Source organism: Nicotiana tabacum, chromosome 3 (assembly GCF_000715075.1).
Source record: "Nicotiana tabacum cultivar K326 chromosome 3, ASM71507v2, whole genome shotgun sequence".
Taxonomy (NCBI): domain Eukaryota; kingdom Viridiplantae; phylum Streptophyta; class Magnoliopsida; order Solanales; family Solanaceae; genus Nicotiana; species Nicotiana tabacum.
In genome coordinates this window covers 210,269,882-210,341,970 of record NC_134082.1, presented here as the reverse complement: position 1 = coordinate 210,341,970, position 72,089 = coordinate 210,269,882, and the positions used below count along the sequence as shown (strand labels likewise).

The 72,089-nt window shown below is 39.6% G+C and overlaps 2 protein-coding genes, 1 long non-coding RNA gene and 1 other non-coding gene across 8 annotated transcripts in view; 2 read left to right on the top strand and 2 right to left on the bottom strand.

Annotated features, from left to right (window-relative positions):
- Positions 1 to 1,164, bottom strand: part of LOC142175460 (uncharacterized) — a 4,427-nt gene extending 3,263 nt beyond the window's left edge. Inside the window, exon 1 of the long non-coding RNA XR_012704521.1 lies at positions 722 to 1,164. This is a non-coding gene — a long non-coding RNA (uncharacterized LOC142175460). The remainder of the gene's footprint in view (positions 1 to 721) is intronic.
- Positions 1,165 to 41,838: 40,674 nt separating this feature from the next.
- On the top strand, positions 41,839 to 45,204 carry LOC107804426 (uncharacterized). The gene is made up of 9 exons (XM_075248860.1): positions 41,839 to 41,851; positions 42,012 to 42,213; positions 42,346 to 42,406; positions 43,950 to 43,997; positions 44,076 to 44,122; positions 44,461 to 44,527; positions 44,608 to 44,651; positions 44,758 to 44,815; positions 44,900 to 45,204. Exons 1-9 carry the CDS (start codon positions 41,839 to 41,841, stop codon positions 44,948 to 44,950), a joined length of 591 nt encoding a protein of 196 aa, XP_075104961.1. The 3' UTR covers positions 44,951 to 45,204.
- Positions 45,205 to 46,474: 1,270 nt separating this feature from the next.
- Positions 46,475 to 46,546, top strand: TRNAD-GUC (transfer RNA aspartic acid (anticodon GUC)). The gene has a single exon. It is a non-coding gene; the product is annotated as a tRNA-Asp (tRNA).
- Positions 46,547 to 47,137: 591 nt separating this feature from the next.
- Positions 47,138 to 58,124, bottom strand: LOC107804427 (uncharacterized). Of its 5 annotated transcripts, XM_075250528.1 has the most exons (23): positions 57,814 to 58,025; positions 55,841 to 56,048; positions 55,469 to 55,699; positions 55,047 to 55,381; positions 53,643 to 53,897; positions 53,060 to 53,184; positions 52,893 to 52,937; positions 52,728 to 52,809; positions 52,559 to 52,627; positions 52,322 to 52,492; positions 52,152 to 52,217; positions 51,783 to 51,851; positions 51,555 to 51,677; positions 51,272 to 51,345; positions 50,142 to 50,408; positions 49,405 to 49,481; positions 49,185 to 49,261; positions 48,534 to 48,650; positions 48,421 to 48,463; positions 48,222 to 48,268; positions 47,827 to 47,888; positions 47,695 to 47,746; positions 47,138 to 47,509 (listed from the first exon to the last, which is right to left on the bottom strand). In XM_075250528.1, exons 4-23 carry the CDS (start codon positions 55,212 to 55,214, stop codon positions 47,471 to 47,473), a joined length of 2,028 nt encoding a protein of 675 aa, XP_075106629.1. In that variant the 5' UTR covers positions 55,215 to 55,381; positions 55,469 to 55,699; positions 55,841 to 56,048; positions 57,814 to 58,025; the 3' UTR covers positions 47,138 to 47,470. The 5 variants fall into 5 exon arrangements, with proteins under 5 accessions (XP_075106629.1, XP_075106628.1, XP_075106630.1 ...); XM_075250527.1 differs by lacking the exon at positions 55,841 to 56,048 and having other exon boundaries at positions 57,814 to 58,123; XM_075250529.1 differs by lacking the exon at positions 55,841 to 56,048 and having other exon boundaries at positions 57,984 to 58,100.
- Between the last annotated feature and the right edge of the window lie 13,965 nt (positions 58,125 to 72,089).

The following is a 72,089-nucleotide window of genomic DNA, read 5'->3' as shown; positions in this document are numbered from 1 at the left end:
TCATAAATTACTTTTAGCGTCATGCATATGCATATGAATGTCATGTCGTGCATAGGTACATGTTTCATAACATCATCAGCCTCTGAGGGCATCCCATCATATCATATCAGCCACTGTGGGCAAAATCATCATCGTATACCAGCTGATTAGGTGGTGGTGCGTATATAACGCCATAACCTTTCCCATTCATGTATATGCGTATATAACGCCGTTTGAATACATACATATATATGTGTATATAACGCCATTTGAATACATACCCATATATGCGTATATAACGCCGTTTGAATCATATTTCAGCCACTGTGGGCAACATCATCATCATATACCAGTTGATCAGGTGGTGGTGCGTATATAACGCCATAACCTTTTCCCATATCCCATATAAATATATTTACATATATACGCGTATATAACGTCATCTAGTCATGGGTCAATGCACGTGGATGCAATGCATAAAATATACGTCAATAAAATTATTCAGAATGTTATAAGACCATTTTGCCCCTTGAGCAATATCATAATGTAACATCCTTTCAACTTTCGTATTTTTCTGAGACCCATGAACAGATGATAAAATATTATGACACCTGAAAATTAAAGAACATAGATATTTCTATTACTCCTATGAGTAGAGTCACTTTTGGAATTTGTGCATTTGCACATTTCGTTCATATCATATGGATCATGCCAAAAGAAAGAAGGGATAGTCTTAACATACCTGGAGTAGGGAAAACTCTGTATAATATTTCGTTAGAAAACCTTCATTGATTGAACGAAATCTACCTCTGCTCCTTAAAGATTCACGAACGAAATTTGTTTCTGGTTCTTGAAATGTTTGAACGAAATCAGTGTTCCTTTGAAATTTTTGAGAGGGAACGATTCTGTTCTTGCAATTTGGAAAGAACTTGTTCCAATTAAAGACCACATTTCTTTTGGTTGAAAACTTTAAAAAGGAACGAATTTCTGATTTCCCTTTAGGATTTGAAAGAATCCTTTGGATTCATTTTGGATCAAGGAAACGTTTCTGTTTCTTAAAAGTCTTGGAAAGACTAGTTTTTCTTTTTGGAGTCACTTCTTTGATTCCTAAGAATTTTTGGCAGATTATTCTAATCCTCAATCTTGCTTATGCCTAGGTGGCATAATAAGTGACTAGTTAGTCACTCTTATTTTGGTGGTTTCTTGCCACGTGTGGTTGGGGATAATTATTAAGTTTTTATCCGCTTATTAGTTAATCGGGTAATGTCCTGCTACCCGGTAATTAACCAATTACCCGCATAATTTAAAAATTACCACAAATTACTTAAAATATTACTCACTTTCCACATACCTTATACACCTTACTATCATGGCCATGTAGTACCTTGTATGACACTAGTTCATAAATACCGGGTATTTTAGCTCGGGCCATATTTTATCCCAAAATGCCAAACATTGATGAAATTCGTTTTCTTCGATTTTACTTACCCTCTTACCTTCATGAATTTACTCATCACTTATGATCCTTATAATCCTCCAAATAATCTTTTCCTTGGACTGATGTTAATTACCTTACGACAAATTCAACGTACAATACTGCAGGGTGCAACACTGTCGTAACTTATTACTGCAGGACATAACATCATCGTAATTTACTACAGAGGGTGACACCATTGTAACATATTACTGCAGAGCATAACATTATCATAATATACTACTACGGGACGTAATATTGACGTAACATTGCGGGGTGTAACACTTCTGAACAAACTAATTCAGAAGGACCTGGTCCACGGTTTGCCTATGTCATAATTCAAAACTCAAAAGGTCTGTGATGCCTGTGCCAGAGGAAAACATGTAAAGTCCTTTTTTAAGTCAAAAAGAGATGTGAACACCTTAAAACCGCTTGAGCTCATGCATATGGATCTGTGTGGACCTATGAGGGTGCAAAGCAGAGGAGGAAAGAGATACATTTTTGTGATCATGGATGACTATTCCAGATTCACATGGACTTTGTTTCTCAAAACAAAAGATGAAACGGTTGAAGTATTTGTGACCTTTGTGAAGAAAATCCAGGTGAAGATGGAGTCTAGAGTTGTATGCATTAGATCAGATCATGGGACAAAATTTGACAATGTCAAATTTGATGATTTCTGCAATGAAAATGACATCTCTCACAACTTCTCAGCTCTCAGAACTCCACATCAAAATGGAGTAGTAGAAAGAAAGAACAGAACTCTGGAAGATATAGCAAGAACAATGCTGATTGACAGTGGACTTGCAAAGAACTTTTAGGCTGAAGTTGTCACCACTACCTGCTACTTAGTGAACATGTGCATGATCAGATCAATTCTGAACAAAACCCCATATGAATTGTTGAATGGAAGAAAACCCAAGCTGACTTGCCTAAGAACATTTGGATGCAAATGCTATATTCTCAACAATGGAAAAGATCAACTTGGTAAGTTCGATGCCAAAAGTGACGAAGGGATATTTCTTGGCTACTCTTCTCAAAGTACGGCTTACAAGATATATAACAAGATAACTCAATGTGTTGAAGAAATCATCCATGTTATTTTTGATGAATCTCATCCATCATTTGAGAAGAATACTGAGGAAGATCAAGACGGAGAACCCTTACTTGTTCCTGGTGAAGTCATTAACATGACAAACGGAAAAGCAGATATGATGAGTTAAGTGAAGGAGGCAAATGAAGACTACCTCATCATCAACAAAACCAAGCACTTCAATTACAACCATTGAAGCTGAAGAAAGAGTGCTTGATGCAGTTCAGGGAACTCCACTGGCATCTGAAAGAAGGATAGAGGAAAATCAGCCAAACATACTTTCTTTCTCTTAGAATGAACCCCAGACATCTAACTGGAGACATCAAAGTTCTCACCACATAGACAACATAATCACTCCTCTAGATTCCAGAGTCCAAACCAGGTCAAGAGCTAGAAATTCACTTGCCTTCTCAGCCTTTCTCTCCCAGATAGAACCCAAGAACATCAAGGAAGCCTTAAAAGATGCAGATTGAATTACACCCATGCAAGACGAGTTGCATCAGTTTTAGAGAAATAGTGTTTGGCACCTGGTACCCAGACACCCAAATATAACTATTATAGGAACCAGGTGGGTATTCAGAAACAAGCTTGATGAGCATGGAATTACCATAAGGAACAAGGCTAGGCTAGTGGTTCAAGGTTACAATCAGGAGGAAGGGTTTGACTATAATGAAACTTTTGCTCCAGTCGCTCGCATGGAAGCCATCAGAATTCTGATCGTCTTTGCTTCTCATATGGTATTCACTTTGTTCCAAATGGATGTCAAAAGTGCATTCTTGAATGGACTACTTAAGGAAGAAGTCTATGTGAAGCAACCCCCTGAATTTGAATGTCATGAACACCCTGAATATGTGTTCAAATTGGACAAAGCCTTGTATAGGATAAAGTAGGCTCCTCGAGTATGGTATGAAAGATTGTCAAAATTTCTCTTAGAAAATGGCTTTAAGAGAGGGAAAATTGACAACACTCTTTTTTTCAAGAAACGAGGAAGGAACCTACTCATTGCTCAAGTCTATGTTGATGATATTATTTTTGGAGCAACAACTGACTCTCTATGTGAAGAATTTGCAAAACTTATGGGAAGTGAATTTGAAATGAGCATGATGGGGGAATTAAACTTCTTCTTGGGTTTTCAAGTAAAAAAGACCCCAAAGGGTACTTCCATCTGTCAGCAAAAATACATCAGAGAATTCTTGAAGACGTTCGACATGGAAGCATAAAAGGTGATAGACACTCCCATTGCAACTTCCACTCGACTGGACATGGATGAAACCGGATCTCTTGTGAATCAAACAATGTATAGAGGCATCATTGGGTCTCTTCTCTATCTCATTGCCAGTCGACCTGATATTGTTTTCGGTGTGGGGCTGTGTGTGAGGTTTCAATCAAATCCCAAAGAATCTCACTTGAAGTCTGCCAAAAGAATACTGAGATATCTCAAAGGCACGTAGGACCTGGTGCTATACTATCCATCAGGTGACAATTTTAATCTAATTGGGTATGCCGATGCAGACTATGCAGGTTATCTTGTGGACAGAAAAAGCACTTTTGGGATGGCTCACTTCTTAGGATTGTAAGCACGTGATTTTTGACCCTCCCCGAGGATTTTCACATTTTTTAGCATGAATATGTGAAATTGGGTCTAATATAGCTATTTTAACTATTTTTCGTTGCAAAAAGAAAATTACAAAAATATATATATAAATTTTAGTTTATGTATCTCTCATAAATTTGAAAAAATACAAAAATTGCACTTTATATTTTATCTTTATATTAAAAACGAAAATTACCAAAAATATAGTTCTATTAATGTTTTATAGTCATTCTAATTTTGAAAAATACAAAAATGTTACTTTATATTTTATCTTTATATTAAAAACGAAAATTACAAAAAAATAGTTTTATTAGTATTTTGTAGTTATTTTAATCTTGAAAAAAAATATATTAAAAAAGATCTAGTTTTGTGTTAATTATCAGTCTTATTTTTGTAGTTATTTTTGCTTACATAATCAGTTGAGCAACGTCGTGTTCCTATTTCTCGGGTCCGGGCAAAAGAATAATATTCGGGTTCAAACTACCCGGTTTTAGGCCTAATTTCGGACCTAGCCCATAATAATCCGAGTCCACCACACATGAGGGGACACGCGTGGGGAACACGGATGAAACACGATACACGGGGAACCCCACCACGCGTGGGGGACACAAGTCTCGAACCCCACCACGCGTGGGGCTCATTTTTCTTGACAAAAGTTTACAAAATACACGGATAAACAAGCCAAGGGAAGGGGGTGAAGGATGGAAAATTTTTTTTTGAAAAGACACTGTGCGTCATCTTCTTCCTCTCCTTGGCAAACCAGAGAAAACCCTACCCAAACCCCACGTCCAAACACCATCCGCAACCACCACCACCCCCCTCGTCGCAACTCTCCAGCGACCATCACCAAACACCATCACCCGGACACCACCACCCAAACACCACCCCGAGCACCCCTACTATCGCAACCATTCCTTACGTCCCGTCCAGCTTACCCCTCTCCGTCTCACCACCTTCGTCAACAACCAAACAGGCCCGTCGACCACTGTCCAAACGAACGCCGGAAAACACGACCATTCCTCCTCCTCCGAACTCCGTCAAACTAGTCCGGCGATCCTCCATTAAACCCGGCATCCGCTGCTCATCGTCTTCCTCCTCTTCCTGAAGAAAACCTAGGAAAAACCCTAGCGACCATAACCCAAAACCATCAGCTCCCTCATCGTCGTCACTATCCCGTCGTTACTGTCCCCAACCCACTGTCCAAACGCCATAACCATCGACGAAAACCACCTCCATCACAAACCAGGCGCACCCCCGTCGCAACAAGCTCCCTCCGTTGACCAGTAGCCTCACCATCTTCACCAAACGACCCCTCACTTCAGGTCAAGCAGCAGTAACTGCCGCTGCGTTATCCAGCCACCCTCTCACGTCCAAACTCCAACCATCGCCACCAACCTCACGTCCAAGCACCATCACTGAACTCCGACGTTGCCAAATGACCCCCAGTCCAGCGACGCCTCCCGCCATGAACCACTGCCCAAACGACCCCCCGCAAGCTTGCAACCAGTAGCCGCATCGACCACAGCCCCAAACGACCCTCTATAGTTGTTTCCTCCTCATATCTAGACAATCCTTGGTTGTTGATAGTTGTGGGTCCGAGCTTTCTATTTCCATCGAGGTCGTCTTTAGTTCATCGAGGTCCGGTACGTCAAGGCGTTTGTCCGAGGTTCCGTCGTTGTTCAGTGAGATCCAACTTGAGTTCCGTCGGGGGCTCTATTTGTCGTTCTAGGTTTGTCGAGGTTCGAAGGTTAGTGTTCTTCGTCCTTTGTTTCGTTTCGTTCGATTCGCATATTATATTATGGTTTAAGATGAATGTCAACAATGCAATTTTTGTCGTTTTTTGTTAAAAATGTTCATCTTATGATTAGTTACTGCATATGCTTAAAGTAAATGTGAGAATATATTGTGAACTTAAGTTTTTGTACGAGAATGTCTACTTCTATGCATATATTTGTGTTTATTAAGGGAACAATTTGACATCCAGTGATTTGTTGCGAACATATGTGCTCACATATATTATGTACTCTCGGTGTAATGGGTATGTGAACGTCTGAATGAAAAAATCATGACTACTAGCGTTTAAACCTTATTTCTCATTTGTTAGTAATGGAAGTTGGGTTTAATAACAATAACAATATGTTAGCAAAGTTAGGAATAATAGGAACCCTATTAAAATTCTTAGAATTCGGGACAGGCCGCTTAGCGAATTTCACGGCCTTTCCCAAAATAACAATACGCTAGTTGCTTTAAGCGCGTATTTAATAATGTTACCTTCTTAACTCGGGTGCACATTTATGTGACCCAAATCCAAGTCTCAACGGAGTCAAAATGTGTTTCTAATCACGGGTACATTGATTGTGACGTGGTCTGAGACGCATTTCCATAACGTTGCAAATTCTTTTAAAAAAAATAATAATAATAAGATGAGGCGAGCCTCGCCAAATAAAAGGGACAAACTGCGGGGCCCTCACAAAATATATGTATTAAATACTTAGATTCCGGGATGGGCCGTTTAGCAAATTTCACGGCCCTACCCCAAAAATAATAATGCGCTAGTTGCTTTAGGCGCGACTTTAATAATGATATTTCCCTAAATTCGGGTGCACATTTATGTGACCCAAATTCAAATCTCAACCGAGTCGAGATATGTCAATAACCACGTGTGCATTGATGTAACGTGGTTCGAGATATGTTTTCACGACGTTGCAAGTCCTGTAAAAATAACAGTGAATGATAAAAGCGGTTAAAAGATAAAATTGGCACATAAGTTCACATTTGTATAAAATCAGATAATCAAGCCGGATATAACAGTTGAGCGACCGTGCTAGAACCACGGAACTCGGGAATGCCTAATACCTTCTCCCGGGTTAACAGAATTCCTTATCCGGATTTCTGGTACGCAGACTATAATATAGAGTCATTCTTTTCCTCGATTCGGGATTAAAATTGGTGACTTGGGACACCCTAAATCTCCAAAGTGGCGACTCTGAAATAAATAAACAAATCTCGTTTCGATTGTCCTTTAATTGGAAAAAAACTCCCTTGCCCCCTCGGGTGCGGAAAAAGGAGGTGTGACAGCTCTGGCGACTCTGCTGGGGACCTAACACCCAGAACCACTGGTTCAGGGTTAAGAATTCGAGCTTAGAATAATTGTTATTATTTGGCTTTATTTATTATCTGATTTTTACATGTTTGAGCCTAATGTGCTAAATGTTGCTTTTACCGCTTTGATATTATTTGAACTGTATATAAATTGTGCCGAAACCTTTCTCTTCTTACCTCCGGGGATGTGCTTACTGGTTGAGACTCCCTATTCTGTTAGTGTCATACCCTGAATAAAAGAGGCTCGGAAAGTTTCTAAGTCGGCTGGCCTTTTGGTTCCCGGAAAGGAGCTCCTTCCTCAGCTCGAGTTGTCCGCTCGGGTACACTGTCTAGAACACCGACCCAGGTTTTTGAACATAGAATAACGTGACTTCATGCCGGATCCCTAGTAGGAACGCTTATTTGCATCACGTTGCATTTGACTCAGGGGACTCAACACAGGGGTTGGGTCCGTCTAGGACTAGCGACCTAATATGAAAAGGTCATCCTGATGCATCCTATTTGTTTTCCATGCATTTATTTGTCTCGTACCCACATGCTGACCGGTGTTTGAATATTATGAATTTTGTGAAATTGAAAAAAAGAGAAATAACGGTTAAGGAATTGATTGTTTATTTTTGAAAAAAAAAACAATACCCAAATACTGTCAAAACTCTGCCGAAATTTTGAGAAAATAAAAAAAAATGTCTTATTAGTTTGTTTTATTAAAAGCAAAGGAAAAATAGAAAAATCGTTGTTCTGTTTTGTTTTTCAGAAAAATATAGAAATATATAGTTTGTCTTGTTATAAAAATAAATTATTATTTTTTTTAAAAAAAAGTCTTATTTTAAAATGGTTTTTTTATGAAAATTCAAAAAATAATAATAATAAAAAAGAATCTTTCATTATTTGTCACAAATATATACATGTATATATATATATATATCCAATTTTTTTTTTTTCCAAAAAATATATATATGTCTTTATTTGTTGCAAAAATATTTGTCTTGCCAAAAAGTTTAGAAAAGTTTTTAGACTCCCAATTTTCAAAAAAAAAAAAAGATCCAAAAATATTTTCCATTATTAACTTCTTTAGAAAGTCTTTTAATTATTATTTTTTTTAAAAAAAATGTATAATAAGAAGAAAAATCCGAAAATATTTTGATTCTTCTTTCAAAATTGAAAAGAAAATGCAAAATTCAAAAAAAAAACATTTTAGAAGCATTTCTTTTATTAAAGGGAAAATTCCAAAAAATATATTCTTCTTTTCTTTAGAATAAAAAATAATGCAAATGAAAATTCAAAAAATATATCTTAGAAGTGTTTCTTTTAAAAAGAAAATCAATCAAAAATCAAAAATATACTTCCTTTCTTCTTTTAAAGTAGTTCTTTCACAAATTCAGAAAAAAAAAGTTAGTTCATCTACTTATTCTTGATTACCCGAACTACGCGGGTTTGATTCTCACCGGGTGTGAGATACGTAGGCAACCCTCATCGGGTCCAACCCCACCTTTTTGCTAAAAAACCAAAAAAAAAAAATGTCAAAGATTTTTAATTTTGTCGTAAATAAGTCTAGCGATGTAACTTCCCCCTTTTTACAAAAAAAAATAGCAAAAACAAATATGTCAAATTTTAATTGTCATAAAGAAGTCGGGTGCCGCTGTTTTATCAAGACATAGCCGAATGTTCCCGAAAGGGACGCCGGAAGGCTGACTTTGCATAATCAGCCACCTTTGGGTCATTTTTAAGACTTGGTCCAGTTGACCCACATAGCCTTAAAAATCTTCGTCCCCGAGGCATTGAAAGGCCGTGTTTGCAATGTTGAATTTTCTATTTTTGAAAAATGATAAAAGAGTCGTAAACAAGTCCGGGTGATGCCGCTTATGTCAAAAATGGCCAAATGTTCCCGAAAGGAACTCCGGAAGGCTGCCTTGGTACAGACGGCCACCTCATTTTTTTCCTCACACAACCTTAAAAATCTTCGTTCATGAAGTGCTGAGAGGTCGTGTTCAGAAATCCTTTTGAGAAAAATCGCATATATTTTTGTTTTTTATCAGAATAAGTTTCGTTTGTTAAAATCTTATTAATAAATGTGCAGAATGAGCACGACTCCAAATGAACCCTTTTCAATCATGAATAAAATCCCCCTCCAATTGCGGCTCTGGTGGAATGATTTAGGCAAAGAAGGGCATGACGAAATCAAGAAGTATCTGAAAGGCCTCACGAGTTTGTTGGATATCAGGCCACGAGGAGATATCATAAGGGCACTAGTCCCCCACTGGGATCCTGCGCACAATGTCATTTCTCGGACTTTGAACTTACCCCAACTTTAGAAGAAATAGCAGGGTATATCGGCAGCGCTGAGACTCCTTTGAGGCACAAATATCCGATTGCTCCAAGAGCTGTAGCAATACACCGGTTTCTGGACTCCTTAAAGATAGTCAAAACAATTCATAACCCTGACTTGGCAAAAGGTTTTTGCAGCATGAGTTTCATATATCAAAGATATGGTCACATAGGAGGATTCGACAAGCCAGAAAACCAGTTGTGCAGCAAAAGTAATCGTCAAAAGTGGGAAGAACATAGACGGATTGCTTTCATGATAACTTTCTTAGGACTACTAGTATTCCCAAGAAAAGACGGGAATATTGACATAAAGATAGCAGGGGTCGTCAGTACGTTGCTCACACAGAGAGATAGTACGTTGGCGCCCATGATAGTATCTGATATGTTCCGGGCTCTCACGTCTTGCAAAGCCGGAGGAATCTTTTTCGAGGGTTGCAATTTGTTGTTGCAAATGTGGATGACCGAACACCTATGTCACCGAGCCCAGTTTCTGAGCCATGGATCCGCTGAAAAGACCTGCATAGAGGAGTTCTATATCAGAGTTAATGAGACCTACCTACCGGAAGGAGTCACAACATGGACCTCATATTTCCATACCCTCAACGCCAGTCAAATACAGTGGGCGCTAGGATGGTTACCGATCGACGAAGTCATATACATGCCAGCAGCCAGGCCCCATTTTCTCTTAATGGGACTTAAGAGCATTCAACCATACGCGCCGCATCGGGTTTTAAGGCAACTTGGGAGGTGTCAGATAGTGCCTAAAGACGAGGATCTAAGCACCCAGGTGATTGTGATCAGTCCCGACGGCCAGTTTCCTGAAGCAAGGGTTCGCCAAATTTGGAGCCAATGTCAATACTTAGAAGCAAATACTTGTGTAATGAATCGGGCAAAAGGGGAAGTTTCGCCCGGGTATCAGGCCTGGTACAAAGGGGAGACTTCATCTGGAAGGCCGACCAAAAGACCTCAACAGCAAGAATTTGCCAAATCTTCACAAGAGCAGTGGGGCTGGTTGGCCAAAGAGCGGGAATATCTTGCCGAAACAGGCAAACTGAAGCAACAAGTTCAGGATATGAGGTTTGAATGCCAATTACAGTCTGCTGCCCACAAGGGAGAAAAGAACAGATTAATCAGAGAAGGCGAGATCCTCAAAGCTCAGATCCGGAGGATGAAAAAGGAGGCTGATAACCAGCTGAGAAGCCGGGCGGATAAAAGATTGATAGCGGGGTTAAAGGATCAGGTTGCGGAATGCCAGGAAGATTTGGAAAGAGCCAAGGCTAGCACAGCAAGATTGCGGACCAAGTGGGCAAAGGGTACAATGGCCCGGAGGCAGCGCCTGCAACAAGTCATAAGGGATTATGAACTGAGCATCGGGACATTAAGGGAAACGAATTCCTCTCTTCAAGAGAGGATCTTCAAGCAAACACGAGATGCCCAAGCCGACAGAAGGCGATGTTACGATGCAATGACCAGAATGGAAAGACAAATGGAGATGTTCCAGGATCAGCTTGCCAACAATGCGCAAACACTAGGATTGAAGAACCGACAGATAAGGCAGTTGTTCGCAGAAAGGGACAACATTCGAGGAAGGATCGACGAGATTGGGCATTACATCTACATGAGATGCCTGGCATGCGAGCAAATGCCTCGGAAGACCCTCCTTGTTTCCATCATGGGTTGCGTCCACCTAATCATGAATGAGTTGAAAAGCCTGCAGAGGGACCTCACACCAAGGGCCGCGGAAAGGCCGAATGATGCCTCGCGGGCCCCTAAGTTGGAAAATTAATCTTTGGTTGAGTCTTGTTTATTTGGCTTTGTTGCTTTTCCATATGTTGTTTTCTTTTCTTTTAGTCAAAACGGGTTAAGAACTGTGGAGTCTGTACTATTGCTATTCCTTGCTTGAAGTAATTTGTAATAGCAAAATTTTGAGAATGAATTTAACGATTTCACAAGAATTTTGTGTTTCTTTACTTTAAGGCAGAACTACGCCTGGTCTGATTCGCGCGGGGACGTGATACGTAGGCAATCCCCATAAGATTCGACCGCTTTTAATAAAGAAAGAAAAGAAAATATAAAAAAAGAAAAAAAAACAAGAAAAGGGGATAAATGAGCAAACCGGGATGACGCATGTTGTTTAAAGCAAAGCATGTAGAAACGGTTAACTGCCTAGGAGCATTGCATCCTCTATGTGTTGAGATTAAATCCGTTAAACTCTAACGCTAACGAAGTTTGTTGTTGTCTGATCAAGACAGTTAGTTGTTAAAGAATTTTGGCAACACACCCTTACCAAACCAGATCCAAAGGACCGGTAGCAATAAGCATGACTACTTCAGAGAATAGTAACGAGGAAGAAAGGCCGATGAGCCAGTTGTTAAAAGAAGCGATGGAAAAGATTGAAAGGATGGGACTAGAGATGAATGCAATGCAGCTAGCTTTAGCCAAAGCACAAAAGAGTCCTGAGCCATTGGGGCGCATGCCGGAATACCCTCATTCCGACCCTTCCACAAGCCTCCCGAATCCCCGTTATCATCAAGAAAGAAGCCCTCATGATTCCCAAGCTCCACCACCCCATCAACCTCTCCCAACACCAAATATTCCCACCTTTGTGGGACCCCCATCAGCCACCTTGCAAAGAATGACCAGTGAGCCATTGTTTCAGGCCCACGATACGCAGTACTACCCCCTGAGCCTACATTCCATGCCCTCGAGCCCCAGGCCTACAATCCGCACTTGGAGGTACCGGCAGAGATTGAAAAGCCAGTTAAAGCCCCTGAACAGGATGAGGTATTGAGAAAGTTCAAAAGCCTGGAGCAGTCCTTCAGGAACCTGCACGGTTTGGGCGACCAAGTCAGCGTAGCTTACAAAGATCTATGCCCTTTCCCGGACGTCCAGCTCCCGGCTGGGTTCAAGATGCCTAAGTTTGATTTATATGAAGGGCACGGCGATCCCATGGCACATTTGTGGGGATTCTGTAGCAAAATGAGAGGGGCATGCGGCAAAGATGAGCTGCTGATAGCTTATTTCGGCCAAAGTCTGAGCGGATCTGCACTAGAATGGTATACCAGGCAGGATTCCAGTAGGTGGTACACTTGGGATGATCTGGCGCAGGCTTTTGCAGGTCATTTCCAGTACAATCTCGAGATAGTCCCTGACCGTCTCACATTATTGAGAACTGGGAAGAAACCCGGGGAAAGTTTTCGCGAGTTCGGGTTCCGTTGGAGGGAACAAGCAGCTAGAGTCGATCCTCCCATGAGAGAGGGAGAGATGGTGGACTATTTTTTGCAGACATTGGATCCAACCTACTTTGGTCACTTGGTGACAACGGTTGGAAAATCTTTCAACGAGGTGGTCAAAATAGGGGTCATGATAGAAGAGGGTCTGAGGTCTGACAAAATCTTGAACTATTCGGCACTCAAAGCCACAACCCAGGCTATTCAAAGCGGCACGGGAGGTGCGCTGAGAAGAAAGAAAGAAGAGGTTGCCACGATCGAGGCAGGCAGTTGGTCTAGGGCTGGCAGGCCGCACTACAACCAACCCAGACCTCACAGGTCAAACTACCCATACAACCCACCACAAAATTTCTATCCACCTCGAGAACCACATTGTTCCGTACACCAGGCCCAAGCATACACTCAGCCTCCGGTTCGCCCACAATGGCGCGCGCCGGCTCCCCAGAACATATATGCACCACCACAAAACACCTATCCTCCACCGAGGGCGTATAGAAACCCTTCAGGGGCAGGCTTCCGGGGAAATCCAGATGCTAGGAATGACAGGTTGCGGAAGCAGAGAACTTTCACGGAGTTGGGAGAAACCTACACCGCTTTGTTCCACAAGCTGAGGCAATTGGGTTTGGTTAGTCCTGTCCAGACTCGAGAACCAAATCCCCCACCTCAGAATTTGGATCGATCAATAAGTTGTGAATACTGCTCAGGGATACTCGGGCATGACACCGAGAAGTGTTTGAAGTTAAGGCATGCCATACAGGATCTTATCGACACCAATAAGATCAAGGTCCAGACACCAGAAGCTCCTAACATCAACCAAAACCCACTGCCAGCGCACCACGAAACTCACATGATTGAGTTGGTGTGTGAGGGAGGAGAGTTGAGAAAACCCTCACAAACAGTGATGATGATCCAAGCCGCCCCGAAAGAAGTCTCGACCAGTGGAGGGACGAGTGTACAGTCGTAGGGAGAAGGCGTCAAGCCGGTAGTGATATTGGGAAAGAGCCCGTCCGCCATAACAAGCAAACCCGAGCCAAGCAAGTTGGTAATATCAGGAATCCCGCCCACACCGGCAGTCGTGTTAAAAGGGGTATGTAGAGAACTGGTGACCATAAAGCCTGTGGTCCAGCTGCCGATGATTGATAGCAGGGCTGTGCCTTGGAAATATGAAAAGGTAGTGGTGATGTACAAAGGAAAACAGGTGGAAGAAGTCAGTTGTGAAGCGCAAGGGCTGACTCGATCAGGTCGATGTTTTGCTCCGGTGGAGCTAAGAAGAACCAACCCAGTTGCAACCAAGAAACCTGTGTCCGAAGAAGAAGCTGAAGAGTTCCTGAGGAAGATGAAAGTACAAGACTATTATGTGGTCGAACAGCTAAGAAAAACACCAGCCCAGATCTCACTGTTGTCATTACTGATCCATTCTGAGGAGCATCGTCGGGCCCTGTTGAAGATATTGAACGAAGCTCATGTACCCAGTGAGATTTCTGTAAACCACCTGGAAACCATTGCCAACAAGATTTTCGAGGTGAACAGGGTAACATTTTCAGACGATGACCTGCCGATGGAAGGTACGGAGCACAATAAAGCTTTATACCTAGCCGTCAAATGTGAAGACTCGGTGGTAACTCGAGTATTGGTGGATAACGGCTCAAGCGCCAATATTTGTCCATTATCCACTCTGGACCAGTCAAAGATCGACCACGGAAGGATCCACAAGAACAGTATCTGTGTCCGAGGGTTTGACGAAAACGGAACAGCTACTGTAGGGGATGTTGTACTTGAACTGACCATTGGTCCGGTCCTGTTTACCATGGAATTCCAGGTGTTGGACGCCACAGTATCTTATAACCTGCTGTTGGGACGACCCTGGATTCATGCAGCCAAAGCGGTGCCTTCCACCCTACATCAGATAGTGAAGTTCGAGTGGGAAAGACAAGAGGTCGTGTTACACGGCGAGGATACAACGTGCACCATGGGCGGAACCATTGTACCTTTCATAGAGACCACTGACGACAAAGGTCCTTGGGTCTACCAGATCTTCGATACAGGGTCGGCCAACAAAATCTCTGAAGGAGAGATCATCCCACACCCTAGGGTAGCGGCCGCAACGGTCATGATGGTCTCAGAAATGCTGGGTAATGGATTTGTACCAGGAAAAGGCCTGGGAGTCGAGCTTCAAGGGATTGTCCAACCTGTCTCCCTTCCTAAAAATCTGGAAAATTTTGGATTGGGGTTCAAACCAACCGCAGCAGATAGGAAGCGAGCGCGAAAAATGAAGAAGAGGGTTTGGGTTTTGCCTAAACCAGTACCGCGTCTCTCACGGTCTTTTGTCAAAGCAAGTGCCAGGGGGTCACCGGTCCCGAAGATTCTAGGACCATTGATCGGTATAAATGAGGACCTGAATCAGAGTTTTGAGAGGCTCTTCGCTGATGTCAGCGTGGTAGAAGCTGGGGAAGGTTCCAGCAGAACAGAGATATAGTTTGTGGGACCTGAGGCCAAGACCAACAATTGGACAGTTACTCCTCTTTCTGTCCGAGGGGAGTCTTGGTAGTAGGCTTTGATTTATGTTTTGTGTGTTTTGTTTTGTTCGGATTATCCCAGGGTGTAATCCAAATTTTACTTTCGTTTTTGTAAAAGTGTGAACCCTTTTATCCCGCAAGTTTAATAAAATTCTCTTCTTTTGCCCATTTTAATTTTGTTTCGTTCTTTTGTCTTTCTGAACAGTTCTCTTTTTACTGGTTCTAATGACATGGCATGCACAGCGGATCTTTGACCTAGTCTAATAAATCAATCTGAATCTGACTCAATGATGCAAGAGGTCGTTTGTGATGATGAATCTGAATGTGATGAAGGTGAAGCCTTCGAAGAGATAAACCGAGAATTATGCCAATTTGAAGAAAAACCCAAGCCTAACCTAAATGACACTGAGGCTGTAAACCTAGGAGACGCTGATAACGTCCAAGAAACCAAAATCAGCATCCACATTGAGCCGAATGTCAGGGAAGAATTGATCAAAACCCTCATGGAATTCAAAGATGTTTTTGCATGGTCCTATGACGATATGCCTGGATTAAGCACAAATTTAGTGGTTTACAAATTGCCCACTGACCCGGCATACCCTCCGGTCAAGCAAAAATTAAGGAAATTTAAAACAAAAATGAGTGTAAAAATCAAAGAAGAGGTGATTAAGCAGTTGCAGGCAAAGGTAATTCGGGTCACTCGATATCCCGAGTGGTTGGCCAATGTGGTACCAGTCCCAAAGAAGGATGGAAAAATCAGGGTGTGCGTCGACTACCGCAACCTCAACAAAGCAAGTCCCTAGGACAATTTTCCGTTACCCAACATTCATATCCTGATCGATAATTGCGCTGGGCGCGAGATCGGATCCTTTGTGGATTGCTATGCGGGTTATCATCAGATCCTAATGGACGAGGAGGATGCTGAGAAGACAGCGTTTATTACGCCATGGGGAACCTACTGCTATCGGGTAATGCCGTTCGGGTTAAAGAACGCCGGGGCAACGTACATGCGAGCAATGACTGCCGTATTTCATGACATGATACACAAAGAAATCGAGGTGTACGTCGATGATGTGATCATCAAATCTTGGCGTCAGGAGGACCATGTGGCAGACCTAAGGAGATTTTTCCAAAGACTCCGAAGGTATTATATCAAGCTTAACCCGGCCAAATGCGCATTCGGGGTTCCATCAGGAAAGTTGCTAGGATTCATCGTCAGTCGACGGGGGATTGAGTTAGACCCATCCAAAATTGAATCCATCCGAGATTTGCCACCGCCAAGGAACAAAACAGAGGTAATGAGTTTGCTGGGTAGACTCAATTACATCAGCAGGTTCATCGCTCAACTCACAGCAACTTGTGAGCCCATATTTCGGCTGCTGAGAAAGGATGCTGCGGTAGGTTGGACGGCAGAGTGTCAGGAGGCTTTCGACCAAATCAAAGGGTATCTGTCTAATCCACCCGTATTGGTCCCGCCTAAGCCCGGGAAGCCCCTAATTCTTTACCTGACGGTCTTGGAAAATTCATTTGGTTGTGTATTGGGGCAACATGATGACACGTGAAGGAAGGAGCAAGCCATCTACTATCTTAGCAAGAAATTCACAGTACATGAGGTCAAGTACACTCAACTCGAGAAAACATGTTGCGCCCTAACTTGGGTAGCTCAGATGTTGAAACACTACCTGTCTTCGTATACTACTTATCTCATATCCCGCTTGGACCCATTGAAATATATCTTTCAGAAACCTATGCCCACGGGAAGGTTGGCAAAATGGCAAATTCTGCTCATAGAGTTTGATATCGTCTATGTAACGAGGACGGCCATGAAAGCCCAGGCGCTGGCAGACCATTTGGCAGAGAATCCCGTTGATGAAAAATATGAGCCCTTAAGAACGTATTTTCCTGACGAAGAGGTAATGCATACAAATGAGTTGGAATTGCCTGAGGAACCGGGTTGGAAGCTTTTCTTCGATGGAGCTGCAAACGCGAAAGGGGTTGGAATAGGAGCAGTACTCATTTCTGAAACAGGACGGCATTATCCTGTTACGGCTCAACTACGCTTCTATTGCACCAACAATATGGCCGAGTATGAGGCTTGCATTCTGGGTCTGCGCTTGGCTGCTGGCATGGATGTCCAAGACGTCTTGGTCTTGGGAGACTCGGACCTCTTGGTACATCAAATTCAGGGTGAATGGGAAACACGAGATCTAAAACTCATACCATACCGACAATGCTTGCATGATCTGAGCAAGCAATTTCGATCGGTGAAGTTCAAACACATCCCGAGAGTTCACAATGAGGTTGCGGATGCCTTGGCCACCTTAGCATCAATGCTGCACCACCCTGACAAAATGTATGTTGATCCTCTGCACATCCAGGTCCGTGATCAGCACGCCTACTGCAATGCCATAGAAGAAGAAGCAGATGGCGAACCCTGGTTTCATGATATCAAGGAATACCTCAAAATGGGGATATATCCAGAACATGCCTCTAGAGACCAAAAAAGAGCCCTTTGGCGTTTGTCGAATGGTTTCTTCTTCAGCAGAGGAGTATTGTACAAAAGAACCCCGGATTTGGGATTGTTGAGATGCATAGATGCCAGTCAAGCAACGACGGTTATGGCAGAGGTACATGCTGGAGTTTGTGGGCCACACATGAGCGGATATGTATTGGCAAGAAAGATCCTTCGAACAGGGTGTTATTGGCTCACCATGGAACACGACTGTATCACTTTCGTGAGGAAATGCCATCAGTGCCAGATACATGGAGATCTGATTCATTCTCCGCCAACAGAGTTACATACGATGTCAGCACCCTGGCCGTTTGTAGCATGGGGCATGGATGTCATTGGACCTATCGAACCAGCAGCATCCAACGGCCATAGATTCATTCTAGTGACCATTGATTACTTCACCAAATGGGTTGAGGCTAAAACCTTCAAATCGGTAACCAAAAAGGCAGTGGTGGACTTTGTTCATTCCCATATCATCTGCAGATTTGGGATCCCAAAAGTGATCATCACGGATAATGGTGCGAATCTTAATAGCAGCTTGATGAGAGAGGTATGCCAACAATTCAAGATTACACACCGCAATTCCACCCCATATCGTCCCAAGGCGAATGGAGCAGTCGAAGCAACCAATAAGAATATCAAGAAAATACTGCGAAAAATGGTGGAAGGGTCCAGACAATGGCATGAGAGAATACCCTTTGCTTTGTTGGGTTACCGCACTACCGTCCGAACTTCCATAGGCACAACTCCTTATTTGTTGGTGTACGGAACTGAGGCCGTAATACCAGCGGAAGTCAAAATTCCGTCCCTCCGAATTGTCGCTAAAGTCGGGATTAATGATGATGAATGGGTCAAAGCTCGATTGGAACAGTTGAGCCTGATAGATGAGAAAAGATTGACAGCAGTGTGCCATGGTCAGCTGTACCAGAAGAGAATGGCAAGAACATATAATAAGAAGGTGCGCCCCAGGAAGTTTGAAGTAGGGCAGCAGGTATTGAAGAAGATCCTCCCACATCAGGTCGAGGCAAAAGGCAAATTCGCCCCAAATTGGCAAGGGCCTTATATTGTGACCAGAGTATTGTCCACATCAGGTCGAGACAAAAGGCAAATTCGCCCCAAATTGGCAAGGGCCTTATATCGTGACTAGAGTATTGTCCAACGGTGCTTTGTGTTTGATAGATGTCGAGGGGAGATGTGTCGACATGGCTATCAATTCTGATGCAGTCAAGAGATATTATGCGTAATTTCTTTAATTATAGCAATTATTGGTTCGTTTGTTTGTATTTGGCATTTATTGGATAATGAGATGACGGAGGCAATTCTTTCTTCTATCCACACACTTTTAACCCTTGCTTCCCCCTTTGAGCCTTAAGTTATTCTTTCATACCCCTCTTTTGGAATCACTAATGGAAAAAAAAAAGAGGAGAAAAGAAAAGAAAAAGAAAATGAAAAGAAGGAAAAAGAAAAAGGAAGATAAAAATCATAAGAAATACAAAATCGTGGGAACTACGTTTGACCTGATTCCTCGAAGAGGATACGTAGGCGCCTCACGGCTCGGTCATAGTGTGCATAATGTCCATAAGTATGCATAATAGGCACAGTGTGCATAACGCACGTAGCTCAACCTAGAGTAAAAATAAAATCTCCCAAGCAAGAAAACTGGGGCAGAGGTTATGTTTTAAAAATTCCAACAAAGGTTTGATTCCAAAAGTTGTAGCGGATCACCCATCAAGTTATTTCATTTTGATAGCCTTTCTTTAGCCCCACACCAAAACCAACATCGACGTCCAAAAGACCTCCCGATCAATATCCAAGAGGTGCCAAGTCATGCAAATAAAGCCGAGAATAATACACTGATCCCCAGCAAAGAAGAGGATCGTAAGATTGGGAATGAATCGATGATCAAAGGAATCTCCAGAAGATAGGGTCGTATCTACAACACCCCGATTCCTCGAAAGAAATAAAAGGAGAGAGTCTTATCGGTGAAAACCTTCACAGGCACCGAGAGGCGATGTAAGATGAGGAATATGAAATGAGAGAGTCTTATTGGTGAAAACCTTCACAGGCACCATAAGGCGCCGGGAGATGAGAGAAAAGAGAGAGTCTCATTAGTGAAAACCCCTCGAAGGGCACTATGAGGCGACAAGACAAATCAACAAAAGCTACCACATTCGCAACGAAATGGACACTTATTTATCATCCCCAGCAAGTCAGACCATCAGGCAAATCGATTGATACAAATAGACTGGGTCGGGAATCTATGGTGCACGACATGATCACGAGGACCAGTCATGTCCTCCAGATAAGTTCTTCTGAGTTTCTTCTCCCACCAAATATTGGTTCAGAAAGATTTTCTCCTTTTCTATCTTTTATTTTCTCTTCCTAAAAATTTGTCTTGAAAAGGATTTTTCAAAGCTTACTACCAGAGACCGAAGGGGAGTTCATCCAATGAAGGATAACACAAACAGTCTTAAAAGCCGGCCCTAGTTAATGCAATAATCGTGCCTCGCAGTTTTGGAGGAAGTAAGCTCCAAAGGGAATGGTTTCAGGAGTAAAAGCAGATTCCCACAGTATGTGCTTAAAGAAAAGCAGAAAAGGGAACAAATTGAAAACCAGCCCCAGCAGGGTAGAGACCCCCAGCAAGCAATTTTGTCCACTAACCAATTATGGGGACATAGAGCAAGAAAAGGGGAAGAGAGGAAAAATCATCCGCCAGAAAGGCACCCTCTACCACCACGATTAAAACTAATTAAATCCTTTTGTCTGCTGCAAGAAAACAAAAGATTGATGATGGCAGCAAGAGGCAACGCCAGGGAAGTCACCAAAAACCGGGGCAGAAAATTTTCTACCGATTGTCAAAATTTTCTCGGAAGAACGGGGAAACAATTTCAAATACATTTAAGTTCTAGGTCGCCCACCAGTATAATGTGGGAATACTTTTAAGTTCTAGGTCGCCCACCAGTATAATGCGGGAATACTTTTAAGTTCTAGGTCGCCCACCAGTATAATGCGGGAATACATTTAAGTTCTAGGTCGCCCACCAGTATAATGTGGGAATACTTTAAGTTCTAGGTCGCCCACCAGTAAAATGCGGGAATACATTTAAGTTCTAGGTCACCCACCAGTAAAATGCGGGAATACTTTTCAGTTCTAGGTCGCCCACCAGTATAATGCGGGAATACATTTAAGTTCTAGGTCGCCCACCAGTATAATGCGGGAATACATTTAAGTTCTAGGTCGCCCACCAATAAAATGCGGGAATACATTTTAAGTTCTAGGTCGCCCACCAGTATAATGCGGGAATATATTTAAGTTCTAGGTCGCCCACCAGTATAATGCGGGAATACATTTAAGTTCTAGGTCGCCCACCAGTAAAATGCGGGAATACATTTAAGTTCTAGGTCGCCCACCAGTAAAATGCGGGAATACTTTTCAGTTCTAGGTCGCCCACCAGTATAATGCGGGAATACATTTAAGTTCTAGGTCGCCCACCAGTATAATGCGGGAATTCATTTAAGTTCTAGGTCGCCCACCAGTATAATGCGGGAATACTTTTCAGTTCTAGGTCGCCCACCAGTATAATGCGGGAATACATTTAAGTTCTAGGTCGCCCACCAGTATAATGCGGGAATACATTTAAGTTCTAGGTCGCCCACCAGTATAATGCGGGAATACTTTTAAGTTCTAGGTCGCCCACCAGTATAATGCGGGAATACATTTAAGTTCTAGGTCGCCCACCAGTATAATGCGGGAATACATTTAAGTTCTAGGTCGCCCACCAGTATAATACGGGAATACTTTTAAGTTCTAGGTCGCCCACCAGTATAATGCGGGAATACATTTAAGTTCTAGGTCGCCCACCAGTATAATGCGGGAATACTTTTAAGTTCTAGGTCGCCCACCAGTATAATGCGGGAATACATTTAAGTTCTAGGTCGCCCACCAGTATAATGCGGGAATACATTTAAGTTCTAGGTCGCCCACCAGTATAATGCAGGAATACATTTAAGTTCTAGGTCGCCCACCAGTAAAATGCGGGAATACATTTAAGTTCTAGGTCGCCCACCAGTAAAATGCGGGAATACATTTAAGTTCTAGGTCGCCCACCAGTAAAATGCGGGAATACATTTAAGTTCTAGGTCGCCCACCAGTAAAATGCGGGAATACTTTTAAGTTCTAGGTCGCCCACCAGTAAAATGCGGGAATACATTTAAGTTCTAGGTCGCCCACCAGTAAAATGCGGGAATACTTTTAAGTTCTAGGTCGCCCACCAGTAAAATGCGGGAATACATTTAAGTTCTAGGTCGCCCACCAGTAAAATGCGGGAATACATTTAAGTTCTAGGTCACCCACCAGTAAAATGCGGGAATACATTTAAGTTCTAGGTCGCCCACCAGTATAATGCGGGAATACATTTAAGTTCTAGGTCGCCCACCAGTATAATGCGGGAATACATTTTGTCTGTTCATTCCATATTCTAGGTCGCCCACAAGTATAAATGCAGGCATGTCATTACCAATAGGAGACGCACTTCCTCAGTTTAGTTTCACCATAGGAGACGCACTTCCTAAGTTTAATCTTACCAATAGGAGACCCGCCTGTAGAACGGAGTTTGTTGTATGTCGAAGAAAAGAAGAAATCAGGCGTCCACCTGGAGAACAAGGACAAAGAAAAGAAGAAATCAGGCGTCCACCTGGAGAATAAGGACAAAAGAAAAGAAGAAATCAGGCGTCCACCTGGAGAACAAGGACAAAGAAAAGAAGTAATCAGGCGTCCACCTGGAGAACAAGGACAAAGAAAAATAGAAATCAGGCGTCCACCTGGGGAACAAGGACAAAGAAAAGAAGTAATCAGGCGTCCACCTGGAGAATAAGGACAAAAGAGAAGAAGAAATCAGGCGTCCACCTGGAGAACAAGGACAAAGAAAAATAGAAATCAGGCGTCCACCTGGAGAATAAGGACAAAAGAAAAGAAGAAATCAGGCGTCTACCTGGAGAACAAGGACAAAGAAAAATAGAAATCAGGCGTCCACTGGGAGAATAAGGACAAAGGAAGGAAGAAATCAGGCATCCACATGGAGAACAAGGATAAAAGAAATAGAAATCAGGCATCCACCTGGAGAATAAGGGAATACAATTGAAGTATTGAAGTCAAAAGCCCGCTCATATGAGAAAGGAGCACACTTAGAATCAATAAAGCAGAGGAATACAACAGGAATCCCCAGCAGGAAGCAATAAAAATCTCCAACATTCACAAAAGGCTGGTCAAAAAAAAAAACAAGAAAACAAGAGGAGAAAAGAGGGGAAAAGAACCCAAGGTACGGAAGTGGAGAACAGATGCGGTCCGCTCAAGAATTAGCACCTACAACTAGCAGTATCAAGGTTCATATCTGAAGTCTGTATGAAGCACCATTCAAGACTCAAGACCAAGTTTCAGAAGACTTACAGATAGGAATCCCTGTAACTAGTAGCTGATAGGCTTAGTTAGTCTTTTTCAGTCTTCATTTTTTGTTGTAACGACAGGACCGCGGACCGGAACCTCAACGGAACGGCACCTCGATCGGCTCCTCACCTCGGTACACTTTACCATCTCTCTCATTCCCGAACTACACGTGGCCTGATTCCTGTATAACCAAGGATATGTAGGCAGCTCAGATACCAGGGCTCGGTCACATTCCCTCCCTTTCCTTAGTGTAGTCCTTCAAAATAATGGTCGGGTCAAAAACACGTCTAGTCGTTCTTTGTCGGAAAACTCTTCGTGTTTCAAGTCAAAGAGGGGCAGCTATAAGCACGTTATTTTTTACTCTCCCCGAGGATTTTCACATTTTTTAGCATGAATATGTGAAATTGGGTCTAATATAGCTATTTTAACTATTTTTCGTTGCAAAAAGAAAATTACAAAAATATATATATAAATTTTAGTTTATGTATCTCTCATAAATCTGAAAAAATACAAAAATTGCACTTTATATTTTATCTTTATATTAAAAACGAAAATGACCAAAAATATAGTTCTATTAATGTTTTATAGTCATTCTAATTTTGAAAAATACAAAAATGTTACTTTATATTTTATCTTTATATTAAAAACGAAAATTACAAAAAATAGTTTTATTAGTATTTTGTAGTTATTTTAATCTTGAAAAAAAATATATTAAAAAGATCTAGTTTTGTGTTAATTATCAGTCTTATTTTTGTAGTTATTTTTGCTTACATAATCAGTTGAGCAACGTCGTGTTTCTATTTCTCGGGTCCGGGCAAAAGAATAATATTCGGGTTCAAACTACCCGGTTTTAGGCCTAATTTCGGACCTAGCCCATAATAATCCGAGTCCACCACACATGAGGGGACACGCGTGGGGAACACGGACGAAACACGATACACGGGGAACCCCACCACGCGTGGGGGACACAAGTCTCGAACCCCACCACGCGTGGGGCTCATTTTTCTTGACAAAAGTTTACAAAATACACGGATAAACAAGCCAAGGGAAGGGGGTGAAGGATGGAAAATTTTTTTTGGCAAAGACACTGTGCGTCATCTTCTTCCTCTCCTTGGCAAACCAGAGAAAACCCTACCCAAACCCCACGTCCAAACACCATCCGCAACCACCACCACCCCCCTCGTCGCAACTCTCCAGCGACCATCACCAAACACCATCACCCGGACACCACCACCCAAACACCACCCCGAGCACCCCTACTATCGCAACCATTCCTTACGTCCCGTCCAGCTTACCCCTCTCCGTCTCACCACCTTCGTCAACAACCAAACAGGCCCGTCGACCACTGTCCAAACGAACGCCGGAAAACACGACCATTCCTCCTCCTCCGAGCTCCGTCAAACCAGTCCGGCGATCCTCCATTAAACCCGGCATCCGCTGCTCATCGTCTTCCTCCTCTTCCTGAAGAAAACCTAGGAAAAACCCTACCGACCATAACCCAAAACCATCGGCTCCCTCATCGTCGTCACTATCCCGTCGTTACTGTCCCCAACCCACTGTCCAAACGCCATAACCATCGACGAAAACCACCTCCATCACAAACCAGGCGCACCCCCGTCGCAACGAGCTCCCTCCGTCGACCAGTAGCCTAACCATCTTCACCAAACGACCCCTCACTTCAGGTCAAGCAGCAGTAACTGCCGCTGCGTTATCCAGCCACCCTCTCACGTCCAAACTCCAACCATCGCCACCAACCTCACGTCCAAGCACCATCACTGAACTCTGACGTCGCCAAATGACCCCCAGTCCAGCGACGCCTCCTGCCATGAACCACTGCCCAAACGACCCCTCGCAAGCTTGCAACCAGTAGCCGCGTCGACCACAGCCCCAAACGACCCTCTATAGCTGTTTCCTCCTCATATCTAGACAATCCTTGGTTGTTGACAGTTGTGGGTCCAAGCTTTCTATTTCCATCGAGGTCGTCTTTAGTTCATCGAGGTCCGGTACGTCGAGGCGTTTGTCCGAGGTTCCGTCGTTGTTCAGTGAGATCCGGCTTGAGTTCCGTCGGGGGCGCTATTTGTCGTTCTAGGTTTGTCGAGGTTCGAAGGTTAGTGTTCTTCGTCCTTTGTTTTGTTTCGTTCGATTCGCATATTATATTATGGTTTAAGATGAATGTCAACAATGCAACTTTTGTCGTTTTTGTTAAAAATGTTCATCTTATGATTAGTTACTGCATATGCTTAAAGTAAATGTGAGAACATATTGTGAACTTAAGTTTTTGTACGAGAATGTCTACTTCTATGCATATATTTGTGTTTATTAAGGGAACAATTTGACATCCAGTGATTTGTTGCGAACATATGTGCTCGCATATATTATGTACTCTCGGTGTAATGGGTATGTGAACGTCTGAATGAAAAAATCATGACTACTAGCGTTTAAACCTTATTTCTCATTTGTTAGTAATGGAAGTTGGGTTTAATAACAATAACAATACGTTAGCAAAGTTAGGAATAATAGGAACCCTATTAAAATTCTTAGAATTCGGGACAGGCCGCTTAGCGAATTTCACGGCCTTTTCCAAAATAACAATACGCTAGTTGCTTTAAGCGCGTATTTAATAATGTTACCTTCTTAACTCGGGTGCACATTTATGTGACCCAAATCCAAGTCTCAACGGAGTCGAAATGTGTTTCTAATCACGGGTACATTGATTGTGACGTGGTCTAAGACGCATTTCCATAACGTTGCAAATTCTTTTAAAAAATAATAATAATAATAAGATGAGGCGAGCCTCGCCAAATAAAAGGGACAAACTGCGGGGCCCTCACAAAATATATGAATTAAATACTTAGATTCCGGGATGGGCCGTTTAGCAAATTTCACGGCCCTACCCCAAAAATAATAATGCGCTAGTTGCTTTAGGCGCGACTTTAATAATGATATCTCCCTAAATTCGGGTGCACATTTATGTGACCCAAATTCAAATCTCAACCGAGTCGAGATATGTCAATAACCACGTGTGCATTAATGTAACGTGGTTCGAGATATGTTTTCACGACGTTGCAAGTCCTGTAAAAATAACAGTGAATGATAAAAGCGGTTAAAAGATAAAATTGGCACATAAGTTCACATTTGTATAAAATCAGATAATCAAGCCGGATATAATAGTTGAGCGACCGTGCTAGAACCACGGAACTCGGGAATGCCTAATACCTTCTCCCGGGTTAACAGAATTCCTTATCCGGATTTCTGGTACGCAGACTATAATATATAGTCATTCTTTTCCTCGATTCGAGATTAAAATTGGTGACTTGGGACACCCTAAATCTCCCAAGTGGCGACTCTGAAATAAATAAACAAATCCCGTTTCGATTGTCCTTTAATTGAAAAAAAACTCCCTTGCCCCCTCGGGTGCGGAAAAAGGAGGTGTGACAAGGATCATGTCTTATCTCTTGGGGTACAAGAAAGCAAAATTCAGTAGCTCTTTCAATAGCTGAAGCTGAATATGTAGCTGCAGCATCCTGTTGTGCTCAGCTTCTGTGGATCAACCAGCAATTGGAGGATTTTGGAGTTCTCACTGAGAGTGTGCCCCTCCTATGTGACAACACCAGTGCACTCAACATGGCAAAGAATCCAGTTCAACATAAAAGGACTAAACGTATTGATGTGAGGCATCATTTTCTAAGAGATAATGTGGAGAAAGGGTTGATATGCATGAAGTTCTGCAGCACCGAAGATCAAAATGCAGACCTTTTTACCAAGGCACTAAGTAGGGAACAGTTTGAAAGAAACAGAGTAAAGTTGGGACTGTTGAGGCCAAATTAAGAACCTGATTCCTTTTTGAATTGGCTCGAGTTATTAAGAAATAATAGGTTCAAAGTGTTTTCTAGCCCTGTCTAACTCACTTTAATACCGTTGCAGGTAAACACTCATGATGAGTAGAAGCAGTAGATGCAGTACATGACTGATAAAAGAGGATTAATCATTTTTCAAAAAAAAAAGGGGCTTGAAGAAAATGTTTTTCGAAGAACCAGGTTCTTGTACTAAAGGTTAGTAGTTCTGTACATCCTTTAATACACGTCTTAAAAGGCACAAAATACAACTACTATGTCATTAACTTTTCAGATCCGGTTGTCATGTCCCTTCAATTCAAAACATTCCATCTCCCTCTGAAATGTCACAATTCTCCACGCCCAACCGCCGTTTCAGAACCAATGCCTATTCTTCTCCCTTCATAATTATCCTCTCCGTTTTAAAAAACCCCTTCTTCTGCCTTTCCTAACCATAAGCCCTATTCTAGATTCACCTAAAAGGAAGGATCATCACACCACCTCTTCTAATGGCTGAGAAAACTTCCGACCCATCTATAGAACCTCTCTCCTTCACTGAGTCTGTGTCCCCCTCTATCATTCTTACTGCTACAATCACACCTTCCCTAGTTTCCCAACCTCTTCCCATCTCAGAAACCCTTGAAACTATTGTTCTGTCCTCTCTGTCATCTGCTGCCCACACCAGTCAAACCCTAAATGGAAAACAAGGTGAAAATACTGACTTCACAAAAGGCTCTGCCATTGTTGCCGTCGACTCCATGGTTGTGGAAGCACCTGTTGAAGAAGAAAAGATTGTGTTTGTCGTATCCGCGGATGGAATATTGCATGAAGTTATTTCTCAGAGAAAAGAGTCACAAAGCGTATGGGTAGAAGGGGCCCTTCTGGCTGTTGAAGGGGATGTAGCAGTATACACTACTGGGGTATCGCATGAGGAACCTGATCCCTCTCCGGAGGACTCAGGTCAGGACTTTCATCCCCAGGATAGTGTTGTACCTGCATTCGATATTGTGCCCCTGGAAATTCAAGCACCAGAAATGCGATCTAGTGATGAAGAAGACCTGGACAATGTGGCCCTAGATGCTTTCATAAGTAAGCACAGAGTTGTCACCACCCTGAGTTTGAAAGTAAGCGGCCTACTACCAGACTTCAAGTCAAAGTAACCTACGATTCTACACTCCAAAAGAGCAAGAAAAGTAGTAAGAAGAGAAGGAGAAAGTTGGTAAAGAATGGTGTCCCTGTGAGTGATGAAGCTATACCTGTAGTTGTGGTGGAAGAAGGAACTCTTGAGGAACCTGGTTCCCTTGTAAGGTGGTCCTCGAAAAAGGCTGAGTCTGTTTCCATGGAAAAAGGATCTACTTCCAAGTCCAAGACAAAGGAGTGAGTGAATGATGAAGATATTCTTGTCAAGTCCAAAAGGAAATGTAAAGTTAGAGGAGAAAAGCATAGGAAACACAAGTTTGAAAAAGTTGAAGAACCCAATTCTGGGAAGAAAGCCAGAAATGACGTCTGCCTTGGCTCTGAGCGACTAAGGCATCAAAAAGTTTTGCTGGGTCATATGTTTGACCCAACAATCTCTGAGATGGCAGAAATGCATCAGCTTCTAGAAATGGTGGAGTTTCCGCAATGGACGCATCTATTCTACATTGACGCTCCTAAAGTGTATGATGAGGAGGTCAAGAGTTTCTTCGCCAGTCTCTTTCTAGTTGATGCTAACCATTTGTGTGCCTTAGTCAATTGGGTGGATATTGTCTTTGACATGAAATTTCTTGAGGAAATTCTGCAGGTTCCTACAATTGGGGTGTCTAGTGTACGAGATGTCTGTCAATACAACTTCCGCAATGCAGTCGTGAAAGATAATTCTAATCAGAAGGGGGACTAGGTCCATAAGAAAGCACTACTTCCTGTCTACCAGTTGTTGTTTGAGCTGGTTAACAAAGTTCTGTTGCCTCGAGCAGAAAAGCGATTTATCACTTCCAAATCTGATCTATTCTTAATGGAGCAATTGGGCAGTTTCAACCCTGTGAGTTTGTCTGCCATAATGATTGAGCACATGCAGAAAGTGGCTGATTTCAAGGATGGCAATCACAGGCTTCCTTATGGATTCTTGCTCACGCAAGTGTTCAAATACTTTGAGGTTTCACTAGGAACAGGTAAAGTAGGGACCCGTAAGCAAACATTCCCATAGACAACCTTGGAAGAGTGCGAGTGTATTGAGAAATATGGGGGTGTAGGAAGCACTTCAATTGTGTCTCAACTCATCAATGCCCAAAACAGTGCAGCTGAGGAAATACGTCGATTGAAGGTCAGGAATGCTATCCTGGAAGGCCAGCAAGCCCGAGCGGTTCCTATTTCGAATGATGAGTTGATCCGTTTGACCCAAGAAAATGCTGACCTCAGGGCACAAGTTGAGAACCTCAAGGCTGAACTGCTCAACGAGCAAAATTCGGGAAATGCCCGAATAGACCTTGTTCTCCAGGCACTTGTTGCAGCTTCCAAGCCTTTTCCTCCTAGTGCCCCCTAAGTTTCCCCTCAGTGACCAGTTATCTGGATATGTTCCTGTTCCTTTTTGTTTCTTTGTTGATGGTTGGTGAATGTTTTTGTTGATCTTTTGTGGTTGGTATGTACTACTACTACTGCTCCCGTGATCAAGTCCAAATGTTGCCTATTTCTTTTTCAAAGGAAGAGGCATATTAAAAAAATTATTAATATAAATCACTTTCTCTTTGTGTTCTATTTTTCCTCATGCTAGTGTGCACATATGTGGCATGAGTTAGCTTGGCTGGACTTCTTTGTGCTTTTATTCTTTTTAATGATATCAAATGGGGGGAAAAGTATCGAACTAAGGGGGAACCACATTGGGGAACTGGTTGGGGAACTAGTTCTTATATAAGAATTGAAAAAATGAAAGATTAAGGCATCGTCTCAGGGGGAACTTGTTCTTATATATGAATTGAAAAATTGAAAGATTAAGGCATTGTCTCAGGGGGAACTCTTTGACACTGCTCTCTGTTGCGTTAATTCTAAACTTATAACTGTTTAAGTTTGTCATCATCAAAAATGGGGAAATTGATAGATCTTAAATACTCTTACCTTATGTTTTGATGATCTAACAAACTTACTGATAAGAACCAGATAGGGAACCTGACCTACTTGGATTGCTGCAAACTGGAACGAATCTTAGCTAAGGATGAACCGCTACAGATTCAGGAGCTAGGAACCAAACAAGGACCTGATGCTCCTGTGGTTCCTATATAGCAGTACAAAGTCATTTGGACACAGCTGGAACTGAAGTGACTGACGTCACTATTTATTCCGCACTGCAATATACTGTCAGCCCACTCATTTTCTAACCAAAAAAAGCACTCATATCACTTCAAGTGATGTGATCAAGATATACCCGATGAAGCCTTATACGAAGACATCACTGGAAGGTTTCAGTTTCTCATTCAAGCCTTTTGGAAAAACAAAAAAATCATCCTCTCAAACTTGAAGAACAAGGTTAAATGCCACTACGGACCAGATCCTAAAAGATTGATTGTTTCTATCCTAGTTGAGTTGTAACCTTGTTATTGTACTTACTATATCTCCTAAATCGCTTACTTAAAAGCATACTAATTAGGAATCCTCTTGTAAATCCTTAAACTCGTTGAGTTTAGGTTGTGACTAGATTTAGTCATAAAGAAAAGTTTTTGTAATTGTAGAATGACAAAGTGACTTGTGGTGATAGCACCACAAGTTAGAAAAATCCTTTGTAACTAGGATAGTCACAAAAGTGGCTTGTAGTAAATGTACCACGACTTAGTTGAGTAAATCCTTTGAAATAGGAAGTATTGTAAAGTGGCTTGTAATAGGTAAGATTACAAGTTAGTAAAGCTAAAAGCCTACAGGTGTAGGTCATGATTTTTTGATCCCCTTGTGCGGGATTTTTCCACGTAAAAATCCTCTACCTCATTTACTTACTGCTTTACTAAGTGCTCTCAGCAGGAACTTGTAGAGGACCAGGTACTCTACGATTTGGTGGACCCATATAAGCTAACACTTTTTATATCCATGGTTATCATAAGGCATATGATGTTTATTTTAATATGGGTTCTCAAGTTATGTGTCTCTTCTCGGATCTTCATATTTGTTAAGAAGTATATGTTCCCCTCTAACTCTTTTATTCTTTCTTTGTTTTCTCATGAACACCGGAGCTGAAGAGTCTTACTTTGAGACTCAACGACGCCATAACACTGCATGGAGAGCGCACATCCCCGAGTCCTTTTTCCAGCTTTTACCGTGTTTAGACATCAAAAATGCAGAAGATAAAATCTTATGTGGGGCTTGGACATGGCTTCAGATCGCTTCACTTCGTTTCACTTATCTTACTTACCTGCTATTCTAACTAACTTATATTTCAGTTATATGCGTACTCTCGAATGTAGAATTGTTACATAATGATTGAAGTGTGATTAATCATTTAGAGTCTTTGCTTTATGATATCTAGTCTTAGGACCAATAACTTAATGATTTCTCACGTATCAGTAGTCTTAGTATAATGAATCTTTATAACACTTTAACATTTTGGGGCAGTATTAAGTCATGATTTGGAAAGTTTTCTCTAAGTATTAATTGGTTCTTTACAATGAAGAAAGTATTTTGGGATCTCGGATCGTTTTTTCTAAGTTAAATCATTTTTTTTAAAGTCAAGCTCTCTAAAGTTCAAAAGTTAGATTTTCTGCTAAGTCTATTCGACCATTTTCAAGAACGTAGCTTCACTTTCTTTATTTTCACTCTTGAACTCACGTTATAAATCTTATAATGCCTCAATCACTTTAATCAGCTAAGTTCCCATTTTGATTTAGCTAATGCATACTTATTTAAACTACCTTTCGTATTTTTAAACACACTCATTTACACTTAGCTTTAATTAACCTTAGTTCGGTCGGTTAACCATTTAATATGGATCTTAAAGGGTGCCTTAAAAACCTTCCCTTTAGATTAATTTAACCCTTACCTAGAATCTTTAGGTTAAGTAGACCATTAACAAAGTTATACTTTATTAATACTATACTTAACTTTAGGTGTCCTAATTCACCATAATTAATTAGGTGGCGACTCTTTAACAATAATCAAATCACAAAATTGCCTATATGTTGTACCTTATTATAACCAGTTTAAAATGGGGTATAACAGATTGGCGACTCTGCTGGGGAACTAGGTTCTAACCATAACGGACATAGGTTAATTAAGGCTTGTATGGTTATTTTATTTGACTTTAAATTATTTACATGCCATAATTGCTTTGCTTGATATAAACTGTCTGTGTGTTACTGTTTTAATATAAATTGTCACTCTATTTCACTTCTTCTACTCCTAGAAAATTCACACAATTCACACACTTAAGCGGTTACATGATTTGCGACCGTGCACTACAAAAACACCCTTTAGTCGGAATGATCATGTGAATTTAATCGATCAGTGGTGCAGTCGACAGCCACAGACTTTCTACTCCCGAGTTGTCCGCTTGGGGGAGTCTTGCATCTTAGGAAGCCAACTCTAGTCTACCTAAGATAGAGCGAAACTGATATCCTCTTTTAAGAACATTTGTCATTTCATTGACTTAGGAGGCTTGATACCCTTGGTGTATTAACTCCATTAGTTGACTTTACCCAAATGTCCAAGTGGGTCAACAACCCCAAGTGACACCTTATCATAATCTATGTGCATATTTGAAGGATAATTGTGCCTAAATATGAACTATTTTCACTAATTAATTAAACTTTAAGAAAAAGGGTAAAACGTTCTTTTCTATGACAAGTATAAAATTTTCAAGTCTGGATCAACTGTTTACCAGAAATCAATGACAAAAAAAATTATTATTTTAGATGGTACATTGTGTCTCACTTTCTTTATTTGACATGTAATGAATTCTACACTATCATCATTTTTGGAAAACAAATTATTTCAATTAATCAAGAGCAATAGAATGACATATTATGGCATATTTACCCTATAAATACACGTTAGGCCTACGTCTGGCACAAAGAGGTCACTTGCATATTAGGACGCGCAATTTGTTGACTTTACTTGCTACGTGACTTTATTTTCTACAAAATCTTATTTGACATTAGTCCATGCCAAAATAACATCAAAATCCACCATGCTCAATAGCAATAGATCCACTCGGGTCTCTAGACCCCCAATAGTCACCACACATGACCGATACACACAGTCTACAACAACAGTATCGCCCACCGGGTAGATACATGAATAGATAAAGCAAGAAACTCCCAGGGCATACCCAAATAATGAGCGAAATACGAAGACACATAAGAAAAGGTGGAACCGGGATTAAATAATACAGAGGCATCTGACAGATTGAAACAACACCTGTAATAACAGCATCTGAAGCAATAACATCTGGTCTGCCTGGGATAGCATAGAAACGGGCCTGACCGCCCCCTGATCGACTTCCCCCTCTAGGGCGACCCCTGGCTGGCTGTGTGGGTGGTGAACTAACTGGAGCAGAAGTCGAGGGATGAACCCTCTGCTGAGACTGTCTATCCTGAAGACGGGGGCACTGCCTCCTCATATGCCCAAACTCTCTACACTCATAACAACTCCCCGGTGCTGGAGATGGTTACTAAATGGAACCCCTGGCACTGGAATGACCAGTAGAAGAACCTGGCATAGAGGAACCCTGGACTGATGGAGCACGAGACGAGCTTTGAGCTGGAAGGGCACTAAGTGATGACTGGCCCTGCTGAGATCCATGATAACTATGACCCGAAGATGCTCCATGGTAACCTGGGCGAGCTGAATGTGTCTGCCTGAAAGAACGACCTATGCCCTGCTGGAACTGACCCCTCGAAGGAGCACTGCTGAAGCTACCAGATCCCCAAGACCTCTTGGCCCCTCTCCTCTCGCTTTTGCTGGCGAACCGACTCAATCTCACGGGCGATGTCAACCACCTCCTCGAAGGTAGCACCCGTCACCCTCTCTCTAGTCATAAGGATCTGAAGTTGATATGTGATGCCATCAACAAACCTCCTAATCCTCTCTCGGTCCATGGGAACCATCCAAACTGCATTTCGGGCTAACTCAGAGAACCGCATCTCATATTGTGCCACTGGCATCTCCCCCTAACGTAGCTGCTCAAACTGCCTGCGCAACTCCTCTCGGCGCGACTGCGGTACATACTTCTCCAGGAAGAGAACAGAGAACTGCTGCCAAGTAAGGGGCGCTGCACCAACAGGCCTACGCCTCTCATATGCCTGCCACCAAGTGAAGGCAGCCCCAGAAAACTGAAAGGTAGTAAATGCCATACCACTAATCTCAAGAATCCTTGCTGTCTGAAGCATCCGCTGGCACTTATCTAGAAAATCCTGGGCATCTTTGCCCTCTACACCACTGAATGACGGAGGCTGGAGCCTATCAAACCTCTCAAGTCGACGTTGCTCATCATCAAGCATAACTGGTAGTACAAACTCCTAAGCTGGTGCAACCGGCTGGATGGAGGTGCCCCCGGTGTCTGTAATCCCTGCACAACCTGCTCAGGTATGCGAGCAACGGGAGTCTGGGTGCCTCCCCCGGCCTGGGAAGTAGCTGCGGCCGTAGTAGCTGAAACTGCCTATGCCAAACCGATACACACTGACAAGATCTAAGCTAAGGCCTCTTGAAGGCCTAGAATCACGATAGGCACAACTGGTGCCTGCACTGGTGCTTTTGCAACGTCCGCAACTGGGACCTGATCAGGAACTGGGGTAGCTGGTGGGGTTTGTCGGTGCTGCTCTAGCTGTTCTGCCCCTGCCACGGCCTTGACCGTGACCTCAGCCTCTGGTGGCCTCAGCTGGTGGCACTGGTAGTCATCCACCCCGTCCGGTAGCTCGTGTCTTCACCATCTGTGAGAGAATAGAAATACAGAAGTTTAGTACTCAAACCAACAAGTTCGCACGACAAGAGTTTCAAGAACGTGAAGTTTTTCCTAAAGGTTCTGCAGCCTCTCGAGGATAAATACAGACGTCTCCGTGCCGATCCGCGAGACTCTACTAAACTAGATCATGACTCGCGAGACCTATGTAACCTAGACTCTAATATCAACTTGTCACGACCCCAAATACCGGTCGTGATGGTGCCTATCAAAGTACTAGGCAAGCCGTCAAACCCATAATCACAACCCTTTTTCTAATAACTTTAAGCCATTTTTCTAACGTAAGTTTTAAATGCTGAATTCATTATAAGTATTAAAATGACATAAATATGTGGTATGTCAACATAGCAATTACTACACAGCCTCAACCATCTGGTGTCACGAGTCTAAAGCCTCTAATTACAAGTTTGAACAACCTACTACATAGATAGTCTAGAAAGGCAGAAAATAATAAGATAGAGGGGAGAAATCAAGGCTGCAAATGCCATGCAGCTACCACGGAATCCCCCAACAGAAGCTGAACCAGCTGAAGAATGCTCACTCGGCCACACGGGCTCCTGGATCTGCACACATGGTGCAGGGAGTAACGTGAGTATGCCAATTCAGTAAGTAACTAAAGTAAATAAAAACTGAAGATAGTGACGAGCAGTTAAAACATATAACTGAAAATAGCAACAGGATAATAGCTCAACTTTACAGTTTAAAACTAGTTTCGTCATAAAATCCACACTTTCAATTTAAAACTTGAAATCATATACTTAGCAGTATTTCTAACAGAGGCTTAGTTAAAAAGAATAGTGAAAACAGTGAAAACAGAATTACACGGCCTCTCGGGCAAGGAATCACTCAGAATATGGCCCCTCGGGCAGCCTCTCAGTCACTCGAGACTCAACTCTCATCACTTAGTACTCACTTTCAGCACTCGGCTCATATATACCTCATAATGACAGAAATTATAGTAACCACTGTGGCGTGCAGCCCGATCCATGTATTTATAGTCGACTACGCTCACTGAGGGTGTGCAGACTCCGGAGAGGCTCCTACAGCCCAAGTGTCATATCGTTGCAGTGTGCAAGCCAATCCATTATATATATCACTGTGGCATGCAGCCCGATCTATTTAAGCATCACTGCGGCATGCAGCCCGATCCATAACTCATATATATATAAATATCCTCACAACTAGGTTCTCGACCTCTCTCAGTCATTAACCTCACCGCCTCTCGGGCATAACAATATAATTTAGGGAACTCAGCCCACACAGCCCTCACAATAGGAGTAGAATGATAAAACCAGTTTTAAACATTTGACAGGTAAAAATATGACTGAGGCTATGCTTTAAACAAGTAAAGTGAGAAAAACAGTCAAAGTGCCCCTAAGGGTTTCTACAGATCGGCACAAGACCCCAAACATGACATACAACCCATAATACAGTATAAATGACTTAAACATAGAATAATATAGATTTCCAAATCAATTACGCGGCTTAATAGTAGCTACGGGACAGATCAAGTCACAATCCCTACCAGTGCACGCTCACACGCTCGTCACCTAGCATGTGCGTCACTGTTTTTATCAAATCAAGTCAAATGCCGGGGTTTTGTACCCTCAGATCCAGATTTACAATAGTTACTTACCTCAAACCGGTAAAAATACTACTCCACGATGTCTTTGCCTTTCGAATTGGCCTCCACTCGCGTCGAATCTATCCAAAATCAGAATGAATACGTCACAATATGCTAAGGGAACAAAGCCCAAGTGAAAACAATTGAAAAATACCAAAAATCCCGAAATTAGCAAAACCTGAGCCCCGGACCCACTTCTCGAAACTCAGAAATTTTTACATCATTAGATGCGTTATCTCCCCACGAGTTCATACATATCAAAAGTTCTCAAATCCGATCCCAAATGGTCCTTCAAATCCCAATTCAAAAGTCCAAAATTCCAAGCCCTAGTTCTTCCATTTTTAGCTTAGGTTCCATGATTTTCTAGGTAGATTTCACAATAGAATCAAGTTTTAGGTCCGAAATTCTTACCTCCAATCGTTTCCCCCTTAATCCCTCTTCAACCTCCTTCAAAAATCTCTCAAAATGAGCAACTATGGGTGAAAATAGACCCACATTCGCGAACAAGACGACTTTAGAAACATTCTGCCCAGACCTTATTTTCTTCATCGCGATCGCGACCCCTTACACGCGTTCGCGATACACACTCACCCCAAACAATATGATCGCAAACCCAGCTCTGCCAATGTGAAGAGCAACTGGGCCACTTCCTCAAATCCTTCTATGCGATCGCAGGACTTCCCCCGCGATCGCGAAAGGCAAAACCCTGCAACAGCTGAACCTGAACTTCTGCAATTTTTCCAACTTAGAAATGGTCCGATTGACCACCCGAAACTCACCCAAGGCCCCCGGGACCTCAACCAAAGGCACCAACACATCTTAAAACCTTATTCAAACTTGTTCAAACCCTCAAAATACCTCAAATAACATCAAATCACCCAAAATACATCGGATTCAAGCCTAAGTTTCTAAAATCTTCCGAAATACGCTTTTGATCAAAAATCCAACCAAAACACGTCCGAATAACCTGAAATTTTACACACACATCCCGAATGACACAACGAAGCTACTAAAACTCTCGGAATTCCATTCCGACCCTAATATCAAAATCTCACCTATCAACCGGAAATCACCAAAATATCAACTTCGCCAATTCAAGCCTAATTCTACTCTGGACCTCCAAAACCCATTCCGATCACACTCCTAAGTCATAAATAACCTCCCGAAGCTAACCAAACCATTGGAACTCATATCCGAGCCCTTTAACACAAAAGTCAACATCCAATTGACTTTTCCAACTTAAACCTTCTTAAAAGAGACTAAGTGTCTCAAGCTTCACCAGACTCCTTCCGGACTCAATCCGACCAACCCGATACCATAAAACACAGATAACAAAGCAGAAAGAAGCAGAAATGGGAAAACGGAGCGGTCACTCATGAGACGACTGGTCGGGTCGTCACATAATAATATTTAATCTAATTTAAAATTAAAAGATAATTTTTTTAATTTAAATGGAAAAGTAGTAAATAAAATTATTTTGAATCTGAAAGGAAAGAAAAAATAATAGTCTTATAACGATATAACCAAATACTCTATCTTAACTAATAATTTTTTGACCATAAGAAAATATTGAGCTGAAAGATAAAAATAACACCCTTATCTTAACTCATTACAAAGATAAATATGGAGGTATTATCAACACATACTACGAGTACCAATACTCCATTCAGCTAAAATATAAAATAAAGATAATAAATAAATGATACTCAAAAATATTATTGATAAATTTAAATATTAGTTTCAGCAGTAGAATAAAAAATAGTGAATATAATTTTTTTTACAAGAAAAAAGAAAAACTAGATTCATCTACTAACGGGAGTTGTGGTCAATGATATGAATAACTCTAAGTTATGGGTAATGCAATAACATGAACAAGGAATCAAAAAAGAAAAAAAAATACGTAAATAAGTAATAATCTCAGTAGCAAATATATATATAGAATGATAAGATTTATTTGATCTTTGAGAAGAGAACGTTTCTAAAATAATAATGAGATAATTCATATTATATGAATAAGATACACGTATTTAAAACCTTTATAATAGATAAAACTAAAAACATACAGACATTTGTAATAATTCCAAGAAATAAATTAAAAATATTTAAATATAATTTAAATTCTTATATAGTTAATTTTAATGGAAATTTAATGTCAAACTTCCATATAAATGAAATAATTATATAAAATTTCATAGTAGAGGGAATAATATAGAAAGAGGAGGTATAAAGATAATGTGAGTAAATTGATATTTTGAATTAATTTAAAAATAAATCTATATCTCTTGCTCAATTAGCATTTTAGTTTTGAGAATCAAGATGTGTGATGTATATAGTTTGGATTCGAATACTTTTAAAATGACTCTCAAAAAGAGAATCGTCCCGTAAATGCAGTACGATTCGATCAATATTAAAGCAACTCCAATAATGTTGGAAGGGAGTTAATCAATCATAATTTTACACAAGAATAGAGGAATTGATGACATACATTTTTGTAGGGATAATGTTTTAAACTACGAAGCAACTCAGACATCGGCTGAACTAAATCTCAATTATGTTGCCTTACGGTAAAATTAATTATCCAACATTTTATAATTTATTTTATATATCAGTTGTTTGGAAGCAATACATACACTTTATATATATATTTTATTTTTCTATTAGTGCTAGCAGTTGCCATGCTATATTAGATAAGAAGGGAGGATGGATTCTTCTCTAATGGCTCAGGTATGGACTATGACTTTTTAGCCCATTGTTGATATTTATGTCTCTCAAAGTGTATGAGCCAATTGATTGAGCAACCGATGGGGTCGGTATATATTTGTCAATTAGAATAAAATAGATTTAGATAGGGTAAACATATACAGAAATATAATTGCACTATTTGGGATTAATATTTACACAAAATAAAGTGAATTACAAAAAACATAAGGTAAAATTCATTTTAAGAAGTACAATATATTTAAAATAGTTTAACATTTATTTAATTATAATATACTAATGTTAACTATATCCCAAAAGTATCATTTAAATTGTTTTAAAAAAGTGGCTTTAATTGTGTGGTTAAAATTGAGGTGATATTAAAATTGTTGAGCAAATTACGATCCAAATGTTTTATATATTGGTAACTCCCAAAAGTTAGAATATATTGGTTGTCAATAAATCATCATGTGTGTTATATTAATTTATCGTTTTGAAATTTTAGGTTGGTAGAAGTTCATGTTGATGTGAGAAATTATTATGTTGAGATAATAATATAATATATTTTTATAATTTAAATTAAGATATTACTAAATGTATTTTTATTAGTTATTACTCTATTTAGCATTATTTCACTCGGTTTTAATTTTGATGAGATAGTTTGAATTTAGCTGTTACTGATACACTGTCTCTTTCCTTCTTCTTGTGCCGAGGGTCTATCGGAAATAGCCTCTACTCCTCCGGAGTAGGGGTAAGGTCTGCATACACATTGCCCTCCATATACCCCACTGGTGGGATCTCACTGGGTAGTTGTTGTTGTTTGACTTGTCATGAAGTTTAAAAACTAAAAAGAAAACTTTTGAAACTTGTGGTCCTAAAAGCTTTGTGGAGCAGTGATAGTTGTATGAGTGTAAGAGCTTCTCATTACGGGTAAAATGAGTAAAAAGAAAAATTTAAAGTTAAATGTGTCATTCTTTTGGAATAGACTAACAAGAAAATACTTTATGTAAATTGAAAGGAAAGGAGTATTTATTTTTGAATCATATTGTATTTTTATTTGTTTGTATCATCGACTATATATGAGATTAAGTTTATGCCAATAGTTATTCATATAATTTATTATTTTTAATTTATAGAATATAGCATAATCATAATATTATTCGCACATCATGCAGGTACTAATACTAATTTTTCAGTTAAAGGGGATGAAAAATAATTATTTGTGAAGTTTACCCCCCCCCCCCACCACCACCTCACTTGGGCATTCCCATCTACGCATTCGGGAATTTGCACAAATGGCCTTCTTCAGGCGACTATTCAACTTTAATCCCCTATTAATTCATGGAATAAATTCGTCTGTGAAAGAAAAAAATTAAAAACGAAATTTAACTCACCAGGCAAATGAAGATAGAATTTAGACCTCAGAGAGGCTAGAGATTTTTACCTAGTTATATTATATTAGAAATTTATTTACCTATGTTCTCTATATTTTGCAGTTTTTAATAAATATTTAGGTTTTTCTTACAACTTGTATATATTGCTTCTTAAAGGCTCCCATCCCATTATTAATGTCTTCAATTAAGGGATTCAATTACATCATTTCCTCTCTTTTTTCCCTTCTCCTCTTCTCTCTCCTTTTTTTTTAAAATCAAAATCCCTTAATCTACGTCCAGAATCTTCATCTTCTCTCTTCACCATTGCCTATAGCTTTATATTATTAAAAAATATTCATAAATTGTATGATAACTGTATCATAATTGTAGTTGAATTATATCAGATACATCAATGCCTAAAACACAAATGTATCATACTTGTATCATACTTGTATCACAATTGTATCTAACTTGTATCTAGTACATTAATATCCAAAATAATACATGATACAATACTAATAAATTAATATACAATTATCATATTTGTGATACAAATTGTGAAATTCGTCATGAATTTACAACTGCTCGTAATAATAGATAATGAATAATAATTATCATACATTTGTAATACAATTCCTGCAAGAATTATGATACATGTACTATTATAATACAATTGCGATACATTTCTGAAAAATTGTAATACAATTATGATCTTCATTTTCCTCAAGTTTCAATCATAACTCTACACTAAAAATTTAATATAATAGTATTATAATTGTATTAATATTGTATCCACAACTTACCCACAACTTGATTGTAGAGCAAGATTTTGAATTTCTTCTATATTGAGATTTTGGATGATTGAAAGAGAGAAATCGGATATCAAATGCGTTGGAAGAAGAAAGAATCTGCAATTTTTGGGAGATAACAGTGGATGATTGAAAGAGAGAAATCGGATATCAAAATCTTTAGAAGAGGAGTGAGTAAGCGAGATTTTTGGGTTAGAAAGATTTTGGGCATCAGTGGGTAAGGGAGAATTCTTACGGTGAGTAAGTACAAATTTGGGTAATTGTTAAAGAAAGAGAGAAGATGTTTTTGTAATCCTTTGGAAAAGGAAGAGAATCTTAAATGTATGGGGATTATGTGTAACTGATACGCTATATTTAAGGTACGTTGCATTTCCTTTTTTTTATGATTTTGTATAAAACTAGTAAATATAGGTATATAAAGTAATTAACAAGAAACCTCAACAAAAGTAGTAAATATATTTTTATTATAGTATAGCTAGGTAAAAATCTCTAAGAGGCTATAGGGTGCAAATAATCCTGCCAATCCCAGATGGGCCAGTAACATTGGGCTTCCATAAATCTAGGCCCTGGCCCCGGTTCCCAAACCGGTGCAAGGCCCAACTACTTCCTTCTCTTCTTCGAGAACACGCCAACGGCCAAGCTCAGAGCTCTTTTTTACTTGCGACCTCCAGTTTCTGCTTAAAGCTCAATTTCTCCAGGTATTTTTTTGCTTTCTTCAATTTTTTCTTGCAACGGCCAAGCATTGTTTTTGAATTAGAAAAATGCAATAGAATTGTGTTTCGATTTTAAATTGTAAATTGTAAGTAATTTGTTTTTCTTTTGTAAGGTAGAATAGTAGAGGAAGCTATGGACATACCGGTCCAGCACAAGAAGCTTGCACTTGATATTAAGGCATGTCTCGACATTTTACCCCTTTTACATTGGAATATTTGTACTATCCCTTGCAATTTTTGTAATTATCTTTGTTGCCTTTCTCAGAATAGACCGCTTTTTCTTTCTTTTTTTGGAAAATTTCCTTTGTGATTAAGCTATTCAAATGAATGTCAAGTCAAAAGTTCAAAAAAAGGATCATATTATGGACAACACGAACTAGTTCTGAATGATGACAGAGTTGATTGGTTGATATATGCCTCCACATTTGAAAAAAATGGTAAAATACAACCAGAGGAAACAGGAAAAGAGAAAAGCACAAATAGAAATCCTTCCTTTGAACATGAGAATGAGATATAGGTAAGGGAAGACATAAAGGAGAAAGAAGAAAGGAAAATTTTGTGACTTTGTCAGTTTGCAACTCATTTAGTTGGAAAGGGAAAACTAAAAGTTTTGGTGGACAATATTTTCAGTGGTATGGGGTTTATGTACATACGCTATACTTGACAGTACATTACATGTGAAGCTGAAGAATGTCCTAACTGTTGTTTATTGGTATTAGGAGTGGCAAACGGGCGGGTCGGGTCGGATATGGTTCGGGTCAAAACGGGTTATGACAAAACGGATAAATTATCCGACCTGACCCATATTTAATACGGATAAAAAACAGATTAACCGGCGGATAATATGGAACCATATTATCCATGACTTCTTGCATATGATCACTTTTGGGAGAATTCTTAGTCTTCTTAACTTGAGGAACCCCCAATTTGAGGCTTTACAAATGTAAAAGTTAGACTCATTGGTTATCCATTTTCTAAATGGATAATATGGTTTTTATCCATATTTGACCCGTTTTTAAATAGTTCATTATTCAACCCATTTTTAGCGGATAATATGGGTGGTTAACTGTTTTGTTTTAACCATTTTGTCACCCCTAATTGGTGTGTACAAGATAACAATAACTATGCCTCTATCCCCAGCAAGTTGGGTTCAGCTATTTATCGGCTTATGTGTTTGCTAATTTGGAAAATTTTGTCATTTAAACTATAATCCTTTCTAAAGATAATTCCTTTTCATTTAGGTCATGGATTAACTAGCTTCTCTCGTTTCCATATCAAAGTAAAAAAGATATTGTTCTCTCTTCTCTTCCATTTCCCTTGCACTCAACTTTTGTTCGCATGTATCAAAGATGTGTTTGCGGATTTGTGTGTGTTTGTTTGTTATTTTACTAAAACTAGTATGAAGCTTGCTTTTGATTGATTCTGTTACTTCTGGTTCCAAAATTTGTCAGAGAAAGAGCTGAGGAGTATATTCTGTGTATTCACTATTCAAGAGTAGAGCATAATGCTTTTGTTCTAAAATGAACATAGTTGGATTGTATGGAGATATTTCTGGAAATCTGTACTTTGGAGGCAAAATAAGAAACACATTAGGTTTAGGGAGACGAAGAAACATCCTTCAAGTTTGCTTTTGGCGGAGAAAAAAAATTAATTCAGTTGAAATGCAGCTGTGGTTGGAAAATGTTTCTAGTGTTTATCTTACAAACCTCTCGTGTATGCAGGGAAATAAAACAGATATAGTCATCTGTGCGTATGATGACCATTTTCTGGTGAGTGGGGAACACCTGATTTAGTTATGAAGTTGTAGTCACGTGAGAGCATTTCCGAACGTTTATTGTTGTTTTCAGGTTATAGCTACTCAAATAGGAAGTATGGGTACAATTCTGCATGCCAGGTCTGCATCTTTTTCGGAACTGTTCTTGCTTAGAAATTTCCATTTTTCAGATTTCTTTTGATAAACACATATTTGGTTTGGGCAGGAAATCAACTTTTTAATTGAAGCCTGTCGATACTCTTTTGTGATCTGTGCTATTTGAAATCATTGTATCTTTTGGGGTCCTATTAAGTCATATTTGCTTTGGAGTTTCACTTGTTCTTCCTATTGCTGTAATGGGAATGACTCTTGAGATCTTGTAGCTGCATATTTGAGTTGTTTTCATTATTGATCTCGTCACTCAGTTGAAAAGAGTTTTTCCATACAACAGATGTAAGGTATGTAGTTTTGCTGTGCAGGAAGGAGGAAGGGGTGTTGATCCATCCAACCTTTAGTGTTTCTGTATTACTGGGTAAACGTGATGAGGTAATTTAGAATATATTGCAACAATTTCATGTCCTCTCATGTATGGTTATCAACTTTATAAACTGTATTTTGCTCTGCAGTCCATGCTAGTTGCATGTGCTCGGCAGATTATTGAACACATAAGGTATGTGTGGTAAATAAAGTTTTTGATTTCCGCTCTTTGTGAAGAATGATGCCCTGAATGAGAGATTGATTTCTCTTTACTGTTCCAAACCTTGCTTAATTTGCAGTAGCGCAGGTTCTTCTAGGTCTTTGGTCTTGTCTCTTGGTCTACGAGACCACTCTCTGGTTGGTAACGTGAAGATATATTACTCTCTTTCGCACATAAAAGTGTTTCTTCCCTTTGATTCATGGCCCTCTTTTTCTATGCAGCCCACCTTGAAAGGCATTGTTTCGGCTGTGACTGAGAACTGCCTTTGGTGACCTTGACTGTCAATTTTGGATTCCTCATATTTTACGGACCTGTTGTAGCCACAAGAGAGAAACTTAATTATTATCCCAGGCTGTGAAGTGCTTGTGCTTATTCATCATTGATGTATTATTGTTCTATTATAGCAAGACTTCTCTAGACTCTACAAGTTGTTAAGAGAAATTATTGATATGCATTGGTTGATAGAAAATTGGGAACAAGTGTGTTTATATTGGCATCCTCATTGAAAGAAGGGGCTTTTCGGCTTTAGACTATAGAAAAGCATTTCTTGTTCACCTGAGAACGGGAGAAATTCAAAAATAGCAAGATTTACAAGTGGTCATTCAAAAATAGTCACAGTTTCAAAAGTAATCGAAATTTAATCACTTTTTATGTAAAGATAAATCTGAACGAAAACACTGTTTAAAATCCGGAAAAATACTCCAGCATAATATACTGGAACTATAGTCTAATATACTGGAGTTCTAATATAATATACCGGTCTAGCATAATATACTGGAGTTTGGAGCGCCGGTGCTCCAGTCTTCAGTATATTATACTGGAGCCAGCAAAGTATACCGGTCCAGCATAATATGCTTGAAGTTCATACACAGGTGCACCGAATTTCAGTATATTATGCTGAACCGATCTCTGTTGCGTCAAAATAGTGGCTATTTTTCAATGACTTGGCAAACGCTAGCTATTTTTGAATTACCGGTCCGAAAACTGGCTAAATCGTGCTATTTTAACCCAAGAACTGTGAAATCGTCGTAATGTTTTGGCACCCAAGGAACTTGCCCTCTTTCCCTTGTGTGCACTAAGTGGCTTTGATTTTGCTGGAAGGACTATGTTGACAAATTGAAATCTATTGGTTACATAACATCTCGACGTAAGAATCATCTCTTTTTTTCTAAAATTCTAGTGACTATTATCTTGTTATGGTGCAAAATCCTCGTCCTTTTGGGAACTTGTTCAGCTCTGTAAGGAGTCGTTTGGTAGGGTGTATGAGAATAATATTGAATAGGGTGTATTAGTAATGCAGGAATTAGTAATATATGGATTAGTTATGCAGAAATTATTCTTTATACATTGTTTGGTGTGATGTATTAAAAATTAAAATGCATTGCATAATTTTTTTAAAAATGAGTTGTTTACAAAAAGTGCCCTCTATATTTTTGAACTTTAAGGACAATTTTGTCTTTAATCATGCTGATGCATGCATTAATAGCTTTGGTATTACTAATATCATGGTTTGCTATACATTAGCTATACATAGGATAATACCTAATAGAGTATATAACTAATGCTTGTATTAGTTATACATAGATTGAAAAATTGTACCAAACAAGATATTAGTAAACACAAAGCAAATACATGCATTATTTTCTCTAATGCACTCTACCAAACGGCCTCTAACAAATTTAGATACATGTCAAAGGAAGGTTGGAACTTTTCAATACACTCGTCACTGTAGCGTTTTGCCTGTTCAGTTTGTGGTTTTAGTTAAATAATACGTAAAGTCTTACGTAGACAACAAGGTCGTTGTAGTATAGTGGTGAGTATTCCCGCCTGTCACGCGGGTGACCCGGGTTCGATCCCCGGCAACGGCGTCTCTTTTTTGTGGCCTAAATCTTCTGAAGTTGGAATCTCAACCTTAAAAGCAACGTGATATTCGACAGCGAATGCGTAAAACATCTTTATGGTATTTTCTTCCGACCAGAAAAGTAGGAAATTCTTTTGCTTGTTAAAATTTAAAATAAATTCCACTTTTCATTCTCTGCTAGGCAAACATGTGAGCGCAAACTAGTGTATAATCTAAATTTTAAGCTCAAAAAAATTACTACATTCTTCAATTTGTCGTATTACGTATGATATAAAAAGGAAAGAAAAAAAATCAGTTAATATGCTTAAAATCGTAATAATCCCCGGGTCATTTTAACTCCCGAGATGAAAACTGGAAAATTGAGGGATCAGATAGTAGGATATAAGTCCTCTGTAGTACTTTAATCATATAATTTTCTACTTATTCTTTTTTAAACTAAATAAAAAAAAAAATATATCTTCGTGTATTTCAGTAGCTTTTTAGAACAACAGGGCCGTTTGCTTTTCTGCATGGGAGAACCCCAATATAGAATATTTAAGAAAAGAGAATAGATCTGACATAACCAACAACCCAAAACATCAAAGCAAAGAATTTCATATGGAATAGAACAGACTCCTCCATACAGGTTTATTGGTCATACTTTGAAACAAGGAACTAGGTTTTGCAGGGTGATTTACACAAGTAGCTAGTTTTGCTCCCTGACTTTCAATTAATTTTGAAGGACAACTACTTAAATACAATACCAAATTGGTATATTACAATAGATCATAGATATTCTGACAATGAATAGCATCTCAAAATTTTGGTGCCTACTTTAAATTCACACATATGTTACACAAAAATTACAACAACCCACTCGCCCAACTAGCTTAACGATGTGCCTTAGCACGAGCATGAGAGAAACTTCACCAGCCATGTGGTGCAACCTTCTCTATTCTTTCTTCACCACTGTATTCAATTTCTTTTCCAACTGCAAGACAGAAATGACAACTTCAGACAATCATATCGTCAATGGTTACTTGGAAATTTTAATATAACATGCAAGCAAAAAGAAGCACCGCATTTTCATTTTCAATTTTTCAACTTCGAACTAAAAATATTCAGATCTTTGAAAGAAAATAAAGGAAAGCATTTTCTAACAATTCTGCTACACACCTGAATATTCTTCATCTTTTGTCTCTGCAACTCCTCCACAAGACTTCCAATGCTGAAAATTGATAAAGTTCAGTTGAACATTACAAAGCAACCAAGTTTAAATACGTCATAGACCTTAACTCAATATCATACCTTTGTTGCATTTGAATGACCATAGATTGCAATTCTCTCTCCCTAACAGAAGGAGGAGACATCTGCAGAGTGGCAGTGTTTGATGTTAGAGGATGCAGGAGGCCATAAATCAAATACACCACGTTTCTTCAACCTTGCACTCATGGATGGGATTCTGCACATCAACCTCCCCACCTACCCCCCTAATAAAATCTAACCCCTTAACCTTCAGTTGGCAAAAAAAGTTAAAACTCAACATAAACCCCACACTCACATCATAGGGCTCAGTATCTCCACCACACTCCATTTCCTAAGTCAATTCTTCTTATCTCTTATTAATCATTAAAAAAAAGTAGTTTTTTAAAACGATGTGCCACCATTTCTAGTAGCTTATCACATAAGGAACAACCAATTACCTGTGGAAGATCACTGGTCCCAGCTTCAGCCAAGTCTGTAGGATTGACTGCAGCAGATGTAAATAACAAGATAGTTAAAGGCAACACATAAATACAGTTAAAATCCAACATCGAAAGGAGAAGTAGCTACAATCCACATCAAAAGTTATGCACACCCAGTGGTGAGTCAAAATGTGATGATTGAATTAAATAAAATTACCAGATGCTCGCTCCGCAAACTTGATCAGTTTCACTATTTCCTCCTAACAAGATGCAGAATGGATTAGCAAACAGATAACAGTGATGCACACAATTTAATGTAGTAGAAATTACCCTTTGCAAAGTATTCTGCTGTAGAATGCATTGCAATGATGGAAGTAGTGAAGCAACTAGATTGCTTGGACTAGTAGAACCTCCATGACCTGGGTTAAAGAAACAGCTTGTAGGTTCCTGAACAAATGAAAGAAGGCAATGGTTACGAAGCCATCGCCTAAAGAGAGATTGTTGAGTTTGACACTTACCATGAGAACACCAAATAGGGCGGTTTATGCTGAAACTAGGAAAACCCATACACAATGCAACTCACTTGACAAATAGAAAGGAGACAGCAGCTGAAAGTACTAAAAACGAATTACATGATTAATTATTTTGTGCTCATATGTCACAAGAAGCAAAGAACTACGGCCTTACACAAAAATGCTTCACTCCTCTCAATTAAGAGTGAGTTATTATTTCATAGAAAAATTCAGAATCCGACAAAACCATAGAACGGATTTCTCCCGCACCAACCTGGAAGGATTTATCATTTTTTGTTGAAACAAGCAACAGAAAGCATGGTGCAATGTATGTATATTTGGCATTAGCCATTTCGTGTTAATTCACATGTATTAGAGACAGAATATGGCCGTTGAAGCAAAATCCCCTTCCACAATGCAATATTATAGCTGATCTGACAATCAATACAAGATACTACTAGATGTATACCTTGGGACTCAGATCTGCTGATGTGACTTGAAAACGTCCCTTGCGTTGGACGACAGCTCCTTCTGATGCATCTTCTCCTGCAAAAAGCATATTCAGAGATGAAGAAGAAAGGTGACAGACCAAATTCCTTTATAAAATAAGAACTCATAATAATCTGCAGGAACTTGTGTTTTTTTTTTTTAACATCCCCGTCTGAATACATTGTCGGAGACTGGATTACCTAAGTCTTTCTTATGTCGATACTGCAATGGACCGCTATAGTTTCGTTCAGCCTGGTACTTTGGATGTTGATATTCCCTACATATAGAATGAAACAAAATAACGCAGCTTGAACCAACAATTTACTGCTTGAAATATGAAAAATGTAGACTCTGAACCATCGCCAATAATTGGACATTGTGTAGCCACCCATGCCTCATATTTTCCTAGATAAGGGTCTCCATGTAATCTGAAGATGATGCGGCATCCAACTAATACTTTATACAAGCAGCTAACATCAAAACTCAAACCATGTAGGTCATAAGTGGAACAATTGCAGTCTAGAGAAACTATCATCTCTGACATCAAAATGTAACTAAAAATGTGCTGGAACTTGAAGCACCGCACTTCTTAGAAGCAATTAAGTTGACACCACAGAACTAGAACAGTCAAAATATTCAGAACAGTCAAAGCACAAGAATCCCACTACTTCCTCGATTGCAATTATTCAGTAATCATTTTATTTTCAAGTAACTTACATTTACTTCAAGAACAAGAGTCGTTTATCTTGGGATCGCACATTGTGACTACTGACTACTCTTACTTCTTAATTGAGAAAATTTCGTGATCTACCAGCATATAAGTAGTATTACCAGCCTATTATAAGTTTATAATTACCTTCATACATATTGCAACTTCTTTTTCTTTCAGAAAATTGACCAAGTCTAGCATTTCAATGGTGAAAACAAATAAATATACCTCTCGCCATCAGTAACAACTTTTTTGGGTGAAAGAGCATTATCCTGTAGCAGTGAACCACTAAAAAACTTTTTATGCCCTGGAATAACAGAACGTGGCAAGGAGCTACTCTGTCGCAGATTCTCACCATCATCTTTTCCATTGTCTTGGTCCTCAACTTTTGCTGGTGACAGCATAAAGTTCTGCTGATTAGACTCTGATTGCATAGCATCTTCCCAACTTGGACTACTAGAAGTTATGTCATCTTCGCACACATCAAAACACCCCCTGCATCGGGTACAAGATGTACACATTAACTTTCACAGAGTAACATAAAACTAACAAGTCAGCAATGTAATAATTACACTCTTGCTGGAGCATTTCAGGCTTAACCGACTTTCCTTTTTCCTTTGATAATTGGTCCTTCAAAAAACTTGTGCTCACTTTCTACTCAGTGAGCAGGTAATTTCATTCATCTGTCAATCTGATGTAAGCATGCTTATCACAGGAGCAAGAGCTTGACGGAAGAGATTCCAGACAAAATAGAGGTCGGACAACATGGTTTAACTCAATGACAGCCAAAAGTTTTATTACCTTTCTTTATCAGAAAAAAAAAATTACCAAAACTTTTAACTCTGAGATAAGAAAACCTGTCATAGACCGTATGCTATTCAGTAGAGGCATGCATGGTTGTCATGAGCTCCACTAAAGCGGTTGGAATGTGCATTAGAATTCGCAGGACTTTTATGCTAATTCTATACCTCAGATAATTATACACACAGCACTTACCAAGACTCCACGAGCACATCACATTCCTGAATAATTCAGTCTCAGCAAGACAAACATACAATGCATAAACAGGGTTGTGCTTCCAAGGAATACCGCATTCCAAATGGCAAACCCTGTTTATGCATTGTATGTTTGCCTTGCTGAGACTGAATTATTCAGGAATGTGATGTGCTCATGGAGTCTTGGTAAGTGTTGTGTGTGTGTATAAGGTATGTATATGTGTGTGCATATATACATATCTGTATACACACACATACACATTTGAATGATGAAACCAACCAGCTCTAATTTGGTTGGTATGATGGATTTAATATCGAGCGCCAACAGAAGTAGCAGAATGAGGAAAAACACAATATTCTTACTTGAGTGCTTGAAGAGGCTTAATAGGAAATGCAGCAAGTGAACTGTCCAAATCATGATCATCATTCAGCTCATCCTGAATGGAGATATCTACAATCATAAATCTGATAATGGAGGACACATTTGATAAACTTATAAAAATATTCACTCAAAAAGAGAGAGCAGACTGGAGGCACTTGAGTATGATAAGAATTTGAGAAAGTTTAAAAAGAGAAGTGTATATCCGTCGAAAAGAATAGTACACACAGATAGCAACTAGTACTTCAACATGGTTAACATGAATACCTCATGAGAAACACTTGGCTGATTAGGCCTTTCTGCTATAGAACCAATATCACTATTCCCCTCCCGCAGCTTCCCACTAGTACTTGAATCTTCAGCATCTGGAATGTCGTCATAATCCGGAAGCTATGAACAGCAAAGGAAAAGGACGAACAAATTTAACAGACATAAGATATTGTTATGGTGTTAGCTAAATAAATTGTTTTTATTGAATGGACAATAAGTACATACCAGCGCAGCTTGGCTCTTCAGATCCTCCAGGTTAAAATTCCAAGCACTGATACCACGAATATACTCTTGCTGCATCAGTGAAAGTTCAGAATTACATTAAAATTATGATTGGGTGGGGGGTGGGGGGGGGGGAAGCGGGGAACCTTTTTCGTTTTCATTTGACATACAAAGTTAGATACTCCTAAAAGATTGAAGCGTTATGAGTATAAATAAACAAAAAGACTCGAAATAAATGGTTAAAAAACCAGAGTGACAAAATGCCTTAATTCCTGCACTAAAACACAAGATGATGCTACAGCAATATGTTTGTGAATCGTGAGATTTCTCTAGCACCCTCAGATCTGCAGTTTAGGCACATTCATTTTTTACCTGTGATAACTGATCCTCGTCCTCATACATTGCCTTGTTCTGTAAGAGATAATCTGCTTCTTTTGCCTGATAGAGCAGTTGAAATTGCAAAATTCAGAATCATATATGACTTCGGCAGAATTGGGAACTGCCATCAGCTAGAAAAGCAAAGTATAAGATGAGCACAAGACCTTAAGCATCCTAAAACGATCACCTAGAGGTGGGAGGCCATCAAGGATTGAACGTGCCAAATAATCATTTGATCGTGCTTGTTTAAAGAAAGGGTGCTTCAAAAGCTTCTCAGAAGATGGCCGCTTCTTTGGATCTTTCACTAAGCAAGCAGCAACCATTTCTTTAAAAGACTGCAAAAGCACCAAAATTCAGACCCAACCTTAATATGAGTGAAAAGTTTTGTCAAACAAACAAACCTTGGAGAATCTCTTGTCCCGTTCATAGTCAAGGCCTGGGGGTGCATTCTGTAAGGTCATCAGCAGAACCTGAATTATGAAGGAAGAAAGGATCACAAAACAACGAATTTCCAGGAAAACATGGAAACACTTCCATGACTATTTTGTATAGCAAAGAACATCCATCAACCTTCATGGGTGGGTACTTGGAGAATGGCGCATGACCATGAGCAAGTTCAAGGGCTGTTATTCCAAACGACCAAATATCTGCTCTGTTAATTCGAAACAACTTTTAGAAGGTACGGGAGGTGACCTAAAACCAACAATAGAACCATGATGCAGATCAGATACTTACTTAAAATCATATCCATGCAGTTGCTGCATCACTTCAGGAGCCATCCTGATTAAGATTTCAAAAAAAAAGAAAAAAAGGAATTGCAGTTACAAGTAACAGAGTCTGTGCCTATCCTGATGACACTACCAAATAAAAACCACACCTCACCACAGCCCTGGGAAACTTACCAGCATGGAGTTCCAACAAAAGTATTTCTTGAACGTTGCCTATCACCAGTATCAAACATGCAAGCTGCAACTCCAAAATCTGCCAATTTAACAGCACCATCGGAATCAATCAAAATATTCCCAGCCTGCAGAGAACATATACTAAAATAATGAGTCGAAGCTGAAAATTGACATAAGTAAGCGTGCTGGAGTCAGCAAAACGAGAGTAGCTCAGATGATTTCAGCTAGAAACTATTCCCACATGAAATTAACTTCGCCGATTTGACTAACAATGAACGAAGAAAATGTCATTGTCAGGGAAAAAAGAATGGAGGAAGAAGAGCAAAGAGAAGAGAAACTTAAGAAATTTGATCAAGACCACATGTTTTTGCATTTGCTGTAGGACAGAATACAGAACTTTGATATTAAAGAGGCTGAAAATCCTACACGTACAAAAAGGAGGCATCACCTCCCCTTTTCTTCAAAAATGGCAAACAATTAGTAAAGAATGCTATGCAACTGCTTCTTTCTTTCTTTCTTTTTTTGGATGAAGTAAGAATGCCATGCAACTGTTATTACACAGAACCAGGTAACACGGTGATACCTTTACATCTCTATGTATGTGTCCATGGTAATGAAGATATACAAGGGCTTTGAGGACCTCGCGCAATAATGTGGCAATTACAGGCTCCTCAAAACCATCAGGATAAGAAGATTTCATAATATGAAGGCAAGATCCTCCGGCCATGAATGGCATGACAACCCAAAGGCTGTGACCTGCAGTGAAGGAACAGTGTGCACGCAATACATTTGCATGATCAATCAAGATCATGGTCTGCACCTCTCTCCGGATTCCATCCTATAACCACAAAAACATTCCAGAAGTTTCAGCAATTGAAATGAGCATATGTTTAGGCCCAAGAATGCTCCTTAAAAGAAATTCTTTCGAAGATGCCATCAATATGAATAAAATGTTCACAGGGGATACACGATTACAATGTGGTAAATTCTGCCTAAATATAGAAACCATGCGTCACATACTACACAAGACATACCAGTAAGAACTTTTGATTTTTCAGATTTAATTTGGATTAAATCTATTTACTAAAAGGTGGACTAATCTAAGGAAGATTCATGAAAAAAAAAAGAGAAGGGAAAAAAAAAGAGATGATGGCTGAATTGCAGAAAGTATAGTAAAGGAAAACGGACCAATTGAGCCCCATCTTCCTTAAAGCTAGTAATAAGAACCTGGGTACATTTTGTTACAAACTTTAATGCATGACCAAGGTAGTGATGAGAGACCAAGATATTTACTTAAAGGAGTAGGGGCTTTATTAATAGTACAGACCAGTGTTGTCAAAGGCAAAAGATTTAAAAAGGGTCAAGTCTATCGGAGCTTTAAGCGCAAAGCGCAATTAAAGTGTGGGCTTTAGTTACAAAAAGCGCAACGAAGAAAAAAAAAAATATATGTCATGCAAGAAAGCAGTGACAATTTCATTCATAATGATTTCCTCAACAATTTATATATCTTTTTGCCAATCATAGTTATTGTTTTGTACTGCTTTATTCAAAATAGAACTTATAGGCAATGAGGCGCACACCTCAGTGCCTTGCCTACACTGAAGCGCAACCTAAGTGAGGCGAAGCGCATATCCTGAGCTTTCTTGAGCTTCAGGGCTAAAGTGCGCCTCAAATGAGCCTTTGACAACACTGGTACAGACTAATACATGTTTGTACCTATAGAGGACGGACCAAGAGACTTGCTTCCTTATGTAGATGGATCAAATACGTATAGTCATGCAACATTCTTACAATATTGCCAATTTTTTTAAGAAAAAGTAACTTCACAAAAGGTAACCAGGTAACAAGAAAATATCTAAAATCAAAGAGCAGGTCTTTGACAGCACTGTTCTGAGTAAATTCAATACCACGGTGTTTGCTATCTAATATATATCTAAAAGACATGTTTAGATGGCATCACATGTAAAATCAAAAACAGCAGACTTACCAGGTCATTGTTGCACTTTTCCAAATCCAGAACCTTGATTGCAACAATCTCATTAAGAGGAATGCACAGAGCCCGATACACAGTTGCACTAACACCGTCTCCAACTTCTTCATATAACTTATAATCTTTCGCATTGACAGGGAACTTTTTCTCTGATAGTTGTTCCATAATTGCTAGTTATATTGCAACATAAACAACCTCAAGCACTGTAGAGAAAATAATGTGAGGCTTCTTCCAATTATATAGCATTTTGCTTGTGAACCACAAGATATTTTATAGCTCCAGCTACCTCATGGGAAGAACTTCCCTAAGAATAACTTCAACGAAATAAATTCCTGAAATGCACCAGATCCAATAAGTCGACTTTTATATCTCAGATTGACAAGTCTTATAACCCAACAACAGTGATTGCAATGACTTGCCTTGATCACCTTCAAACACAATACTGCCTGTGCTACTCATTAACACTTCAGCACTAAGCCAGATGAACCTAGCCAATATATTCCGTGAGACCGCTCACAGATATAAGCTAATATTCAGGCTGAGTACAATCCAGATACACGATGAAGTGGAGTACCAAAATAGTAGAATGCTAGAAGCAATCTGCCACTAGAAGCTGAGGCCTGAGTTAACTCCAGAACTGATAAAGCAATCTGCCATAACAAATGAAAGAAGATAATGAAAACAAGAAAACTGAAATAAGAAGAGACACACACACACACAAGAGAGAGAGAAAGAGAGAGTGAAATCTAGCACCCAAAAAGTTGCCAAATAAGTTAACTAAAATTTTCAACCTTCTTGAAAAACAATTGCCCTTTTCTTCAGTTGGGAAGTAGGAAATTTCAATTGCATTCCATGTTCTCATATATGCAGGGCTAGTTTGAATTCATTTTACTGACTTGACAGATGATCTTGACTCCCGACGAATACATGTTGACATGTGGATGACTTGTACTCCAGTTTTAGAAAAGGATAAAATGGACAGAAGGCATTTGGGGCAGCCTATTGAAAAAGGAAAACAAGATCATCTATGTGAAACATACATATTTTTCGTCGTCACATTTTCATTAAACCCACTAGGAGTTATCTTTAAATAGACTAGTATATTAGGTGGCATTTGCTTCAAAAATGTTGGAAAACTTGTTCTGGATTAAACAAAAATTGCATGTTTTGCAAATAAAAGGAAAAACTGTTTTTCAACCAAAGAGCAGCAAGGAGAAGTTTTTCAATTTTTCTTTATAACCTAGAAGTCCCCGAGGCCAGTGGCGAACGCTCAAACCCGATGATTAATGGGCCAATTCCTCTACCATTCTCCACTTAAATACTAAGACCACTGCGCGGCAGGGATTGAACCCATGACTTTGCACCTAACCCACACATCACAAGTTGAACCCATGACTTTGCGCCTAACCCACACATCACAAGTTGCACTCTTATCACTAGACCATAGCCTTCCGGCAAAAAAAAAATTAATTTTTGCAATAACTGAAAGTATTCAAAAAAATTGCAAAATTTAAAAACTTTTTATTCTTGGTGGTTATTGAAGAACAGTTTTTGCACCAAAAAAAAAAGTTGAAAGATTCTGGTTAAGACTCTTCAGCAAATTTTTGAAAGCAGACACGCTAGTTATTTGAACTAATAGTTTGAAATGCAAAAAGATGGAGAAATTGGTCAAAGAGATGTCATGTTAAACCGAGAGTAACATAAAGTATATATAATTTAATAAATTGTTTTTTATAACGTAATACATATAATAAAATTCATTAGCAAATGAAAAGAATTGCTGTTTTAGGAAAATATTGAATTTTTCTAATGAATTAAAATAGTAAATAGATCAATGCATTTGTGGTCTACTCTACCCCCATTATCCCAAGTACTCCCATTTAGGTGCTTTTTATCTAGTACTAAAGAGTCTTTAATTTGGGATCACATATGATACCCGAGCACTGCAAGCGAGGGATGCAAGAAAACTACCAACTTGACCCTCAACCCAAGTTTCATATATTGTAATTCTCCAACTAGCATTGCCAGCAAAATTTAGTTGAGGCCCCCTTAACATAGAAAGTCATGAGCAAAAGTCCCTTCAGAGATTAGGCGACTTTCTTGTGTTATTTCACCCACTTTATGTCATCTTTGTGAAAAACAGTGAAGAGGCAAAGCAAAAATGTGGCTTTTATTCGCAAGGGCAAGCAGTGTGTTTAACTACCATGTCAATTATTTACTCTAGTATGTTCATCAAAATATCAGCTTGAACTTTCTAAGTTTTTAAATTAATCAGAAATGGCAATCAAACACTCATCCTACATCAGAAAAAAGATAAGTGCAGTTAAAAACTTCCCACGAATCATGGTACTACTCAATCAATAAAGCTTTTTCCCCAAATCAAAAGTTCATAAAATGTCAGTAAGCTTTTAGAAAAACTTTGCTTCTTCAATTGTGGATGTCTCCTGCGAGAGTACATTCAGTTAATAAAGCAATTAAGTCAACAACAGAACAGCAAGTCAACATCTAAAATCAGCAATCTGAAAAACAAAGTAGAGTCCCAACAACTCCAAGTCCAATGCAGCTGAATCAAATAAATCGCATCGAAATCTAACATTTTGTAACATTTCAACATATAAGTAACACTAAATGAATCCAATAAACAAGTAAAAGGGACAGATATTGGACCATCGCTGATAATTATGACGTTGAACAACTATAACTATCTTAAATCTGACACCTGGACAAGTGTAACATCAAATTTCAATCTGAAATCAGTACAGACCTAGGGTTCCGATGCAATGGAGGAAATTTCGAGAACTGAATCTGACTACAGAGAATGAAATCCGGTGAAAACGCCGCCGTTTTTGTAAGGTGAATTGGCAATGAAACCGTTCGACTAGTCCGCCATTGATGATGCTACTATTACAATCTGAAGATATAGTTCTTTCTTACCTTGCAGTCAGTCGTCCCCTGTTCTTCTGATCGAATCTTCGCCGTTTATTGAAGAGAGAGAAAATTTCGGCGACAGTACATAAAAGGACTTGGTTTTACCTTCGATGAAAAAAGAAACGTCTTTTGGGAAAAGAATCGGAAAGAAAAAAGGGGACAGATATTTTGGAAATAATAACAGCACTATTGAAAAGGTATTCCGTTTTTCAATTTTTTTATTTATTTTTTTCTTCTCTCTATTCTTTGGTCGTCAATTTTGCCTTATAGCCTGTTTGGCCAAGCTTGAGAAATCAACTTATTTTGAGAAGTGCTTTTGAAAAAAATACTTTTGAAAAAAATATTTTTTTAGAGAATCAGTTTGTATTTGGTTAATCAGTCAGAAAAGCACTTTTGATAAATAATTTGTGTTTGGCCAAACTTTTTAGAAAGTGCTTTTAAGTATCAAATTACGAATAAGGACATGAATAGATTTACTTAATAATTAATATTATAAGTAAATAAATAATATCAAAATTTTGTTATCACATGCAATAATTAAAAAAAACTCATTTTATTTAAGTAAAATATGAAAATAAAATTAAAAAGTACTTAATTCTTTTAATATAAGTTAAATATATTAAAATTCTTTCAACAAATATAAAAGCATTCACTCCTAAAGTCACTATATATTAGAAAGTTTCCTAAAAATAAGAAGAAATATTTATAAATTAATATCCTAAGTATTAGGTTTACGGGTTATTTTGGTATATACTATATTGTTAAGGGTATTTTAGGTAAGAAGAAAAGCCAAAACTGCTTCTGCTTCTGCTTTTGGAAAGAAGCTACTTTTTTCTGCTTCTCTGAAACTGCTTCTGCTTCTTCCCAAAAGCACTTTTTTTCCCCAAATAAGCTTGGCCAAACACTTCAAATTAGGAGAAAAAAAAGTGTTTTTGGGGAAAAAGCACTTTTTTTTGTCTTGATAAGCTTGGCCAAACAGGCGATTACAAGACTTTGACATATATTTATGTGACAGAAACGTTCGTTGGTAACATCGAGAAATTATATATATATCCAGCTAGAACCCCGCCTAAGGGGCTCGGTAGCGAGGACCATCACGACCTGTTTCGATCTAAGTATCTACAGTGTATCGTAAGTCAAAGATAATACTCAAGTAACGACAAAAGGCCACAGCGTGAAGGCACACCGACCAGAGAAGGTAGCCATGGTCTCAGAACTATATATATAGGGGATGAATTCACAAAGAAGGGGGGCCTTTTTCGTTTTTCTCTCTCTATTCTCTCTTCTATTTTCTTCCAAAAAGGATGTACAATTGATGACCTCATGGGTCTTATGAAAGAAGAAATAAAAAGATGAATGAAGATTGCTCACTCTTATTTTATTCTATTCATTAATTTCCGAATCTGCTTCCATATCTGGGCTTATTATGGTTAACTAAGATTGACTTCATCCTTATCATTAGTTGATTTAATCATAAAGGTTTTGACGTCTTTTGATCAAATAATTTGGCGCTGTCTGTGGAGATTTCTTAGTGAAATTTCAAAGTTTCTTCCAGATCAAAAACTGGAAACATAATCACCCACCAAAAAGAGCGATAAGTAAACCTCACGTGCTAATTCGGATCATGATGTTGTATGCAAGTAGAAGTTACAACCAATATCCGCCCCCATACACCGGGCGGTCCATGAATCAGCTAAGGCAAGCCCAACCCACGCGGAGCAAGAGCACAAAAAAAAAGGGGAAAGAGGGCTGAATATGGCCACCGAGTTTAGAAATCACTACTCCGTCAACCATTGAAACGCCAGACAAAGCGAGCAACGTTATAGATCCACCCTCATTCACCGACTTATCGGATCGGGGTAAGGAAAATATCATTTTGGCTCACCTTCTATTGTTTGCTCAAATAGGAACACAGGCGTCGCGCGGGCGAGCGAGCAAAGGAACATCTCAACTGGAGAATAGGAAACTAATACAAAACAACTGAAATATCGCCCACCTCACATTCCAACCTCTAGAAAATGATGCCCCTTAAGCCGCACTCTCTCTCCCTCACCTGGGAGTTGTCCCAATAGGACTTTCCCGGAAGCTGAAGGACCGAATCGATAAGGGGGACGTCCCCAAGTTCAAAGTGTAATGTATCGCCCCGCCCGCCAATGACATCCCCAGACCGGAAAGCAAAAAGACTAGACAAGGAAACTCCAATATATGCACGAAACAAATGAGAGCAAAACAACAACGTTTTATACCATTCGACATTACACTCTCTAATGTAAACAAAATCAAGCAAACTGGGACTCCCCCAGAGGATACCCGACTCTCAAAAAAACTGGGACTAACGACGGGTTAACATTTCGATAAAAGTTCGAAATAACACCCTTAAGGCCAAGGGTCATCGCCAAAGAGAAGAGTTCGACCCCGATCGAACAACAACAAGTTAACATTTCAACAAAAGTTCGAAATAACACCCTTAAGGCCAAGGGCCATCGCCAAAGAGAAGAGTTCGACCCCGATCAAACAACGACAGGTTAACATTTCGACAAGTTTAAAAAAATACCCTTAAGGCCAAAGACCATCGCCAAAGAGAAGAGTTCGACCTCGATCGAACAACGACGGGTTAACATTTCAACGAATTCGAAATAACACCCTTAAGGCCAAGGGCCATCGCCAAAGAGAATAGTTCGACCTCGATCGAACAACGACGGGTTAACATTTCGACGAATGTTCGAAATAACACCCTTAAGGCCAAGGGCCAGCGCCAAAGAGAAGAGTTCGACCTCGATCGAACAACGATGGGTTAATATTTCGACGAAAGTTCGAAATAACACCCTTAAGGCCAAAGGCCATCACCAAAGAGAAGAGTTCGACCTCGATCGAACAACGACGGATTAACATTTCGACAAAAGTTCGAAATAACACCCTTAAGGACAAGGGATATCGCCAAAGAGAAGAGTTTGACCTCGATCGAACAATGACGGGTTAACATTTTGACGAGTTCGAAATAATACCCTTAAGGCCAAGGGCCATCGCCAAAGAGAAGAGTTCGACCTCGATCGAACAATGACGGGTTAACATTTCGACGAGTTCGAAATAACACCCTTAAGGCCAAGGGTCATCGCCAAAGAGAATAGTTCGACCTCGATCGAACAACGACGGATTAACATTTTGACGAATGTTCGAAATAACACCCTTAAGGCCAAGGGCCATCGCTAAAGAGAAGAGTTCGACCTCGATCGAACAACGACTGGTTAACATTTCGACGAGTTCGAATAACACCCTTACGACCAAGGGCCATCGACAAAGAGAAGAGTTCGACCTCGATCGAACAATGACGGGTTAACATTTTGACGAGTTCGAAATAACACCCTTAAGGCCAAGGGCCATCGCCAAAGAGAATAGTTCCTCGATCGAACAATGACGAGTTAACATTTCGACGAGTTCGAAATAACACCCTTAAGGCCAAAGGCCATCGTCAAAGAGAAGAGTTCAACCTCAATCGAACAACAATTGGTTAACAATTCGACGAAAATTCGAAATAACACCCTTAAGGCCAAGGGCCATCGCCAAAGAGAAGATTTTAACCTCGTTCGAACAACGACGGGTTAACATTTCGACGAAAATTCGAAATAACACCCTTAAGGCCAAGGCCATCGCCAAAGAGAAGAGTTCGACCTCGATCGAACAGCGACGGGTTAATATTTTGATGAAAGTTCGAAATAACACCCTTAAAGCCAAGGGCCATCGCCAAAGAGAAGAGTTCGGCCTCGATCGAACAATGACAAGTTAACATTTCGATAAAAGTTCGAAATAACACCTTTAAGGCCAAGGTCCATCGCCAAAGAGAAGAGTTCGACCTCGATCGAACAATGACGAGTTAACATGTCGACGAGTTCGAAATAACACACTTAAGGCCAAGGGCCATCACCAAAGAGAAGAGTTCAACCTCGATCGAACAACAACTGGTTAACATTTCGACGAAAGTTCGAAATAACACCCTTTAGGCCAAGGGCCATCGCCAAAGAGAAGAGATCGACCCCGATCGAACAACGACGGGTTAACATTTTGACAAAAGTTTGAAATAACACCCTTAAGGCCAAGGGCCATCGCCAAAGAGAAGAGTTCGACCTCGATCGAACAACGACGGGTTAATATTTCGACGGAAGTTCGAAATAACACCCTTAAGGCCAAAGGTCATCACCAAAGAGAAGAGTTCGACCTCGATCGAACAATGAAGGGTTAATATTTCGACGAAAAGTTCAAAATAACACCCTTAAGGCCAAGGTCCATCGCCAAAGAGAAGAGTTCGATCTCGATCGAACAATGACAGGTTAACATTTTGACGAAAGTTTGAAATAACACCCTTAAGGCCAACGGCCATTGCCGAAAGAAAAATGACTTTGCCCGAACCAGCGGTAGTTTGATCCCACCCGGACGACCCAAGTTATGAATGGCTTCGTCCGGAATGACGAATATATTATAAAATCATGTTTCGAATCGAGAGCAAATTTGCTTATAGCAATAAGCCACTTGTTGACCTCGCCTAAATAGGCAGATCAACGACTCCATTTAGACTCATATGACAAAGTCTTACTCAGTCCGACTAAGATTAAATTCCCTGAGAATCAAGAATCGACCATACGGGAATCCGAAATTTCACGCCAAAATTATGCAAAGGAAAAGGAAGGAAAGTGCAAAAGACATACACCGATGAAAACTTCTTTTTATTTAAAGCAGTTACGCAAATAGTCACAAATTACACACGGTTAAAAGCCGGGCAAGTCCAAATAAATAAAAAGAACAACACAAAGACAACAAACCAAAAAAAAGAACAACATAAACAAAGATAAACAGTTCTTTCACTCGGCATCATCACCGTTGTTCTCCTTATCATAGTCTCCAGGAAGTATCCCTTCAGCATCAGCATCCTCGTCGATCCCCGGCATCGCAGGATCATATCCATAGTTAACACGATCCTCTAGTGCCTTTGCCCACGCTCCTTCGTATGTGGCCTCAAAAAAGGCAGATTCGACTTGGGCCAACAATTGCGCCTTATCGGCCTCAAGAGCAACGACCCGGTCCCCTAAAATCGGCGTTTCCCGATCGATGTCACTAATAAGCTCTTCGAGCCTCGCCTCCCTAAGCATCACCGTCGCCCTCTCAGATTCCTGCTCGGATCGAAGGACGCAGATAGTGTCCTCTAAATCCGCTTCCCTCGCTGAAGCCGGCGCCCAAGCACTCTCCATGTTCTCCAACCCGAAAACCTTTTTCTCCAGTTCGGCTAACTTTCTCACCCATTCCGCATTTATTGCCTCGACCCTGATGGCATTCTGGTCCATCTCGGACTGCATCGACCGCACCTTCGCTTGAAGATGCTCATATTCTGCAGCAACCCCTTTACCTAACTCGAGTTCTTCATCCTTTGCACAAAGTTGCTCCTCAAGCACGCTACTCCTGTGAATGGCCTACATCAACTCCTGATCCCTCTTCTCTAATTCCTCACCAAGGGATCGATCATCGGCACTCGCCTTCAGCCGCTCGTGCATCTCATGGCACTTGTTGCAGTAGTGCCGATACTTCTCCAACATCGTCAGAAAAATCTTGGCCCGAGTGTCGGCCCTACGAGCACTCTCAATCTCCACAATGTACATCTGAAAAATGAAAAAGGTTGATTAAGGCCAAGGTCACCAAAGATGAAAAGAACATAAAAGAAAGAAAAAACTTACCCTCAGGCCCATAGCGGTTACTTCATGCATCAAGTCAATATCTCGAACGTCTCGGAGAGCCTCGCTTTCGGCAGCGGAACATAAAAGGTCAAACTGCGGTACCAAGTCTTCCGTATCCCCCAGGAGGTTGATATCCGATGACATTTCGAGTATACGGGTTGGGCCTCCCGCATGTACCACCGAACGAGTAAGGCCCTCTTCAAACATCCTAATGTCGTCAGGATCAAGATTAGACTTAGATTTGTAGTCATCGACCACGACGTCCTTCCCCCTCTCTATGGCCGAAGAAGAAGCATGACCCGGTCCAGAAATGAAGGCCCGCCCAAAGTAACAACAGCGGCCTCGGGACTTTGACTCCCAGTCGCAATAGTTTGTTGATCACCTATAATGGTCGGAATCTCTATCGATGGGCTGATCACGGTGACCGGTTCTACCTTTCAGATGGGTTAGCATCGTTCCTCGTCTCTGACTCCATCAAGGGGACGTCATCCTCTAAACATATGACGGTTGATGGAGCCATTTCAGGCTCCACTCGTTGTCTCTTTGACGGTCTCTCGCCATCTTCGGCACAGGAAGACTCCCCCGTTGGCAGACAACACAAGTCGGAGCCCCAAGCTGAGGAATAGCTTCCGCGCAAACGACTACAGCCATAGATTCAACTTGAGAAGTCTTTGCCGAAGGTGAGGCAGCAGGCCTCGATATGGGCCGAGTGGAGGACGTTAGCTGATGAAATGCAAGTGGAGGAACCCTCATCCTTCTCACTCTCCCTGCTAACGATAGATGTCGTATAAGCAACAAAGACAAATTGCAAAATGGAAAACAGAGACTGCGGTAAAGTTGCTTACTAGTAAGGGGTTTACGCCCGTATCTCTCATAGAAGGACGACCATTCGCGAAATCCAGCCGTATAAGGAATAATGGCGTTCACTCATTCGCGGATATCATCGACAGGTGTAGGAGGTAATCTTGCGGCTACAAAAGCAAAAACAGTTCAATACCGCCCAAAAGAAAGCGGTCTACTATCATTTCAACTAAAAGTACAAAAAACTTACGTGCGAAGTTCCATCTCTCAGGGAATCCCGCAGGGTCCGCCACAAGGTGCTCGATCCACACATAAAAATAGTTTTCATAAAAGCGACAGTTGGCAATATTTCCCCCATTTTTCCCTCAGCTCTGCAATCCCTGTCTCAGTCGTAACAGAGGGAGCAGGTTCCTGTTCTTCTCCGGAAGGACTGTGGAAATCGTTTCACGATCTTTCAAGGCGAGGCAATATTTCGTCCGCCGTAGGAACCCCCTCATCTTCTATCACTTATACTCCCCCGAGAGCAGGAACATCACTTCCCGACGCCGAAACTATGGCAGGATTATCAATACGGGAAGAACCACCAGCCATTTATATCGATTGAAAAAGAACAAAGGGCTTGAGAAAAAAATAGACGGAGATGAAAATTTTCGGCTATCCGAAGAGGATCGGCAATATGAAAGTATCTGAAAAGAGGAAGGTCTACAGTGTGTTCTCAACAAAGGCAAAAAAATGTATCAATCAGATGATGTATTTCCTCTATTTATAGAGACATAAATTCCCCAAGCGGGAAACCCAAGAATCGCCAACTGATGAAAGCACGAAACGGTTCAATCACCAGGAAACGTGTGCCATAATGACAGTAGCCACGATCGACGTTTCAAATAGAACAAATGCTTCGATTCCGAACGGTCGTGACGGTCCAAAGACACCGTTATAGCGTCGTCCCATTGCCTCAATTTAAAAACTACGTCCAAGACATAAACAATCAGATTTCTCCTAAGTGTTTAAAATCACAATTCGTCCGCCGGGCCCACCAATAGACGACCCCGACAGATGGAGGGACTAACTGTATAGGTCAAAATCTGACCACAGTAGCCGACCCAGCTGGAACCCCGCCTAAAGGGCGGGGTAGCAAGGACCATCACGACCTGCTTCGATCTAAGTATCTACAGTGTACCGTAAGTCAAAGATAATATTCAAGTGACGACAATAGGCCACAGCGTGAAGGCAAACCGACCAGAGAAGGTAGCCATGGTCTCATAGCTATATATATATATATATATATATATATATATATATATATATATATATAGGGGATGAATTCCCAAAGAAGGGGGCCTTTTTCGTTTTTTCTCTCTCTATTCTCTCCTTCTGTTTTCTTCTAAAAAGGATGTACAATTGATGATCTCCTGGGTCTTATGAAAGAAGAAATAAAAAGATGAATGAAGATTGTTCGTTCTTATTTCATTCTATTCATTAATTTCCCAATCCGTTTCCAGATCTGGGGTTTATTATGCTTGACTAAGATTGACCTCATCTTTATCATTAGTTGATTTAATCATAAAGGTTTTGACATCTTTTGGTCAAACATAGTTATATACACACTACCATAGTTAATATTTTAATATTTTGTAGGAGTACTAACATGGTCTAATCTATCTATACTATACTACTATATTAAAAGCACGAAAACCTTTAGCGAAATATTGTTCGCTTTTTTTACTATTCAAAAATAGAGTTCACATTAGCCAAACTAGACATTCTAATTAATCCCCTAATATTTAAAATAATCATTTGATTATTTTTCTAATATTTAGAAATAGTCATTTAATTTTACTAAAAATCTTTCTTTTATTTAAAATATATAAGACTCTTAATATTTAAGACTTTAAAAGTAATAAAAGTTTTATCTTATTTAAATTATTTCCTCATTTAACTTAAGATTAACATACTTTTTAAATTGAGATAATATCAATTCTGTATATTTTTTATGGGCGTGGGACAAAGAGTAGGTTTATTATTCAAAAATTTTAATCAAAAGATCCAAACGCCATTAGTTATGCATTTTATTTTGAATTTATTTTTGAAAGAATTAGTTTCGAAATTTAAAATAAAAATTCCTTGCTTTTAAATTTTTGTTGTCTTTTATACTTTGTGTTTATTTTGACTCACAATTATCTTTAATTATTAATATAACCATGAAACTCATGAAAAATATCAGTGTTAATAGAAAATTCTCATGATAAAGCCATCCAAATAATAAAAAAATCATATTTCAACAAAATTATTCGTGAATTAATAGGGATAATATCCAATCAGTTCAATTCAAGTACCATCACTAAATATTATCAATGTAAGTTGAATTCAAGTACCATCACTTAATATTATCAATGAATAGCTTTTAATTAGTTAACTATAATTTGATTTTATAATTCAAAAAATTAAAAAAAATTATGCAAATAAAAATAGATATTGCAAATACTATTTGTCACACTCCTTTTTACCCCTCCAAGAGATAAGTGTAAAATATTATGGATTGTGGGTTAAAGAGTTTTTCCAATTAAAGTGACAAATTAGAAATATGGATTATTTTATTTACAGAGTCGCCACTTGGATGATTTTTGCCGGTGTTCCAAGTCACCTTTTATTTGAATCCATATTCAAAGGAAGGTTTGACTCTATTATTATTGGTCTGAGAAAACAAAATCCGGGTAAGGAATTCTGTTGACGGGGGAGAAGGTGTAAGGCATTCCCTGAGTCTCATGGTTCTAGCACGGTCGCTTTATTGACTACATTTGGCTCGAATTAAACTTGGATAAACTGTGATTTATTTGATTTTTATGCTTTTCTTATGTCCGTTTTATTTATTTTAAAAAAAATTAAAGAAAAGATTTGAATAATAATCTACAACTTAACTAATGAGAGAAAATTATTGTTATGAGTACTAATTTAAAAGATGAAACTAATGAGAGAAAATTATTAATTGACATTGCTTAAAACTAGTAAGATGTGGGCTTGTCTTGACATTGAATGAGGCAGCCCACTATTAGGTTGATGGAGTCAAATGAGCTCATGTCCAAGACAAGGTCCAAAAGCCCATATGCTTTTGGACTTTAAATCTGCAGATATGGTCTTTTAAAGCTATGTTACAGATTTGGCATTATCTTGCTATTTGCAATCCGTACCCAACTATTTACAAAAATAAGTTTACAAATTGTCTTTCTAATCTACAACTTAACTACCTTACTAAATAAGTATTTTTTAAGAGATAAAAAAAAGATTATTGGGACTCTAAAATATAATAATAATAATAATAATAATAATAATAATAATAATAATAATAATAATAATAATAATAATAATAATAATAATAATAATAATAAAAACTTAGCTTGGTGACAACAAAAGGACAAACATGGCTACAAGGGTTCAAATTTTAATATATATGCTCCTTTCAGACAACCAAATGCCAGTGAAATTATATCTAATGCTTTGCAAAAATAAAAATAATTAAAGATGCTTAACACAATTTAATTAACTAACATATCGTTATAACATTATCAAACATTCAAGAGCATATAAAAATGAATTACAATAGAAGGATAAAGCTACTAATATTTCCCAACGTCATTATCTTTTATTCCAACTTGATTTTATGAGTTTACATGGTCCGAAAATTACCTGGACAACAGAAAGAAGAACAAATACGGCAGAGTCAGCTCTTTCCAAAATCAACAGCAAAACAATTAAACGGGCAGCAACAATAGCAAAAGACAGCGACAACTGACAGATTCAAACCCAAGAAAATAAACTAGAAATACCCAGCAAAACAGTACAATTATGTAACTCTAGAAAAAAAAATTCAAGACTACTCTATTTTCCTTAAACAAGTTTTTCACTTAAGAATCAACTCACAAAAGCTACTAAGGGATATTATAGATACTGATTTTTTTTTCTCTTTTTTGTGTGTAGAGCTCTCTTAGTAAGATGGAGTGTCCTCCTTCTTCTTTTTTTCTTTTTCTCAGAAACAACCAGCTATTTCAAGATTAAAAATCAATCTTTTGGACGAATTTTTCTACAAAATTTGTTCTTAAATTCAAAAGGCCAGACTTTTTGGTTCAAATCTTGTCAAGTATTTCAAACAAAATCTACTCTCCACTATACAAAGACAGACTTTTATTCAAACACTGTCCAAAGGTCTACATTTTCTTACCAAACAATTTGACTTTTAAGTGTTGTACTCAAAGAGTTTTGAAGCAGTAAATAAACAACCAAACAAGTATCATATACTCTTAAGTATTTTTCACTACCTCACTTTTATCAACACAAAACTATTTTACTATTTCAACAAGTGCAAAAACAGAAAATTTAACATTTCAAACTTCAAAAACTAATGCTAAAATAATTAATAATAGACAAAAATAAAATTTAAAAATCATCCATAAAAAAATAGGATTTTTACCATTTTACAATTCAAGTGGCCGAAAAAATGGTGGTATACCAAAAGAGGGTGTTCGGGGAGGTTGCCGGAATTTGGCCGGATTTTGGTCGCCGGATTTTGGGGGTAGAAATTGGAATCAATAGGTAGGTCTTGAGGAGTTCTATCCATTGATGTAGGTATTGTGGGATGGTAGTGGCCGGAGTTTCAAGAATTTGGGGCAAAAAAGTGGCGGTTAAAATTTCCTAGATCTAAGATTCAAGGAGTATGATGGGGTTTTGAAGAATTTGGTTTGGAGATATGGAAAGAGGAAGTGTTAGAGATTACATGGTGAAATTTTAGGGCGGATTGGAGGTCGGCCGCCGCCGGTGGGGGTTTTCCGGCAGCGACGACGGCTTGGGGGGAGAGAGAAGAGAGAGTGATGAGAGGGAAAGAAGAGAGAGGAAATAAGGGGAAATGGGGCAAATTTTTGGGGATTTTAGGCTTTATATACCTAGGATGAAGATCAAACTAGGACTGTTGGATTAAATCAAGATGGGTGGATGAGATTGAATCTTGTCACTTAACCAAAACGACGTAGTTTCAAGACAAAACTACGTCGTTTTAAGCTCTTCTTGGCAGCCCCCTTTTGGCCCGGATTTGGGCTCTTTGGGCTCAAAATTTGGGCCAATTTTGGCACAATTTTAATTAAATTACACTAGCCCAATCCCTACCTCATTTATCAAACCATTACTCAACTCTTAAAACCTATACATACATAAATAAGAACAAAACACACACACATATATATATATATATACATATATGTACAAGCCAAAAATTAGGCATTTACAGCTGCCCCTCTTTGCTCGAGAACATGAAGAGTTTTCGTACAAAGACAAATAAATGTCATGGATAATTTTTGCTCACATTCACTCTAGTGGAAGCATTTTGAAAAAGGTGGTGACCGAACCTTGCTTCTGAGGTTGCCTACATATCCTTGACTATAAAGGAATCAGGTCAGTGTAGTTCTGGAAAAATTTGGTAGGTGGGACTACCAGACACTGGAGTTAAGACTGTTGTTGCTGCTGATGTTGTTGTTACTCTTACCGTTACTGCTTCTTACATCAAAAGAAAAAGAGAAGAGCACTACATATGTCTGCAAACTAAGAGTACAAAAATTCCTATCCACGTGTCTTCCGGAGTCAAATCTTGATTCTTGACCTGCTCGCTTGTGTTGACCTTAGATTGGATCTTAATTCTTTTAAAGAAAAGATTATGACTCAATCTCGATGGCTTGCTTTCTGGATCAGAATTTGAGAAGATGAATCTCGAGAAGCTGGGCTGTTGACACATTATCAAAGCTAAACTCCGACTATCTTGTGATCGAAGGATCTGATGAGAAACTGAAACTGCAAGCTTTAATCGTCACTTGTGCTATACAGGAGAGCCTACAAAGCAATCAAAGACAAACAAAAACGAACAAAATTTTTCTGCCCCAGTCTAGCACTAGAAAAATTTTGTGAGTTATTAGGGAAATCTGTAAATTATCTAATTTATTGAAAAGGCAGACAGAAATAGTAGTAAAAACTAGCTAAAAAGGGATAAAATTTGGTAACGAATGATTGTGTAACCAGGGATCAGTACCCCGTACTACTGAAAGGAAATGTAATCAGGGGCTGGTACCTTCTCTTACTAGAAGGAAATAGAATCGGGTGTTAGCACCATGTATTATTGATAAAGTGTTGAATCCTTCTAGGTGAAAAAAGGTTTGATCTGAGTTAAACTGTATTAAACAAACTGAGCGAAGATTACTTTTACCTGGTACTACGAACTGGATCCCCCTAGGCGAAACGGTTCTACCTGGGTTAAGCTACGTAAAACACCATGAACGAAGAGTACTTCTACCCGGAAACTATGAGCTAGATCCCCCTAGGCGAAACGGTTCTACCTGAGTTAAGCTACGTAAAATACCCTGAGAGAAGAGTACTTCTACCCGGAACTATGAGCTGGATCCCCCTAGGCGAAAAAGGTTCTACCTGGGTTAAGCTACGTAAAACACCCTAAGAGAAGAGTACTTCTACCCTGAACTATGAGCTGGATCCCCATAAGCGAAAAAGTTTTACCTGGGTTAAGCTACGTAAAACACCCTGAGCGAAGAGTACTTCTACCCGGAAACTATGAGCTAGATCCCCCTAGGCGAAAGGATTCTACCTGAGTTAAACTGCGTAAAAACAACCTGAGCGAAGAGTACTTCTACCCAGAACTATGAGTTGGATCCCTCTAGGTGAAACGATTCTACTTGAGTTAAGCTACGTAAAAACAACCTGAGCGAAAAGGTTCTACCTGGGTTAAGCTGCGTAAAAACAACCTGAGCGAAGAGTACTTCTACCCGGAACTATGAGCTGGATCCCCTTAGGCGAAAAGGTTCTACCTGGGTTAAGCTGCGTAAAAACAACCTGAGCGAAGAGTACTTCTACCCGGAACTATGAACTGGATCCCTCTAGGCGAAAAGGTTCTACCCGGGTTAAGCTGCATAAAACAACCTGAGCGAAGAGTACTTCTACCCGGAAACTATGAGCTGGATCCCCCTAGGCGAAATGGTTCTACCTGGGTTAAGCTACGTAAAATACCCTGAGCGAAGAATACTTCTACCTGGAAACTATGAGCTGGATCCCCTAGGCGAAAAAGTTCTACCTGGGTTAAGCTAATGTAAAACAACCTGAGCGAAGAGTACTTCTAACGGAAACTATGAGTTGGATCCCCCTAGGCGAAAAGGTTCTACCTGGGTTAAGCTACGTAAAACACCCTGAGCGAAGAGTACTTCTACCCGGAAACTATGAGCTGGATCCCCCTAGGCGAAACTGTTCTTCCTGGGTTAAGCTACGTAAAACACCCTGAGCGAATGGTACTTCTACCCGGAACTATGGAGCTGGATCCCCCTAGGCGAAAAGGTTCTACCTGGGTTAAGCTGCGTAAAAACAACCTGAGCGAAGAGTACTTCTACCCGGAACTATGAGTTGGATCCCCCTAGGCGAAATGGTTCTACCTGAGTTAAGCTATGAAAATGGGAGGTGTGAACAATAGTGATGCATGCTGAAAATAGAAAAATGGAGAGTTTAAGGATCTTACGTTTGGTGACGTTCGTTTTTTTTTTGTTCTTTATTTCAT

Coding starts and splice junctions, on each gene's coding strand:
- LOC107804427 (XM_075250526.1), bottom strand. CDS start 55,214: ATGGAACAACTATCAGAGAAAAAGTTCCCTGTCAATGCGAAAGATTAT. Junction 52,493..52,558: donor GGGACAAGAGATTCTCCAAG/GTTTGTTTGTTT, acceptor GTGCTTTTGCAG/TCTTTTAAAGAAATGGTTGC. Junction 47,889..48,221: donor GGACCAGTGATCTTCCACAG/GTAATTGGTTGT, acceptor GCCACTCTGCAG/ATGTCTCCTCCTTCTGTTAG.
- LOC107804426 (XM_075248860.1), top strand. Junction 43,998..44,075: donor CGTATGATGACCATTTTCTG/GTGAGTGGGGAA, acceptor TGTTGTTTTCAG/GTTATAGCTACTCAAATAGG. Junction 44,528..44,607: donor TACTGGGTAAACGTGATGAG/GTAATTTAGAAT, acceptor TTTGCTCTGCAG/TCCATGCTAGTTGCATGTGC.